This window comes from Helianthus annuus, chromosome 11 (assembly GCF_002127325.2).
Source record: "Helianthus annuus cultivar XRQ/B chromosome 11, HanXRQr2.0-SUNRISE, whole genome shotgun sequence".
In the NCBI taxonomy this organism is placed as follows: domain Eukaryota; kingdom Viridiplantae; phylum Streptophyta; class Magnoliopsida; order Asterales; family Asteraceae; genus Helianthus; species Helianthus annuus.
Genome location: NC_035443.2, coordinates 84,615,062 through 84,687,150, shown reverse-complemented (window position 1 = coordinate 84,687,150; position 72,089 = coordinate 84,615,062). Strand labels below are relative to the sequence as shown.

Genomic DNA, 72,089 nt, shown 5'->3' with positions numbered 1-72,089 from the left:
TTTGCCTAAGTCTCTTACATCACTTGGTGAAGACAAGTGTTTAGTGTAATACTTTTTATTTTTAATCTTTTGCACTTTTTAATTGGTTTTGTATTAATGACTTTAATTACTAGTTTCTTATGTTGAAGGTGATTCTTCCTTATCGTTTATCCGTGGTGCCTTGGCATTATTTTACTGTCTATATAAAATAAAAGATTTTCACCATTCATATCTCCACGGTCTATATGGTGGTATGTTGGCTACCTGGTTGGGGGTTAAGGGAACGGTTTGGTAAGAGTCTTGCCATTGTTCAGTGTATAGATCCTGCAAAGGACCTGGATCAAATTTAGTAGGACCTCCTTCAATACCCAAAGGTATTGGATGGCGGGGGTCCAAGCTCTTTGATCCCCTCATAAGTTAAACTACTATTAAAACTTTAACCCAGCTACTTAGGACTGTATCCCTGCTGACTCAGACTACTTAGCTGAGGGTAACGTCGCCTTCAAAAGAGGGGCCTACCACATTATGCATTAATAACTTAATTAATTATCTTTCAATAATCCGACCCTTTAGGATTGTATCCTTGCTGACTCAAACTACTGGGTTGAGGGTAACGTCGCCTTCAAAAGAGGGGCCTACTACAATAATTAAGATAATCTCTTAAATAAGTGCAAAAGTGCGAAAATAATCAAAGGTTACACTACACACGAGTCGGATCCAAGTGATTCATCTTGTCTATCTGTTTTTATTTTTATTTTATTTTTCAGCATTTTAGTTAGTTTTATTTTCATAGTTTAAAAACCTTTTTTTAACTTTTTGATTTGATTAGACGTTGAGGGTAAACTGGTACTAAAAGCTCTTGTGTCCTTGGACGACGTCGGTATCTTACCAACACTATACTACGTCCACGATGGGTGCACTTGCCCATATGTGTGTTTAGTGTTAATAAATATCGTGTTTTATAAATTTAAAACTTGGCTAAAAGGGCTTAAAATATACATCTAAAATATATTGCACCTAACACGCATAAAGTTTTTGGCGTCGTTGCTGGGGACACAAGGATTTTAAGAAAGCTTAAAATCGACGGCCTAATCAGTTTTTCAAAACGCGTGCACATTTTTCTGCATTTTAGTTAAGTTTGCATTTACAATAGCCTGAACACGGGGCCGTGTTCACTGAACACGGGGCCGTGCTGCATATTTTTCATAAAACACCCAGATACAGAGTCTGAACACGGGGTCGTGCTCACTGAACACGCCCCCGTGCTCAAAAAGACCAGTAACCTTTAATAAAACGCCCAGATACAGATCCTGAACATGGGGCCGTGTCCACCAAACACGGGGCCGTGTCCAGCCTCTGTTTCCGTCTTTATTTTTGTTTTTTTTATCCCTAGACTCTGTTGTGGTCTGTTGAGTGATCCCTATGGATTAATACTCAGGAGGATACAACTACACCTATGAGGAGGATGATTACATGAGAGACTATTGCACTAATTGTGGTAACCCGCACTCGGTACAATATTGTAACTTATTTCAACCATCCAATTCATACAACTATTATGAGGAGCCCAGGTACGAGCCATCAACTTCATACACATCCTATAAAGGTATGAACCTTCTTCCTCATACCCATATTTTGATGAACCAAGGTATGAACCTTCATACTCATACTTTGAGGATCAAGATATGAGCCACCACCTTCATATACTTATTATGAGGAACCATGGCGTGAACAACCCACCTCATATGAGTACTATGAAGAACAAAATTTCGACCCTTTTCCATCATATACTTACAATGAAGGACAATGGTGTGAACCATCTACTTCATATGGGTACTATGAGGAGCAAAGGATCGAACAACCGGATTCAAGCTTTGAGGATCCCGATCCTTTTTCTATCACCGAAGTGGCCGATAGGATAATAGAAAAACTTAAAACTATCGAAAGATACATAAAAGAATCTCGCACAAGGGAAGAGGAGTCCCGCGTAAGAGAAGAATTGAATAAAGAAACGATAGTTGAAAAGTTAAAAATGGAAGAACAAACAAGTGAAAAACCAACACATGAGTTAAACAAGGAAAGAGGTGAGGCCGATAACGTTAAAATTAAAGAAGAGTCTAATTTTGAAGAAATTAATCTCTTGTCACCTTCTTTTGAAAACCATTGTTTAGTATCAACTCATGCTAAGTTTTTAAAAGAGCTAAACACTAACGCAAAAATTAAGGAAATGGTAAGTGTTAAGTTAACTAATGATCAAACTTCGCTAATAAAAGAAGACCCTTTTGAAATTTACATTACACCGGTTCCATGTTTTTTTTCAAAATTCATTTATTAGCAACATCACCATTGATAAGGATCTTTGTGTTAACATAATGCCTAATTACATTTTCGAAAAATTGAGTATTAGTAATTTTGCTCCACTTCAAATACCCATTTTTCTATCCAATCGGAGAATAATAAAATCAATCGGTGTAGTTGAGGATGTCTTGGTTCAAACAAATCAAATGGTAATCCCAACCGAATTTGTCATCCTCGATGACGCTCCTCTAGTGTTGGGAAGACCATTTGTAAAAACTCATGAAGCTTTGAAAAACTGGAAGTTTAATAATCTACCTCTTCAATTAGGGGCATTCAAAAGAAGCATAGATCTTGAGCGTTCAATGAAATATCCTTTTGACAATAATGACCCCCTAATTGAAGATGAAGATGAGCCACCTGATATAAGTGAAAAGATTGACCACTTTGTTGAAGAAGAGGTCGCCATAGAACAAACCTTCAAAGTTCTTGATCAAAATGAGCCCCAAATAAGAAGTCTCCTAAAGACTCGCCCCTTGAGCTCAAGGAACTTCCGAAAGGTTTGGGATATGCTTTTCTAGGCAAAGATGGTAATTCACCTGTAATTATTTCATCTAAATTAAGTAGTGTAGAAAAAGAAAAATTAATTAAGCTTTTAGAAAAACATAAAAATGCGATCGCTTGGAAGCTTGTAGATATAAAAGGAATAAGCCCTTCCATGTGCACGCACAAAATTCTAATGAACGATGACTACAAATTAGTAATACAACCACAACGAAGAGTAATCCAAATGTCCAAGAAGTGGTTAAAAATGAGGTCATCAAACTACTTGACGCCGGACTTATTTATCCTATCTCCAATAGTCCGTGGGTAAGTCCCGTCCAAGTAGTCCCAAAGAAAGGAGGTATGACGGTAATAACTAATGAAAAAAATGAATTAATACCAACGAGAACCGTCACAGGATGGAGAGTATGCATAGACTATAGAAGATTAAATGAAGCAACAAGGAAGGACCACTTTCCTTTGCCCTTCATTGATCAAATGTTAGAACGACTATCCGGTCATAAATTTTACTGTTTCTTGGATGGTTTTTCAGGTTACTTTCAAATTCCAATAGCACCTGAAGATCAAGAAAAGACAACTTTCACATGCCCCTACGGAACTTTTGCTTATCGACGTATGCCATTCGGTCTATGTAATGCCCCCGCAACATTCCAACTGTTGATGCATTTATTGTCTATCGCCTTCGTCAATCCGAGTCGTAGTGAAAAGCCGGAAGAAATCAAGCGCATAATGTCATATTTAGTTAGAAATGGCAAGGTGGCAAACTTGTAATTAATGTGAACTTTCATTAAATAGCCTTGACCATATAAATAGGGGATTATGTCACTAGTTTAGTTAGTTCTTGAAAGAGTTTAGAAGGAGACTTGGAGGAGAAGACTTCTAGAGAGAGAAAGTCTAGAGAGAGAAAGTGGTGTAATCGTGATTCTTGTACCGTACACGTCAAATTTAGCAATGGAATCACATTAGTAGTACGTTATTGTGTGTTCGATCACGCACGTTCACGGATTCCGCACGTGAAACGTTCGTTACGCAATCGAACGGCGTAAAAACTGGTCCTACAATTGGTATCAGAGCTAGGAGCTAGATTGCTTGATCAAACACATCGTTCTCGTACAGATTTCAGCGATTTCAGAGGCGATTCAGATCCGATTTCACCTATTTCTTCATCTTCTACCTACTTTTCACGTTTTTCATCGTTTTTCATCAAATTGAACAGGTAAATACGGTTCGTTTCGTCTGATTTTTGGATATGTTGTGCGTATAGACCCGATCTACAACCCTACCAAGTTTCAGCTCGAAACTCCAAGTCGTTTAGGAGTAATCGCGATTTTTCGGTCCAATTTCGCGTCATACGATCAGATCAGACATGGGCCGCTCATTGAACAACTGTTGGTCCGCTTATTCAAACAGTTGAGGTCCGCTCATTGATCACTGTTGTGGTCCGCTTATTCAAACAGTTGAGGCCCGCTCATTGAACAACTGTTGGTCCGCTTATTCAAACAGTTGAGGCCCGCTCATTGAATAACTGATGGTCCGCTTATAAGGTTCAATTGAGGACCGCTGATAAGTCAGTCTATGGTTTGCTCATAATTGCTACATGTTGGTCCGCTCATATGTCGTCTTCTTCATAAAGACTGATATTGTAACAGTTGTCGGCCATTGTTATAAAGTCACCGCCCAAATACGCTTGTCGGCCCAATCACAAGTTTGTGTGAATATTCATTTGTCGGATGTTAAGTGATATAAAAGTTGATCTACGATTGATTGTTACAAAAGGCCCAATCATTAGGTAATCCATTACACCGACCTACTAGTTCACCAATCATTAAAGCACCGTCCAATTATCATTGATTGATTGGTCGGCTAGTTGTTATCATTAACACCGTCCCACTAAGTTGTTGATTGTTGAGTTGTTGTTGTGCAGCCTATGTGGCCCAATCCAGCTTTTTGATCACCGACCCACTTACAAAATTTGGCCCAATCACGGTTGTTGTGGCATGTGATTATTCTGTTCGAAGTGTATTGCCGCCCAAATTAACCAACATCAGCCCAAACTTTGATTGCACATTAATATTAAAATTTGGCTCATTGCATGTATTAGGTTTTTGTCTGCACTTTTGCCGCCCCACTATGTTGTTTGACCCACAATTACACCGCCCAAAAGGCCAAATCAAAGGAAGGATATGTGAAGCCCACTAACAAATGTTTGTGGATTGTTTGACCTTTAAATCACCATCCATTTTAATAACAAAGGCCTAATCACAATTTGTTGTGTTTGAGAGTTTTATATTTTTTTAACTGATCGTTTACTTGTGTGTTTGCAGGAAATCCAAGGTGATTTGTCAAGAATAGGATCTTCACTTGATTTGTTGTTGCTTAGTCTTTGTTATTCGATCGAATAGTCGTTTGTTTGTGCGAATTTCATCATTGATTGAGAATTCATCATTGTGAATCGTTTGATACCGAAAATGGATTCTGAAATTTATACTGCACTGAATAAGTTCAATAATTTTTCAGGTATCGATGGAGAATCGATTGAAGAATTGATCAAAAGATATATCGAGTTGTATTGGGAGATGGTGAGATTGAAGATAATCAAGACCAATGAGGAATTGGTTAACAAGTTAGCAAATGCTTTACCGGGTGATGGATGGAGAACGTATTTGTTAGATTTGAAGAAAATATATTTAGACGAGAATTTGAGCGTGTTTATCGAAAAGATTAAAGAGCGAGAACTTGAACTACAAAAGATTAGTAAGGCAGAAGCAGCTGATAAAGCAAAATTCAAATCTGAGGAAAATGTTCAAGAGGTAGAGGAACAGGTTAAAGAAATTTCAGCGATCAAGATGGAAAAGAAAGCTGAAATTGTAAAGATGACTGAAAAGTGCTTAAACTGTGAAGATCTGAAAACTGAAAATGCCAAACTCTTGAGAGATTTAGAGAGTTTGACATTAGAAAATGAAAATTTTAAAAAATCAGAAAATATTTTGAAAAATCAAATAAAAAATTTAGAAAATGAAAAAGTAAAAACTGACAAAGATTTTCAAAGTCAAATAAAAATTCTTGAAGATGGGAGAGATGTATTTAGCAAAAATAACATCGAAAAGCAAAAAATTATAAATTCTCATCTTCAGAAGATTATTCAACTTGAAAAAGAAGGAGAGCAAGCTCGGAAGAAAATCAACGAGCTTGAAAATAAATTGAAAGGTTTTGTGATTTCTTCAACGTATGTGAATATTCCATGTCCAAAACCGATCAATTCAATTCCAATAAGTGACAATGTCACAAACTTTGACAATGTCAAAGTTGAAGATTGTGAGGAGAAATCTCATGATGTAAATGGAAAAATTGAAAAACAAAAATTGTTTTTAGAATTAAAAGAAAAATTCAAAAATACTGTTTTGCAATCTACTGAAATAGTGAATGCTCAAAGCAGAAACCTGTTAAGAAGAGTGTAGAACAAAAACAAATTGTTAAAAAGTCGAAAATTGTTCAAAAAGAAAATAAAAGCTCATCAGATCGATCATCCAATCGCAATCAAACAGTACAAAAATTGAAAAACGAAAACTCAAAAATTGTTGGTAATAAGTGGTGCAGGTCAGACCACAGTTCTCAAAAGACAAATCCAACAATCAAGAAGAGGAAAGAGTATCACCAAGCCAAACAGTGCTTTGATCTGAGCGTTTGGTATGAAAATGGTGATTGGTATGATAACAGAGTGTGTTACCGATGCGGCTATCAAGGACACATTGCTGTTAACTGCCAGAGACAGAGATTTGAGACGAGAAGATGCTATAATTGTCAAATCAAAGGTCACATTGCCAGAGATTGCCCAAGGAGATCAAATGAAAGATTGAGGGTTAATTCTCAGAAATCAGCAAAGAAACCAGTCACTGTCAAGCCCAAGAAACTGAAAGTTTCAGAACAGAATGTCAAAGAACAGAAGGTCCAAGAACCTAAAGTTCAAGAAAAGAAAGTGAAGCTTTCTCAAGGGCAGAAAGACAAACTGAGAAAGAAGAGGAAGAAGGCCAGAGAATATCTGGAGAAGATTTTGTCCTCGGGTTCACCCGGCAGATCGAATAAGAGTGCTGATGAATCGATTCACTCAACAACAAAGTCAAGTAAACCGAATTCGTCAGATGCAAATCTGAGGACGAAAGAGGAGATAAAGAAGAAGGTAACAGTTTGTGGCGATGAATCTGTTTCTTCGGAAGCAAAGGAGTCACATGTCGGCGATGAATCTGGCTCATTAAAGTCAGACAAGCCACATTCAGGCAATGATTCTGGTTCGTCAAAACCAGAAGAGCCAGTTATTGAGGTAAAATCTGAGAATTCAGGTTTAACAATGGATGATACAAACTTTCCACCATTGCTAAACAAGAATTCAAAATCACCCAAGGACAGTCAGGCTTGGGTGAAACTTTTCAAATAGAAAAACCTGACTTGCCGGAGTTCCCAGGTTGGTAAGCGTGGAGCATGAATCGGCATCCTTCTAAATCAGTGTTTGAGATTTTGCAGGAATTACCGGAGATCCCAAGATGGTATCGTGGATCATGAATCGGCATCTGTCTAAAATTCTAATCGGTAACGTCAATCAAACAAACGGTAAAAAGGTTTGTTTGTGTTTTTCTTTCAAGTGGTATTAGACGAGTTTATATTTTTGCAAGTGGTACAGAGGATTCTGGACTGCAAATGATAAATCAACGACATTAACTTGTACTTGGTTTTTCCTGCTTTTGTGTAGAAAACAAGATGATGAAGTAACCCCGTACCTAAAATGTTTGGTAAACAAACTTATATTTTCTGGAAAAACCATTTTGATTAAAACAAACTTAAGTGTTTTGAAATCATAATGGGAAAATAGTTTGTTGTGAGGGGGAGTTCTGATTGTTTACGCCAAGTGGATGGAGAATTTAAGCGATTCGATATCTTGTTGTCACGTTCTTGTACAGTTTTGTTTCAAATTTTCTCAGAAAATCAAAATTGAAACATATTTTGATTTTAGGGGGAGAAAAATTTTATAAAAATTAGAAAATTTGAAAATGTCAAAAACATTGAAAAATTGTAAAAATGAGTTTTGTTGTGAAAAAGAGGAAATGATAGTAAATCAGTTGGACTATCACAGCACGCTAAAGAAATGTAATGTCAAATGTAATAAACGGTCTCACTGATGATGTGAGGATAGGTTTTTGTACATTTAGTGGATTTATTCGGGATATAAACCTAAAATTTCAAACTTGTGAAATTCGTGGGGAACACTACTTGGATATATAGGTAACCCCTGAAATCTCGTTTGAAAGGTCTCGTATTCTGATATACTAGGTGTTTATACTCTATGATGTCTGGGGTATTATTCCGGGACTTCTGCTGAACGGTAGTTCTGACCTAGTCCTTGGCTAATACTTTCCGCAAAATGCTTGAAACATAGCATAAAGCCCTCAGCTGATTAGACAATAAAATTGATAATCATCTGTTGTAGCTGAAAAGATCCTCTAAAGGGGACACACTGCTAAGTCGAAGCTGATATCTCTCTGCTGAACGGAAGTTCTGAACTGAGATCCCTCAGTTCTCGCATTTAACCCCTAATTTATGTACAGATATCATTGTAGTATTCATACCTGTAAGACTGAATATTGGGATTCTGGATTCGGGAGTATATTCAAGAGGTGGGACACATGAATTGAACTAAGTTCATAAAACACTTAAATAGTATCCTGAATAGATTGAAAAAAGTATGAAAATTTAAGAGGACAACTATATCGTCAATCTACGTGAATCGTTTAGAACTTAAAACGATTAGAAGCTTAACGGTGCTTGTGATGTGTCTTAAAAACTGATATGATCCTCTTGCACAATCTCAAAAATATGTTTGTTCTGCATTTAAATTTTTGTTTGTGCATTTACGTTTCATATTTTGAAAAATCCAAAAAGATTTTCGACAACTGATGTTGAAGAGCTGATTTTCAAAATCTCAAAGGCTAAACTTGATGAACAGCCAAGTTGGTTAAATAGTTCGAAATGTTTAGTTGATTCATTAAGTTGAATCACAACTTGTTTCAAATATTGATCAATTTTTAATTACGAATAATTCTCAAATGTTTAGTTGATTCATTAAGTTGAATCACAACTTTATTGGTTTGTAATAGAGTGGTTGAGATGTGCAGGTTTAGAATTTGTTGCTACGAAAAGCCAGACTACGATCCCGACAGCCGAGTCTAAGGGGGAGTCTGAAGACGAGCTTAATGCAAAAGGAGCTTGTATCCGGAAAGCAAGGTGTCGATCCCAAAAGCACGGAAGCTTGACGAAAGGGGGAGCCTGAAGAGTCTGAAGAAAGAGAGCAATGGAAGCTGAAGACAGATCCACCGGGATTCTGCTCAAGCAAGAAGACTCAAGAGAGAGAGAAAGTCAAGTCGCTACGAGTTTCACTACGAGATTGACTACGGCAATATCCAAGGGGGAGATTGTTGATGCATTTATTGTCTATCGCCTTCATCAATCCGAGTCGTAGTGAAAAGCCGGAAGAAATCAAGCGCATAATGTCATATTTAGTTAGAAATGGCAAGGTGGCAAACTTGTAATTAATGTGAACTTTCATTAAATAGCCTTGGCCATATAAATAGGGGATTATGTCACTAGTTTAGTTAGTTCTTGAAAGAGTTTAGAAGGAGACTTGGAGGAGAAGACTTCTAGAGAGAGAAAGTCTAGAGAGAGAAAGTGGTGTAATCATGATTCTTGTACCGTACACGTCAAATTTAGCAATGGAATCACATTAGTAGTACGTTATTGTGTGTTCGATCACGCATGTTCACGGATTCCGCACGTGAAACGTTCGTTACGCAATCGAACGGCGTAAAAACCGGTCCTGCACCAACGTTGCATGGTGGCCATCTTCCATGACATGATAGAAAAGACAATGGAAGTCTTCATGGACGACTTTTCTATCTTTGGAGATTCATACGACCAATGCCTCGATAACCTCGAACGAATGCTATCCCGATGTGAGGAAACTAACCTCGCCCTTAACTGGGAAAAATGCCATTTCATGGTAACAGAGGGAATAGTACTCGGTCACAAGATCTCGAGCGAAGGAATGGAAGTTGATCGAGCAAAAATAGACACAATTTCTCGATTACCTCCACCCTCCTCCGTTAGAGCAATCAGAAGTTTCTTAGGGCATGCCGGATTTTATAGACGGTTTATCAAAGATTTTCTAAAATTTCAAGACCTCTAACGAAATTACTTGAAAAAGATGTGCCTTTCATCTTTGACAAGGATTGCAATCAAGCATTTCTAACCCTTAAGGAAATGCTAGTCAATGCACCTATCATGATAGCGCCAGATTGGAAATTACCTTTCGAAATCATGTGTAATGCAAGTGACTTTGCGGTTGGAGCAGTCTTGGGACAAAGAAAAGAAAAGCATTTCCACCCAATTTATTATGCTAGTAAAACACTTAACGATGCACAAGAGAATTACACAACCACTGAAAAAGAAATACTAGCTGTGGTATTTGCTTTTGATAAATTTTGTTCTTACCTTGTTCTTTCTAAAACTGTAGTCTATACAGATCATGCAGCCCTCCGATACCTCTTCAAGAAACAAGATGCAAAGCCCCGTTTGATCAGGTGGATTCTACTCCTCCAAGAATTTGATATTGAAATCAAAGACAAAAGAGGAGCAGAAAACACAGCAGCAGATCATCTTTCGCGCTTAGAATACCCAACTTTGGAGGCAACCAGGGACAAGAAAATCAACGAAAAATTTCCAATAAAGTCCCTGGAAATGGCGGAACATAGACAAGAACCATGGTATGCCGACTACGCTAACTATTTAGCTTGCGGTATAGTCACAAAGGGATGGCCACATCACCAAAGAAAGAAATTCTTTGCTGATGTAAAGCATTACTTTTGGGAAGATCCTTATCTTTTCAAAATGTGTGCCGACCAACTCATCCGAAGATGCGTACATGGCAACGAAGCACGAAGGATTCTCCACAATTGTCATGAAGGTCCATATGGAGGACATCATGGTGCCGCTAGTATCGCACGGAAGGTATTTGATTCAGGATTTTATTGGCCTACCATTTACAAAGATGCGCAAAATCTTGTCAAGACATGTGATGCTTGCCAAAGATCAGGTAATATTTCTTCCAAAAATTAAAAGTCACAAAACGGCATTCTCGTTTGTGAAATTTTTGATGTGTGGGGACTCGATTTCGTGGGACCTTTCCCACCCTCGAAAGGAAACAAATATATACTTGTGGCAGTCGATTACATATCTAAATGGGCCGAGGCTGAGGCACTTCCAACAAATGATGGAAGAGTCGTGGTAAGATTTCTGAAAAAAGTATTCTCTCCTTTTGGAACACCTAAAGCATTAATAAATGATAGAGGTGCCCATTTTTGTAATCATCAACTCGAAAAATCCTAACAAGATATGGGGTCTATCACCGGGTATCAACAGCATATCACCCTCAAACGAACGGACAAGCCGAAGTGACTAATAGAGGTTTAAAACGAATACTTGAAAAAACCGTAGGTTTAAATAAAAAGGAATGGGCAGATAAATTAGATGATGCTTTATGGGCTTTTCGAACTGCTTATAAAACCACTATAGGCACAACCCCATATAAGCTCGTCTATGGAAAAAAGTTGTCATTTACCAGTAGAAATAGCTCACAAGGCCTACTGGGCAATAAAAAAATGTAAACTTGGATTTAGGAATTGCAGGTAAAAATCGATTTTGTCAAATAAATGAATTAGACGAATTAAGGAATTATGCATACTCTAACTCAGAAATTTCGAGTAGGAGATCAAGTTCTATTGTTTAATTCATGACTTCAATTATTTCCGGGTAAACTAAAATCTAGGTGGTCAGGACCTTTTTCCATCACCCATATTTTTCCTCACGGTGCAGTAGAAATTAAATCTCGGAATGGAATTCCATTCAAGGTCAATGGCCAACGGCTGAAACTCTATCGAGGATCCATTGAGGATGAGGAAGAAGAGATCTCGCTTCAAACGGTCGACGAGTAAACGCATCAACATCATACATGGTACGTTACGAACAAGAAGGTAAACATCGAAATCGGTAAGTCTTCTAACCAAGTTTTTGGGAAAACAGGGCACTCACACGAGCACCGTTAAAAAAAAAAAACTTTGCTCGGCACGGGGCCGTGTCCGCACAACTGTCGGGATAAAACCCCTTTTTCATATCAGTTACACCATTCCACACGCCCCGTTTCCCCGAAAAACGCTCTGGTCGAGGCGATTTTCCGCAGATTTTCGATGTCTCCTCTCATTCTAACAACATCAAGATGTCGAAGAAGTTCACAAGATTCAACGCAAATGAGCTCGATGCTAGGGCCAGATATGACACACTTCAAACAAGACCCGAAGAATACCCAAGGCAAGCATGCACGAACCTCTTAGCCATGGTGAACCAACTTGACCGGTTCAACAACCTCGCTACCGGCCCACTAAGGGTTGCCCTAACCACTCGACTTCGATCAGTACACGAGTGCACTATGGAGTTCTACAGGGCCTTCACTTTCAATTCAAGGTGCGACCCTTTCGACAATAATGGGGTTGCATTTCGGTGTGGTGGAACTAGGTACTCAATCTCTATGGCACAATTCGGGGCAATAGTGGGGCTGTATACGGAAGAGGATTCGGGAAGTGAAGAAAACACCGGGGGAATGCGAGAGTTGGATGAGAACGAACGCCAAGCTGCATGGGCTCAGATTGGTGATGGGTTCTACAACCCGAGCAGCACTAAGAGCACTAAGCTAAGGGATCCGCTTTATCGCTACATTCATAGGCTCCTTGCTTACTCTCTTAGTCAGAGACATGACAGCAGCGGCGTTGTTGGGTTGAGAGATTTGGTAGTCCTCCACTGCATTCACACCCGAAGACCCCTAGATGTTCCATTCCTACTACTCCGGAATAGGGCTGCAAACGAACCGAACGAACACGAACAAGACCTTGTTCGTGTTCGTTTGTTAAGAAATATATGTGTTCGCGAACCGTTCACGAACACTTATCGAACGAGATTTTATGTTCGTGTTCGTTTGTTAAGGAAATGAACTTGTTCGTGTTCGTTTGTGTTTGTTTGTTAATTTTAGGCAACGAACGTTGACGAACACAAATGAGCTCAAACTAATGTTCATGAACACAAATGGAAACAAACGAACACAAACAATCGTTCATGAACAGAATATATAATACAATGAAACTTATTAGATATTTAATTTGTTGGAATTTTGAAGTATTTAAAAATATATAAAAACTAAAAACACAAATGAACTATCGAACACCAATGAACACGTTACCGAACGTTCACGAACATAAATGAACGAACACGACCTCTGTTCATGTTTGTTCATTTAACTAAACGAACGAAATTTCTTGTTCGTGTTCGTTTGTTTAATAAACGAACAAACACAAACGAACTTCCCGCCGAACGGTTCACGAACTGTTCGCCGAAAGTTTGGTTCGTTTACAGCCCTACTCCGGAACATGCATCTAAACCGGCTTGCTCATGCACCAACCCCTATTTTCTTCGGGGGATGGGTGTACCGCCTCTTCAAGCACTTCGCAAACATCCCTAGGTCTTTCGAGAGGAGCCCATGGTCAGGACGGGTCGATGTACACATTTGTCACTCCATGAACCTCATCTATGAGGCGGAAGACGGGTCGGTGAGCTTTCAGAGGATGCAAGGTCATGCATGGAACCCGCAAGAGGCGCTAGTCCTTCACGCTCCACCTCCCCAATACCAGTACCAACCCCACGGTGAACCGGGCCCGTCCTCCTCACAAGGAGGAGGTTTTCCTAACTTTCAGAGTTTACATGATCTTTTGCAGGAAAACCTTATGTGCACCAGGAACACTTACAACCTCGCTAACAACACATACCACCGGGTGGGAGCTATTGAAAGAAACATCTCCGATATCCAAGATGACATCGGAAGCATCCGGGAGTATATGGCAGGGCATGGGGGAGGAGGTGATGACAGTGATGAAGACATGGACTAGGCGGGTGGAGCAGGAGTAGGAGCGGATGGTTGGTGATCCTACAGGTTAAATTCCCTTTCTATCGAACAATTTCCGGCCTGCGTGCCGAAGTGTTGAACAATTTACTTTTCCTAACTTATTTTTATTTTCTGCTTTTGTTTTTATCTTTAACTTGATGGTTTGGATGCTAAACTTGGTAATCTAGGATGTTTGGTATTTTTTGGTGTGGTATTTATTGATAAAACAGGTACATGCGAGGCTTAAAAGTGCTAAACATTAGTACTACGAAAGCCAGGGTAGGAAAACCAGAGAAAGAAACCTATTTTCCAACCTTGCAGACTGCCCACACGGGGTCGTGGCCGGCCGACACGCCCCCGTGCCCACCTCCCAGACCTGCTGTTTGTCTAGATTTTGCAGATTTTTGCCAGATAAGGGGTCGTGCCCAGCCAACACGCCCCCGTGTCCACCTTCTGTAAGTTTTCGTTACTGGCAGTTGAACACGGGGTCATGTCCATCCGACACAGGGCCATGTCCAGAGTGCCAGTAACATTAAACTTTGCTTTTAACACCATTTTACACATTCAATCAACCTAAAAACTTATTTTTGGGACACATTGAGGACAATGTGTAATTTAAGTGTGGGGGGATGCTAAAACTTTGAATCTTGCAAGTCCTAATAACAAGCCTTACATAAAACTCTATTGGAACCGCTAATCACCCCAAATTTTTTTTCAAAAATTTTCATTTTTTTACTTGTCTAAGTTTAAGTTGGGAATTCAAGTTCTAACAAGGTTATATTTTTACAAGTTTACAACCGATAGCGTAGTGATAAAAAGAACAAACATAAGAAAATTATGAAACGGCATGACAAACTCAGTTAAAATTTGATTATATATACTTGATAACATAAAAACCCTTTCCCACAAAAGTGAGTTTTGAGCCTTTATGGAGCATACAAATACATATCTTTACACTAAATGCTCATTTTTCTTTTCTTGTGTGAATAGCCGCTTGTTTCGTACAACTCTAGAACTTGCCACGACAATACATTCCCGGTCCTTACCAACTTAAACCCGAGTAAGTAAATGATGGAGGCATTAGGACTAACCCTTTTTCTTTCTACACCATTATTTTTCAATTATTTTTACCACCTACCCAAAATCCCCCTAGTTAACCCCTTTGAGCCTAAACCTTTTTCATTTCTTAACCCAAACAATCACCCTTTTTACCCACCTAAACCTTTTTATTTTTAACCCTTTCTTTTAGTAACAACGTTCGGTTTTCTAAATGACTCTTCCCTATATATATATATATATATATATATATATATATATATATAGGGGGCTGCTAGAATGAGAACCACCCCGAGTTGTAAGAACCGCGAGAACTACACCCCACGTAGCGCCGTTCGCCATGACTTTTTTTTTACAAGTAGATGTGTGTATTATAAACACAGCCGTAAAAAATCATGGCGAACGGCGCTCCGTGGGGTGTAGTTTTTTACACCACAAGTTTGGTGTTTTTTAATTTTTTTTCTTTTTTCTTTTTTTTTCACCAAACTTGTGGTGTAAAAAACTACACCCCACGAAGCGCCGTTCGCCATAATTTTTTACGGCTGTGTTTATAATATACACATCTACTTGTAAAAAAAAAATGGCGAACGGCGCTCCGTGGGGTGTAGTTCTCGCGGTTCTTACAACTCGAGGTGGTTCTCATTCTAGCGGCTCCCTATATATATATATATATATATATATATATATATATATATATATATATATATATATATATATATATATATATATATATATATATATATATATATATATATATATATATATATATAATTACATTTTGATGAAACCAAATAAACAAACAAGTTCATCAAAAATAAGTTTGTTTGAAATAAATGGTTCATCAAAATAAATAAAAATGAAAAAATAGAAAGTCTTTCAAAAACCGACGTTTGTTACGCTTTTCACCCTTTTACTAACCACTAACCCAATCACCCACCTTTAGCCCAAGCCTAACCCTTCACCCAAAAGTCCTCTTGATATTTACAAGGGTATATAGTTAAAAAGGAGGAGGATTGATTGCTTGGCAAGCTTTTGGTAGGAGTAAGTTCCATGCCGCTCTCGAGTGATTCACTAAAAAATACACCTTCGGCCGAGTGTTGAGTGATTCCCCGTGAGGTATGTGAACTTGTATATAAATGGAATTTTAAAAAGGTATGTTATGCCCTAATAAGTAATTTATCTTATGAAACGTTTTTAATAAATCATGACGAATAGGATTGTAAATAAATAAAAATAAAACCTAAATAAAGAATCTTGGAAATCCCGACACTCTATGAGAAGCCCAAAACTTCTCTTCTACCCATTCCATTTGGGTGTGTAAGCCACATTATAAAGAGTTTTGCTTGAGGACAAGCAAAGATTCAAGTGTGGGGGTATTTGATGTGCACAAAATGCAACATATAAATTACATCAATTGTGGCATAAAACTAACCCTTTTTTAGTACTAATGTTGGAAAAAGTGTGCTTTTGTCTTCCTTTTGTATTTTCAGGATTAAATGAGCTCAAAATAACAAAAGAAGCAAAAAGACAGCTAAATCTAACATAAATACAAGAAAAGGAACAAAAGTGGCATGCCCGACCTCCCGACAGCATCTCCCCAAGCAAAACAAAGAAGACAGAAGACTGAACACGCCCCGTGCACAGTGAGCACGGGGCCGTGCCCAAAGGTCAGCAGAAAAGACAAAGCCATAGAAGCTTTTGTTGCCCACCACGGGGTCGTGCCCAGCGGACACGGGGGCATGGTCAACTCCCTGCAGACGCATTTATTGCAATTGCGAATTGCAATTAATGAAGAGAGAGACGCGGATGGACACGGGGCCGTGCCCAGCGGACACGGGGCCGTGCCCGAGCTTCTGTTCAGCCTATAAATAGGAGTGTTTGGAGCTCTTGCAACTCATCCCTTGGCACACCACCTCTCTCACACTTCACCCACCACCCACCACCACCATAACACCATCATCCACCACAATCATCCATTGTCCATCGTAGAGTGTGTGAGTCGTCTCGGGATCCAAGATTGATCGTAAGAGTTCTTGACAATCAAAGGCCATGTTTGCCTAAGTCTCTTACATCACTTAGTGAAGACAAGTGTTTAGTGTAATACTTTTTATTTTTAATCTTTTGCACTTTTTAATTGGTTTTGTATTAATGACTTTAATTACTAGTTTCTTATGTTGAAGGTGATTCTTCCTCATCGTTTGTCCGTGGTGTCTTGGCATTATTTTACTGTCTATATAAAATAAAAGATTTTCACCATTCATATTCTCCACGGTCTATATGGAGGTATGTTGGCTAGCTGGTCGGGGGTTAAGGGAACGGTTTGGTAAGAGTCTTGCCATTGTTCAGTGTATAGATCCTGCAAAGGACCTGGATCAAATTTAGTAGGACCTCCTTCAATACCCAAAGGTATTGGATGGCGGGGGTCCAAACTCTTTGATCCCCTCATAAGTTAAACTACTATTAAAACTTTAACCCAGCTACTTAGGACTGTATCCCTGCTGACTCAGACTACTTAGCTGAGGGTAACGTCGCCTTCAAAAGAGGGGCCTACCACATTATGCATTAATAACTTAATTAATTGTCTTTCAATAATCCGACCCTTTAGGATTGTATCCTTGCTGACTCAAACTACTGGGTTGAGGGTAACGTCGCCTTCAAAAGAGGGGCCTACTACAATAACTAAGATAATCTCTTAAATAAGTGCAAAAGTGCGAAAATAATCAAAGGTTACACTACACACGAGTCGGATCCAAGTGATTCATCTTGTCTATCTGTTTTATTTTTATTTTATTTTCAGCATTTTAGTTAGTTTTATTTTCATAGTTTAAAAACCTTTTTCTAACTTTTTGATTTGATTAGACGTTGAGGATAAACCGGTACTAAAAGCTCTTGTGTCCTTGGACGACCTCGGTATCTTACCAACACTATACTACGTCCACGATGGGTGCACTTGCCCATATGTGTGTTTAGTGTTAGTAAATATCGTGTTTTATAAATTTAAAACTTGGCTAAAAGTGTAAAAAGGGCTTAAAATATACATCTAAAATATATTACACCTAACACGCATCAACATCCCATACTCCGGTCGATTGTCAGTGGTTATGCCCTGAGTGATTCATAAGGGTTGGCTTCCAAAGGTTGCTGACTAGGGTTAGGGACTCGATTGAAGTCAGTGTACGGGTGTCCGTTGTCTGGAAGCAGGGTCGTCCTAATACGAGGGTTAGTAATGTATTACGTTCATCTTCTTATCCATCGGCCTTGCGAGTCGGTTGAACAATGCACGGTAAATTGTTAGAGAGTTCAAAGGTTATCATACTTCGGGGTTTAAGGCGTCAATTCGTGGAATTTAAGTAGACGAAGAAAGTGAGGAAGACACAGACCAAGCATTCAGTAGTTCGATAGCTAACTCAAAGACGTTCACATAACACCTAACATTCTTATACGGTTCGCTAGATGTTCAAATAAGTGTTCAGGTAATGCTCAATATCGTCGAGATTCGAGAGGATTTAGAGAGAAGTGAAAAGATCACACTCGAGTAGGAGGCAATCATCGCTATGACTCCTATAGATTTGTCGTGTTTCTCATTAGATCAATGACGGAACAGAACCCCTTTTACACTTGTTAAGCCTCACGGGGACTCACATGCACCCCACATTATTATTATGTGTGCACCCACAATAATATTGTGACAACTCGTATTTCAAACCTATCTTTGTGTGTAATGTAACGTATGTGGACCCTATGTGATTATGTGAACTTTGATGATTAATGAAATGTTATGTTTGATATTGTGTTATGTGAATGGATGTAACCCGGATCGCACAACTCTAACTCGATCGCACAAGCCCATTCGGGCTACAGTTATTGTACTCGAAACCCAAAAAGGGCAGCCCAAGAAAGGGTTCGGCCCACTCCCTTTTATACGAATACAAGCACCCATGTGTGGGGGTTGCTTCTCATTACTTGCAAAATACACAACACACACAAAACCCTAATTATCTCTCTCTCCCCCTCGAACCCGACGGCAACAACACTCACCTCTTCGAAGCTTTCTTGATTCGGATTACCCTTTTCGTCCTACCTTCTAATCGGTTAGTGTTCTTATTATTGGTTATATGATTTGAAGATGTTGTGATCGATGTGATTCTACATGATAGCCTTAGTATGCTTCGTAATTGATTGTAATGGAATTTAGGGTTGTTATTCGGCTCACATGTGTATGTTGAAAGCATGATAGGAATTAATAATCGGACAATGATAAAGATGATTATTAACCGAATGCTTGCTAATCGGCTGATATGTGTTCATATGCGGATGATATGTGTTAATCCCGGTGTTTAATCCGATTGAATGTTATGATAGGTTGTTGATTATGATTTGTTGTAATTAGGGTTCATAAGAATTAATTGGTAAATGTTCAATTTGATCGACAAATGCATGATTGGAAAACTGTTAGCATTGATTTGGTGAAATGCATGTGGAATAGGAAACTGTTTGAATGATTTGTAACTGATTGCCATGATTTACGGCAATCACATAACCTATCGCACAAGTTTGTCGGTCGCACAAGATCAGATCACACAAGGTCTGATCTGATCGAACAAGCTTTGGTCGCACAAGTCTAGCCGCACAAGATTTAGTACAACCACTTTAAGCACCATGTACAATCAGTATATGCATGATCGCACAAGACCTTGTGATCGCACAAGGTTGTGCCGATCGCACAAGGCTTGGGCTACACACGAACATTTGGACAATTGGGCCTCAAAGCCCAATCCCAATCGCACAAGGACTGGTCAGTCGCACAAGTCCATCCGGACCGCACAAGTGATCCTTGCTTATCTGTTTGGGTCGTATGCTTTTTGGGCTTCTGTTATGAACTCGCACAAGATGATTGGGCTCGCACAAGCTCGATGGCCCAATCATCCGAGTCGCACAAGTTGGGCCCTTTATACAATTGACTGCTAAGGTGTTATACATGTTTCCCATGATCAATACGTGTTCGTAACCTGTTAGGCTATGTGTAAAACTTATGTGCACTATTTGAAACCAAAACCTGACTCGTATGGTGACCATGTTAGGACGTGGTTGACCACATATAACTCAAGTGACCATTTCGTGTATCTGCCGAGCAAACCAAGGTGAGTTCACACTCCTAAGGCATGGGATTCCCGGTGGGTTGGGAATGGGATTGAATAGCTACGACAGAACTAGTACATTCACCATTACGAGACTACTTACCACCGTCCTCGGATTGGGAAGGACGCAAGCGCTAAACCTACGTACTCGCTACGTACCACTGTCCTAGGATTGGGAAGGACACCAGCGCTAAACCTACGTACTCGCTACGTACCACTGTCCTCGGAATGGGAAGGACACCAGCGCTAAACCTACGTATACACTACGTACCTCTGTCCTCGGATTGGGAAGGACACCTATGCTAAACCTGCGTATTCAATACGTACCTCTGTCCTCAGATTGGGAACGACAACTATGGATACATCTAGTCTAGTGGTATACAACATGGGGTAGCCCCCACCATTCATGGTTTGGAAAATAAGGAAAGTTGATTTAATCTACTGTTGAAAACAAACTCATAGTTCTTGAAGAACTACTTTACAACGTACACCTACTGTGAACTCGCTCAACTTTGTTGTTGACTCTCTGTTACATGCCTTAAAGATCGTTAGGTATCTTTGGAGCTTGCTTGGGAGTGGGAAGAGTCGTTGTGGGACATGGACAGTTGTGTGCCATGCTAAACATTTGAAACATTTAAACTTATGATTTGGTTTTATACTTTATGCTTCCGCTTGCAACTTAAACTATGTTTTATTTGGACACCAATTGTATTGTGTTGGATTTTATAAACTACTTACATGCTTGTTCAAAATGATTGGTGGCTTGATCCTGGTCATGTCACGCCTCCATGTGGTGATACTCCGCGTGTGGATTTTGGGGGTGTGACAGATTGGTATCAGAGCCATTGGTTATAGTGAACTTGGTTTTAAAAAGGGAAAAGCTTTTCGATAAAACCAGACTATAACCTGTACAGTGCTCAACGATCCACAACGACGCTTCACTCCACGTGCAAGACTCAACATACTAGGTGATATGATTTACGTTTATATTGCCTGCTTGATTGTTTACATAGAACATTGCTCATGGTATGCTTAGATAACATAGTGACTACTGTTTGCAACATTGTGTGCTTACTCTCTTCTGTCACTCCACACTTACGCACATTCGCGCCACCTTTCTTACTCATGTTTCCTTTGATATGAAGATCATGAGTGGACGTATGAACCTAACTCAAGCCCAGCTGACGGCTCTTATCAATGAACAAGTTACGACAGCACTCGCAGCCGCTCAGGCAGGAGGTATAACCTGCTACTCCCAACCTATCCTAGGATGTTAGATCCTACTCTCGTGACCCAACTCTCGCGCTTAACCTTTTCTTATCTTTCTCGCGTAACAGGTCAGAACGCTCAGCCACCTGTGTGCACGTTCAAAACCTTCATGGATTGCCGACCTAGTACCTTCAGCGGTACCGAGGGAGCTGTAGGCCTCCTCCATTGGTTCGAGAAGCTCGAATCTGTCTTCGAGATGTATGAATGCCCTGAGGCTCGTAGGGTAAAGTACGCTACTGGAACACTCGAAGGTGCTGCGTTAACCTGGTGGAAAGCACAGGTTCAAATGTTAGGGCTGGCAGCTGCTAATGCCACCCCATGGAACGACTTCAAGGATCTGATTAAGGAAGAATATTGCAGTCGTGACGACATCCACAAGCTAGAGGTGGAGTTCTTCAATTTAAAGATGACGGGCTCTGAAATTGAGGCTTATACGAAGAGATCAAACGAATTAGCTACATTGTGTCCCACTATGGTAGACCCTCCCATCAAATGTATCGAGCTGTATCTCAAGGGTCTTGTGCCAGAAATTTAGAGTCATGTGACCGCGGCTAATCTTGGCACCATCCAGCAAGTCACTCGACTTGCTCATCGTCTCACAGATCAGGCGGTCGAGCAGAACAAACTGCCAAAACGTATCGATGCTGCTACCACCACTTCAGATGCTCCTAGTGACAACAAACGCAAGTGGGATGGAAATTCGAGCAAGGGTTCCACTTCGGTTCAGTCTCAGTCCCAGGAACGAAACACAGATGAGTACAGGAGCCCCAATCAGCAGTCTTTTGGTAATCGAAGTCAGGGTGGATATAGGGGAAATCACCCTAAGTGCAATCGATGTAATTTGCACCACAGCGGGCCGTGTAACAAAGATCATTGTCAGAGATGTAACAAGCTTGGTCATGAAGCCAAAGATTGCAGAAGCTCACGTCCTGCAAAGCAGAATCGACAACAGCAGCCACAAGCCCCACAGAACCAGCAACAGCAATAGCAGGGTAACAAGGGATGCTACCAGTGTGGTGCTGAAGGTCACTTCAAGAGACACTGCCCACAGTTGAACCAGAACCAGAATCAGAACCACAACAAAGGAAACGGGAACAATAATGGAGGCAACAATGGGGGTAACAACAACGGTAATGTCGCCAGGGGACGTGCGTTCGTGATTGGTCAGGGAGACGCTAGGAATGACCCCAACGTTGTGATGGGTAAGTTCCTACTGAACGACTTTTATGTTAATGTTTTATTTGATTCGGATGCCGATACCAGTTATGTGTCCTTAAAAGTTAGTCAAATGCTCAAGCGCACACCAACACTTATGAATACCAAGCACATAGTAGAGTTAGCAAATGGTAAAAGTCTAGAGGCCACGCATATAGTTAAGGGTTGTAATCTCGTTTTAGCGGGTCAGGCTTTCTCTATCGATCTTATCCCCATCATTCTTGGTAGTTTCGACATCGTTATTGGTATGGATTGGCTATCTCAACATCGAGCAGAGATTCTTTGCAAGGAGGAGATCATCCGCATTCCTCGTGCTAGTGAAGAACCTTTGATAATTCATGGTGACAAGAGTGGTGCTGTGGTGGGCATCATTTCTTTCCTTAAGGCCCAGAAGTGTTTACGTAAGGGCCACGCAACCATCTTAGCCCTCGTTACGGATGCATCAACGAAAGAAAAGAGAATAAAAGACATTCCTGTTGTACGAGATTTTCTAGAGGTATTTCCTGAGGAATTACCTGGACTTTCGCCCCATCGACAAGTCGAGTTTCAGATCGAGCTAGCTTCTGGAGCAGCACCAATAGCTCGTGCACCGTATCGCTTAGCTCCATCAGAATTGGAAGAACTATCTACGCAACTACAAGAACTCTTGGATAAGAGTTTCATATGTCCTAGCTCTTCGCCCTGGGGAGCTCCAGTGTTATTTGTGAAGAAGAAAGACGGTACCTTCAGAATGTGTATTGACTATCGTGAACTCAACAAGGTGGCCGTGAAGAATCGCTATCCTCTTCCACGCATTGACGACTTATTCGACCAACTGCAAGGGTCGAGCTACTACTCGAAGATTGACTTAAGGTCAGGATACCACCAACTGAGAGTCCGAGATGAGGACATCTCTAAGACAGCGTTCAGGACTCGTTATGGGCATTACGAGTTCCTAGTTATGCCTTTTGGGTTGACAAACGCACCAGCAGTCTTCATGGATCTTATGAACAGAGTGTGCAAACCTTACTGGGATAAGTTCGTTATAGTTTTCATCGACGACATCCTGATTTATTCTAAGAGTCAGGAGGATCATGAGAAGCATCTACGACTTATTTTGGAACTCCTTCGAACAGAACAGCTGTATGCAAAGTTCTCGAAATGCGACTTCTGGCTTCGTGAAGTCCATTTCCTAGGCCACGTGGTAAACAAGGATGGGATTCATGTTGATCCATCCAAGGTAGACTCGATCAAGAACTGGCCTGCGCCCCGTACACCAACAGAAATCCGCCAATTCTTGGGTTTGGCAGGTTACTACAGAAGATTTATCAAGGATTTCTCCAAGATTGCGCAACCTCTCACTTCGCTAACTCGGAAGTCACCTATCGTTGAGGTGATGCACAGGAAACGGCATTTCAGCACTTAAAGGATAGACTTTGTAGCGCACCTATCCTCTCATTGCCTAAAGGCACAGGCGATTTTGTGGTTTATTGCGACGCATCCATTCAGGGTCTTGGATGTGTGTTGATGCAACGTGACAAGGTCATTGCTTATGCGTCACGTCAACTTAAGGTTCACGAAAGGAACTACACTACACACGACTTGGAATTGGGAGCAGTGGTTTTTGCTCTTAAGATATGGAGACATTACCTGTACGGTACCAGGTGCACCAATTACACCGATCACAGGAGTCTCGAGCATATCTTCAAGCAAAAGGAGTTGAACATGCGTCAACGACGATGGGTAGAGCTTTTGAATGATTACGAATGCACGATCAAGTACCATCGGGGCAAAGCCAATGTTGTGGCCGACGCCCTCAGTCGAAAGGATACTGCACCTAAGCGCGTGCGAGCGTTACAACTTACCATTCAATCTAGTCTTCCTACTCAGATACGAGATGCTCAGGTTGAAGCATTGAAACCAGAAAACATCAGGGCTGAGTCCCTACGAGGATCAAGGAAACAGTTAGAATGAAAGGAAGACGGCGCCTACTACGTAACAGGGCGTATTTGGGTCCCACTTTATGGAAACTTACGCGAGCTTGTGATGGATGAAGCGCATAAGTCTCGTTACTCAGTACATCCTGGTTCGGATAAGATGTACCATGACTTGAAGACTACGTACTGGTGGCCTAGCATGAAGGCCCACATAGCAACCTATGTTAGCAAATGTTTGACTTGTGCGAGAGTCAAGACTGAATATCTAAAACCATCGGGCCTACTCCAACAACCAGAGATACCACAATGGAAATGGGAGCAAATTTCCATGGATTTCGTTACTGGCCTGCCTAGATCTCAACGCGGAAATGACACTATTTGGGTGATAGTGGATCGATTGACTAAGTCTGCACACTTCCTGGCTATCAAAGAGACAGACAAGTTCTCTACTATAGCAGACGTGTACTTAAAGGAAGTAGTATCAAGGCACGGAGTGCCAACCTCTATTATATCAGATCGTGATGCACGTTTTACTTCTGAACTGTGGCAAGTAATGCACAAGTCCTTTGGCTCACGTTTAGATATGAGCACCGCTTATCATCCATAGACGGATGGGCAGTCTGAACGCACCATCCAAACCCATAAAGACATGCTTAGGGCATGTGTGATTGATTTTGGCAACGGCTGGGAAAAGCATCTACCATTAGTGGAATTTTCGTATAACAACAGCTACCACACCAGCATCCAGGCCGCTCCGTTTGAGGCATTGTACGGGCGTAAATGCCGATCACCTCTTTGTTGGGCAGAGGTTGGCGACAGCCAGATCACTGGCCCAGAACTTGTGGTAGACACAACAGAAAGGATTGCCCAGATACGGCAACGAATGGCGGCAGCTCGTGGCCGTCAGAAAAGCTACGCTGATAAGCGCAGGAAACCACTCGAGTTCCAGGTTGGGGATCGAGTGCTACTCAAGGTCTCACCCTGGAAGGGCGTTGTTCGTTTTGGCAAACGAGGCAAACTTAACCCACGATATGTTGGACCTTTCGAAATCAGTAAGAAAATAGGAAAAGTGGCCTACAAACTAAACTTACCAGCAGAACTCAGTGGAGTTCACAACGTTTTCCATGTGTCGAATCTGAAGAAGTGTCTGTCAGATGAGACCCTTATAGTTCCTTTGAAGGAGCTCACTATCGACGATCAGTTGCGATTTGTCAAGGAACCAGTAGAGATTACTGACCGAGATGTTAAGATTCTCAAGCGCGCTAGAATACCTCTTGTTCGAGTTCGTTGGAACTCCCGTTGTGGCACAGAGTTCACCTGGGAACTCGAAGACCAGATGAAACACAAGTATCCCCAATTGTTCAAGAACAACGAAACCACTACTGAGGCTGAAGCTACCGCGGAATTTCGGGACGTAATTCCCAACCAACGGGGGAAGGATGTGACACCCCAGGAAAACCATGCAACTTAACTAGCTTCCTCAATGAGTATGTGCTAAATTTCGGGACGAAATTTCTTTCAACTTGGGGATGATGTGACAACTCGTATTTCAAACCTATCTTTGTGTGTAATGTAACGTATGTGGACCCTATGTGATTATGTGAACTTTGATGATTAATGAAATGTTATGTTTGATATTGTGTTATGTGAATGAATGTAACCTGGATCGCACAACTCTAACTCGATCGCACAAGCCCATTCGGGCTACACTTATTGTACTCGAAACCCAAAAAGGGCAGCCCAAGAAAGGGTTCGTCCCACTCCCTTTTATGCGAATACAAGCACCCATGTGTGGGGGTTGCTTCTCATTACTTGCAAAATACACAACATACACAAAACCCTAATTATCTCTCTCTCCATCTCGAACCCGACAGCAACAACACTCACCTCTTTGAAGCTTTCTTGATTCGGATTACCCTTTTCGTCCTACCTTCTAATCGGTTAGTGTTCTTATTATTGGTTATATGATTTGAATGATGTTGTTGTCGATGTGATTCTACATGACAGACTTAGGATGCTTCGTAATTGATTGTAATGGAATTTAGGGTTGTTATTCGGCTCACATGTGTATGTTGAAAGCATGATAGGAATTAATAATCGGACAATGATAAAGATGATTATTAACCGAATGCTTGCTAATCGGCTGATATGTGTTCATAGCGGATGATATGTGTTAATCCCGGTGTTTAATCCGATTAAATGTTATGATAGGTTGTTGATTATGATTTGTTGTAATTAGGGTTCATAAGAATTGATTGGTAAATGTTCAATTTGATCGACAAATGCATGATTGGAAAACTGTTAGCATTGATTTGGTGAAATGCATGTGGAATAGGAAACTGTTTGAATGATTTGTAACCGATTACCATGATTTACGGCAATCACATAACCAATCGCACAAGTTTGTCGGTCGCACAAGATCAGATCACACAAGGTCTGATCTGATCGAACAAGCTTTGGTCGCACAAGTCTAGTCCCACAAGATTTGGTACAACCACTTTAAGCACCATGTACAATCAGTATATGCATGATCGCACAAGACCTTGTGGATCGCACAAGGTTGTGCCGATCGCACAAGGCTTGGGCTACACACGAACATTTGGACAATTGGGCCTCAAAGCCCAATCCCAATCGCACAAGGACTGGTCAGTCACACAAGTCCATCCGGACCGCACAAGTGATCCTTGCTTATCTGTTTGGGCCGTATGCTTTTTGGGCTTCTGTTACCAACTCGCACAAGATGATTGGGCTCGCACAAGCTCGATGGCCCAGTCATCCGAGTCGCACAAGTTGGGCCCTTTATACAATTGACTGTTAAGGTGTTATACATGTTTCCCATGATCAATACGTGTTCATAACCTGTTAGGCTATGTGTAAAACTTATGTGCACTACTTGAAACCAAAACCTGACTCGTATGGTGACCATGTTAGGATGTGGTTGACCACATATAACTCAAGTGACCCTTTAGTGTATCTGCCGAGCAAACCAAGGTGAGTTCACACTCCTAAGGCATGGGATTCCCGGTGGGTTGGGAATGGGATTGAATAGCTACGACAGAACTTGTACATTCACCATTACTCGACTACTTACCACCGTCCTCGGATTGGGAAGGACGCCAGCGCTAAACCTACGTACTCGCTACGTACCACTGTCCACGGATTGGGAAGGACACCGGCGCTAAACCTACATACTCGCTACGTACCACTGTCCTCGGAATGGGAAGGACACCAGCGCTAAACCTACGTATACACTATGTACCTCTGTCCTCGGATTGGGAAGGACACCTACGCTAAACCTACGTATTCAATACGTACCTCTGTCCTCGGATTGGGAAGGACACCTATGGATACATCTAGTCTAGTGGTATACAACACGGGGTAGCCCCCACCATTCATGGTTTGGAAAATAAGGAAAGTTGATTTAATCTGCTGTTGAAAACAAACTCATAGTTCTTGAAGAACTACTTTACAACGTACACCTACTGTGAACTCACTTAACTTTGTTGTTGACTCTCTGTTACATGCCTTGCAGATCATTAGGTATCTTTGGAGCTTGCTTGGGAGTGGGAAGAGTCGTTGTGGGACATGGACAGCTGTGTGCCATGCTAAACATTTGAAACATTTAAACTTATGATTTGGTTTTATACTTTATGCTTCCGCTTGCAATTTAAACTATGTTTTATTTGGACACCAATTGTATTGTGTTGGATTTTATAAACTACTTACATGCTTGTTCAAATTGATTGGTGGCTTGATCCTGGTCATGTCACGCCTCCATGCGGTGATACTCCGCGTGTGGATTTTGGGGGTGTGACAAATATTGTGATTTGCATGCTCATCTTAGTTCCTTCTAACTCATGTCAAATGGTTCCTCAAACTCGAATGTCAAACGAAGGTTGCCAAAATGTCAGGATCACATAAATCTAAGGACTACGACATACTATCAACGCATCATAATGTAAACAAGCAATTCATGAAATCGTGTCGTGGTGATGAGTGTGTGTCCGTATGCTATATCATAAACAAGTGTACACTGGTCATGTAATGTATATAGTAGGTAAAAATCGAACCTTGCAATCTGGAGCTGAGTGTCATGGTCGTATTCACGTATTCAGAACTGTTCGGTTATAGTCTGGTTTTATAAAACATTTTTAAAACCAAGTTTACTATACCCAGTGGCTCTGATACCAATCTGTCACACCCCCAAAATACCATCTGCGGAAACCCCCGCGAGGCGTGTGACTTACCAGGATGTAGCCACTAATCACATTGAACTCATAGTAATATTTCAAATAAAAACTTTCATTTATTAAAATAAGACGTTACAAAACATCATCCATTGTTCAGCGGAAGCATAATACAATAGTTAAGAATTTCATAACCCAAGAGTATAAAAACCATTAGACTTGTCTCGTGATTCCATGTATCTCGACCCATGACTACTCCAGCATCCCAGACAGCAAGTTCCAAATGAATGTACCTATGGACCTGCAAGCATGTAGAAAAGTGTATCAGCTAACGCTGGCGAATTCACAGTTTTGTTTACCGAAAACCATGTTACACGTTTAGTTGCCAAATGTTTAGTTCAGTTTAAAAGCGATTCCAAAAACTATGTTGATAATAACTCGATACCACAAGATGGCTCCAGATTGTTTGCCCTTCCCCAATGCCCCTATCAAAGCATTGGTCGAGTGGTTAAGGTAATTAGTTCACGCCCGTCCTCCCCGGTACAGTGTGAGGGTGCCAAACCTAATAGCGCTATCAACTAAATACCCCGTTGCCTCCCCAGCAACTATTTCGGTAGAAGATGGGACTTAAGGTGATAGGAATGAGTGTATTATCCAACATTCTTGTTTAACATTCCAGTCAAACCCATTACCCAATATTCCTCCCTGGAATATTTACCAGATGTCCCTCCCCGGGACGCATGCTTGAAAAAGAGCAGTGAACTCACCTTAGATTGCTCGGTATGTTACGCTACATTACCCGTTCCAAGTTGGGCAACCAAACCCTATCGTGGTTACCAAAGACTGTCAGTTTCGTATACACACAATTCACGTATTCTTTGTACACAATGCACAAGTAGCGTACACATAAATCACATATCATCATGCAAGTCATATCAAGGGATCATGTCACATAACAATCCATAACAGCATGTAACATACGTTTATCATCATGCAAGTTATGATAGTTAATCATATAATCCAAGTAGTAATATACTTCATGATATCACCTAGTTGGTGTTTTAATCCTCTAATTTCAGCTAGTTCGAATGACCACTTTTAGAAATCATGAGCCTTAACAGTGTGTGATCCACTGGGTATGCCCACGGCCCAAATAAAACCACAGTGTTTAGATGAAGTGTGTGGCCCGTAATCACGTAAAGCCCAACAGTTTCAAGTGCACACGAGTTGTGCGATTGGGTTAAGCTTGTGCGATCCGTGAACATTTCAGGCCCAATGGTTAGGGTGCGGCCCAGTAAAGTGTGCGAGAGGATCTGGACTTGTGCGATCAGGTCTTACTTGTGCGATCCGGGCCTCATTGTGCGATTGGGCCTAACAACTGATGTGGGATCCATCAAGGTGTTCGGCCCAGATATGTTATGCGACTGGGCTGTGGTTGTGCGACTGCACTTGTGCGATTGACCAGTCAATCCCCAGATCACATTTGTAACCACCCGTGTTTATAGAATCTACTCCAAAAGGAATCGTAACTGTTTCCTTTTTACAATTGTAACTATAACATTTATCATATTTTACATCTTCCAATTAATACCAAGTCATCCATTAACAGTTACGTCATATCGAGATGCGAATCAAATAGAAATCATATTATCGAACACAATTTCATCACCTACTCATGAATTCACAGTTTCTAACCTCACAATCCTAAACCGCGACCACATATTTTTTGCTAATCATCCATGAACCTTATTCAAACAGATCGAACAACTTAATTATCTCATCATCATTCATTCATTCATTATTATCATCGCGAGGTGTTCATGAACAATCCTTAATCCGATTATATCCTAATAATTCATTCCAACAGTTGACTATTGCAAGCGGTTTATCATGATCTTCACTAACATACCATTATTCCACAAATCAAACAAGAACATATATACAAACACAACTATCATGCAAGAACATTCATACACACAATTATCATCTACCGGGTTTTAACAATTAGCAAGGGTAGAGCACTAACCATAACATAGGATGAATCGGCGACGTTTAGGATGAGGGGCTTCGAAACAGAGAAGAGAGGGGCTGCCGTCAAGTAGCTTGAGAGAGGAGGAGAGCTAAGGTTTGTTTATGATGGTGCAAACTAGATCATGGAAAGCCACACACAATCCTTTTGTGTGTACACAGTTACTATAAGACCAGGCCCTAACTTGGGCTGTGTGATTTGGGCCGAGATAGAACACAAAAGACACAAGGGTGTACGGTTGTAATGAGTGTGCGATTCGGGATGCTTGTGCGACTAGTTCTTTAATCGCTAACATATACTATATCCAAACAACTTCTGTTCATAGATAACAATCACATAAAACCAAACATAGTGTGCACACAGATGAAACGTAACGATACTAGCTACGAGGTTGTGGTGAAAGTAGGTAATGTTAACCTTGAAAGTTCAGGTTGTCACAGTTGAGATTGATGGGAAGGCTCTAGCAATGTTACACTCTACATTGGCGCCTGAAATTGATGTTGGGTTCAGAGAAGCTACTTCTGCCCAAGAGTTGTGGAATGCTCTTTTGGCAATGTATGAGGGGAATGAGGAGATTTGAGATTTTTTGTCATTTTCATCCAAATGTCTGACATAAAAAACAAATTAGACATTTAGATGAAAACGACAAAAAAAATCCAAAAGTGAATGGCAATATGGTACAAAAAAATTGTTTTGGATGAAACTGGAAAACATGGCCAAACCTCATGGACGATTTTGGCAACTTACTCTAATAATAATGATATTTTTGAATTAAATCTTACAAAAAAAATATATTTTTGTAATTTTTTAAATTATATTTATAATGATCACTGTTGTAAAACAAGGTCTCGGAGGCCTGGTATTCCCCGAGTAAGTGTTGGACCGTTCTATGACCCGAAAAGTCAGTCGAAGTAGTTCATCTTTACATACGAAGGCGGAATCAACGTAAGTAAAGTAACAACAGCTAATCCTTTCAATTCCTTGTGTTTATATTGCTTTCTGATAAAATTTCAGCAGAGTTTCGGCAGCGTAGCACACACATACACTGTTACAAATGAAGAACCGCTCAAGCCTATTTATAGACGACTTGGGTCGCTTATGTGACAGTCCAATAAGCGATCCAGCACCAGTGTCACATAAGCGATCCTACTCTAATGTCCTAAAAGCGGTCCAGGCTACATGACAAATAGGCGGTTCCCAATATTACATTGACACATAAGCGGTCCTAAGTCTATATCACTCAATATTTACACTTTGACCCCCTATAGACCAATCTTGACTTCAGACTTTATGAAGACGCAGTCAACAGACATTCCGTGCATCAACAGACTCCCCCTTGGATGTCACCTCAAACATTCTTCACAGGTTCTCGGACTGACTTCTAGCTTTATCTACCAGCTTCCCATTAGCTGTTGATCCAGACTCCCCCTCTCACTGACTCCCCCTCTCATTATGCTGGAATCTTGAGATATCTGGTTCAAGCCTTTGCAATTTGCTTCCGTTGGGAAATATCGTCCAAACCTGTTACTCAACCAATAACATTACAATCTATCTTTTCAAGCAATAAACACTAATACAATCAGTTTTAGAAATCCATTCAAGTTTTCAAGTTCAAATTAATGACCCTGAATACTTGATTAATCTACCAGGTTCAACTTAATGACCCTGGTTGACCTTTTGATGAAACAAACTGATTTAATAAAACAATTTTCCAATTTTCTGAAAAAAAATAACAAGTATCAACTTAATGAACTTGTTTATAACTTTGAAAACAAACATTTTCCAACAATATAAGCTCTCCTCGATCTTCAGCTCAGAATCTCCTGCATCTGCTTCATTTTGCTAGAATCCGACAATCAACTTTCCACTCTGGTTTGTCTAAAATAAAGCAGAAATAAAATCTTTTTGGATTTTAGGATGATCTAAACTAAGAAATGAAATAACAGAAAACCTAAATTGCAGAAAATAACCTATTTACAAATTTGTTTTTGACGAGCGTGTCAGGGAATCATATCAGCTTTTCAGACAGATTACAAGTACCGTTAAGCTATATTACATACTCAGATTTAAACAATTCACCTCGATTGTCGATATACTGATCCATCTTAAATTTTCATACAAACTTCAATCTATTCAGGATACTGTTTAAGTGTTTTAAGAACATAGATCAATTCATGTGTCCCACCTCTTGAATATACTCCCGTATCCAGAATCCCAATATTCAAGCTTACAGGCAAAAATACTACAATGATGTCTGTACATAAATTAGGGTATGCGAGAACTGAGGGATCTCAGGTCAGAACTTCCGTTCAGCAGAGAGATATCAGCTTCGACTTAGCAATGTGTTCCCTTTAGAGAATCTTTTAGCTACAACAACTGATTATCAATTTTATCGTCTAATCAGCTGAGGGCTTTATGCTATATTTCAAGCATTTTGGTGAAAGTATTAGCCAGGGACTAGGTCAGAACTACCGTTCAGCAGAAGTCCCGGAATAATACCCCAGACATCATAGAGTATAACCGCCTAGTATATCAGAATACGAGACCTTTCAAACGAGATTTCAGGGGTTACCTATATATCCAAGTAGTGTTCCCCACGAATTTCACCAGTTTGAAATTTTAGGTTTATATCCCGAATAAATCTACTAAATGTACGAAAACCTATCGACACATCATTAGTGAGACTGTTTAACTCATTTTGTCTTTCCAAATCTTTAGCATACTGTAATTGTCTAGCTGATGTACTATCATTTTCCCTATATACACAAGCTCTTTTTTAATTTTATCATGTTTTTGGATTTTTGCATTTTTTACTGTTTTTGTATTTTTCTGAAAATAAAATATGTACAACTTATCTATCTCTCCCCCTAAATACCAAAACACGTAAAAAATCGACAAACCATCGCAGATTGTTTCTCATCTTCATCCGCAACAGTACTCTCATCAACGCTCACAACCCCATCCGACACCGAAAGCAATTTCATACCATTAAGTTTTAACAAATATTGAAATCGATTTTTATCAAAAGCTTTGGTATGCAAATCAGCTTTTTGTTCGTCAGTGTGGATTTTCTCAATTCGTATCAACTTTTTCTCGAAGCAATCGCGAATAAAGTGATGACGAATCTCAATATGTTTAGTTTTAGCGTGATGTACTGGATTTTTAGTTATATTAATCGCGGCCTCATTATCAACAAACAGAGGTGTGTTAAGAAACTGCAAACCGTAGTCGCGCATCTGTTGCTGTATCCACAGGATCTGAGAGCAGCAACTACTAGCAGAAACATACTCTGCTTCACATGTAGATAGCGCCACAGATGTTTGTTTCTTACACTGCCAAGTAACCAATCTCGGACCAAAAAACTGGCATCCTGCAGTTGTTGATTTCGCGTTGATTTTGCAGCATCCGAAATCTGAATCGGAAAACCCTTCGAGTGTAAAATCGCCTTTGCGAGGATACCACAACCCCAATGTGGGTGTGCCTTTCAAGTAACGTAAAATCCTCTTCACAATAATCATGTGCGATTCTCTCGGGTTAGACTGAAATCTTGCTGCGGTACATCAAAGAACCTATCATGGATCGATAAAGTGTCTCATCAACCCTGTCTCCGGTGAGATCTGGGTGAATACCATGATTTATCGCAAGTGGGGTAGCAGCTGGAGTAGAACTTGACATTCCAAATTTCTCCAGAATATCATGCACGTACTTTGTTTGATGAATGAAAATCCCTTCAGGAAGTTGTTCAACTTGTAATCCCAGAAAGAATTTCATCTCCCCCATTGAAGACATTTCAAATTTCTGCTTCATCACCTGTTCGAAATCTTTGCATAATTTCTCATTCGTCGACCCAAAAATAATATCGTCCACATAAATCTGTACTATCAGAAAATGACCATCAACGACTTTAGTGAAGAGAGTGGCATCCACTTTTCCACGTATGAACTGGTTAGCGAGTAGGTGTTGAGACAAAGTCTCGTACCAGGCTCTCGGCGCCTGATGTAGACCGTACAACGCTTTATCCAGCAGATAAACTTTGTTCTTGTGGATTGGGTCAGTAAAGCCCGGCGGCTGACCAACATAAACCTCCTCTTTGACCTTCCCATAAAGAAACGCTGATTTAACATCTAACTGAAATACTTTGAAATTCTTCCAAGACGCAAATGCTAGGAAAATTCTGATAGCCTCTAGTCGTGCGACAGGAGCATAGACTTCGGTAAAATCAATCCCCTCCTGTTGACTAAAGCCCTGAACAACGAGTCGAGCTTTGTTCCTTACAACCACTCCTCTGTCGTCCCTCTTACATTTGAAAACCCATTTTGTATTAATTTTTCTTTGACCGTCCGGTAAATCAACCAACTTCCACACACCTAACTTCTCAAACTGACTTAATTCTTCTTGCATCGCTATGACCCAAAAGTCTTCAGTAAGCGCCTCTTTGTAAGTCCGCAGTTCGACCTGCGAAATAAAACAACTTAATGAAAATTCAGTTTGTAAAGGTGCTACTGTAGAATAAAAACATGTTAAGCCCTGGTCAATTTGACGTCTCGTCCGAACGCCCGATTGCAATTCTCCTATTATCAACTCCTCTGGATGATAAGAAAGAGTTCGCGGCATCACTTCGCTTGGAACTTCTACATTTCCCTCCAGATTAGTAACATTCTGCTCTGCATCTTGTTCACCAACTTGGTTTGTTTGACTTGACAACTGGATCTGCTCCCCCTCAAGATCTGAATCACCATGGTCAAAAACTGGCATATGTTCAGCTTCTTGATCATAATTCACCTCCGACTGATTACCAGGAGCAACGTCATCATCATGTTCACCAGCATTACTAGGACCTGCTTCATCATCATTTGAAGTCTCCCGAGGTCTGCTAGAATACTCTGCTGGAAACCTGAGCGACGATTCATATTCTCGTAAAATATCCAGCTCATCAAAGAAATCTTCCTCTTCCTCCGATTCTTCTCTCATGTCAAACGATTCCCAAAGTTTGTCATAATTAAAACGCCATGAATCACCAGGATTCTGAGGCGGCATTGTATAACCCTGACATTCAACATTTGCTGCTTCAATAATACGCTTTGCACTTGGAACAAAGACACGCCGTGTAGGACCTGAATATCCAACAAATATTCCTTCAAAGTTCTTCGGACCAAGCTTGCCATTCGGCTCTATTACCGTACAGGGTGACCCAAACAGTTCTAGATACTTCAAATTCGGCTTGCGTTTATTGATTAGCTCAAAACACGTTTTGTTGAACTTCTTCACAGTAAGAACTCTGTTGAGAGTATAGCATGCAGCAGAAACAGCTTCAGCCCAGAAATTGATTGGTAACTTGGAATCTCCAAGCATCGTTCTAGCTGTCTCGATTAGCGTCCGGTTCTTGCGTTCTGCAACTCCATTTTGCTGAGGAGTGTACGGAGCACTAAACTCATGCAGTATACCTCTTTCATCACAATATTCCTCCATCTTACTGTTTTTGAACTCAGTACCATTATCACTTCGAATTCTACAAATCGGTCTCTGGTACAGATTCTCAATTTTCTTAAACAAAACTACCAAACTATCAAAGGTTTCGTCTTTCGTTTTCAAGAACATGACCCACGAAAATCTGGAGTAGTCATCAGTCACGACCAAACAGTAGGAATCTCCTGTTATACTCTTAACATTCACTGGACCGAACAAATCCATGTGAAGTCTTTCCAAAGGCCTCGAAACTGAATTGACTTGTTTTGTAGGGTGTGACTTTTTCTTCTGTTTACCTCTGACACAGCTTATGCACTCCCCTTCCAGATGAAAACCTTTAATATTCACTCCGGTGACCAAGTCGTTATGCACTAAGTGATTCATTTTCCTTAGATGAATATGCCCCATCTTTCTGTGCCATAACCTTGACTCCTTCTCCGTTGCTCTGGACACAAAACAATGAGCCTGACCCGTGGTTGTAGTAGCAACGCTCATGTCCAACACGTACAGATCATTGACTCTTGGTGCCCTCATGATGATCCACTCTTCAGGTATCACAAATCCCGGTTTCAAGATCAAACATTCTTTGTCGGTGAAATGAGTAGTATACATCCTGTCACAGATCTGGGAGATACTCAGCAGGTTGTTCTCCAGCTCAGCGATGTAGTTAACTCTCTCAAACGTGATAATACCATTTGATAATGTTCCTTCACCTATGATCCTGCCTCCTTGATTACCCGCAAAACCCACATAACCACCATTAATATCATTCACATCATACAGCAATGCGGTCTTCCCTGTCATATGCCTTGAAGCTCCACTATCCATTATCCACCTGGATACAAGTTTTGGAAGATCCTGCACATAACAAATCATCATTTAAACAACTTCAAGAAAGATGCCGATTCATGCTTCGCAATCCAGGAAGCTCCGGCAATTCAAACTGTTTAGTCAAACATGGTGTCCACCCAGGCCTTATCAGCCTTAGGTGTAACCGTGACTTTAGCAATTTGAATTTTGAAATTCTTAGACTTAAGAGGTGGAAATTGTGCATCATAATCAACCGTAAGTGATTCGTCAGCCTTTTTCACCTCAGAAGTTGAAACTTTCTTCTCAACTTTAAGTTCAATTTTAGGTTTCCACACCTGTTGAGTTTCTGCCACCCTTTTATAAAATTTATCATTTTGAGTTACCCATTTCTTTACGGGTTCAGTTTTTGCTTTTACGTTGTTGTTTTTAACGTTTTTCTCCTCAATCACTTTCTTCTCAACATACATCGGTGCTTTACCCTTCACTTCAACCTTCTTTTGTTGAACCTTCACAGCTTCAGTCTTAGGCTTCACATATGTACACTTTCGTGCAATATGACCAACCTGGTCACATCTAAAACAAGTACGAGTATCAACTACCCGACTCGTGCCTTCAGACTGAGCCTGTGAAGCTCTCTTCTCAAAAAATTCTTTGTTTGATTTTGTAAAAATTTCTTTTTCTTCATCAGCAAGTGAACTTGAGCTATTCACAAACTTTTTCTTCTCGACATACCTCTTGTTTGAAACATTTCTTTTATGAAATGGTTTACCCCCCTGATAACCACCCGACCAATTGTTTCTGTTGTTATTGTAAAAACGTGGTGGATAAACAGATTTCTTGTTGTAAACCCTCTCTTTCTTTCGATTCAAATTGTTCACTGCTGACAACTCGACTTCGACCAGTTTGAAAACATTTGTCAGTTTGTTCAGATTAACATTCTCTAATGGAAACTCAGCATCCGAAAACAACTTATCCGATCCCGACATCTTGTACATGACAAGATCAGATTCATCATATAAGTTGTTTTTGGACTTTTGCTTCGGAATGTATTTATCTAGAAAACACCCATCCTCCTCAGAAGTGTCACAATCCGGCTTAAGCACTTTATCTATCACACTTTTCACCACATCATTTTGGACACCCTCTTCATTGGAAGACATAAACGTGACATCAATGTTCTCAGGAAGTGTAACATCAATTTCTTCCTCAATTTCCACCAAACTAGACTGCTTTTTCGTGTAATTGTCTAAAATTGGCGGTGGAACTTTGTGAAACCCTACACCCGTTCCATCAGAAAACACGTCCTCACCAGCTTTGTTTTTTCCTATAGGTTTGGGAACGATGTGCTGCAAAACAAAGCTAGCTGAGCTATAACTGTTTAATTTCAACTGAATTCTTTCATTTTCAATCTCAACTTCTTTAATCTTAAGTTTTAATTTTGCAATCTCATCCAGTTGTTCATTAATTGATTTTTCTTTTAATTGCAACACAGCTCTTAGATGTTCGTTTTCATTGAATGTTTTTCCGTTTCGATCATCATTGTCTTTCACAACACTTTTAAGTTTCTCAAATTTTTCGGAGATCTGACGGTTTTCCAGAATTAACTTTTCATTTTCAGTTGTAATTTTGTCACATTTAGTGGTTAATTCATTAAACCGTTCAGTTGAAACTTTTAACTCTGTGTCACGATCGAGAATCTGATCTTCAAAAGTTTTAACTTTTGATTTCAGATTTTTCAATTTCTCATCATTCAAATACGTGACAGTACTACAAAAATTGCATTGTTTGTTGCAATTTTTGCAGTCAACATTTCCATCGACTTTATTACCTGACCTGGATGTTGACACACTTTGACTGACCTTCTCTTTTGACTCAGAAACAGAAATAGAATCTACCTCAAGTGCTTTTGCAGCTAGCACTTGGTCAGCCATTTTCTCTGAATTCTCAGTTGTCAACTTCCGAGTCACATCGATCAACTCCGTATCAACCATCTTTGATCTCTCAGTCTCTGTGTTTTCTTTCTTCTCTCTCTCTTCTTTTTCCTTTCTCTCTTTTTCTTTCTCCTCCTCGATCACCTTCGAAGTTGGTGTTCCCCCACCACTTATGCTGCCAGTATTCATCCTCTTCTTTGTACTCTTGAATGATGGCTTCAATATCTATTGTTTTGTCATCAATCGCCACATTGCCATACCGATCAAGATAGCACTCTCTGTCTGGATCCCAACGATTTGCTCTTCTTGCTTCCAAGTATACACCAGAAAGTCTGATAATCTTTGTTTCAGCAGTCATCTTCCTGTACTGGTACTTCTGTTCCTCTGTACGATCATCCTTCCAAGGAATCGGTTCATCATGACTTGCCATGAAAGCATAACCAATGGCATCATCTTCCGGCAAAACCTCTTTGCTCCAATTGTAACCCTCATCATCATAGATCACAGCTAAAGCCCTTGACTTTTCTCTTTGCTCTTCAGCCTGCTTTAGTCTGGGCGGCTCCGATTTATTCTGATGGTAGATTGCCTTCTTGTAATAATCGTCACGAAATGGATTCTCAGATTCATCAACGTATGCATTCCGACATTCTCGCTTGAAATGGCCCTTTTGTTTGCATTTAAAACACGTTACTTTTGACTTATCGAACCCAAGCTTTGTTGACGGACCACCAATTGATTTCCTCCCGGTAATTTCCATAAAACGTTGCGCACGTCGAACAGCACTTGCCATTGCCCAACGATTGTCAATAAGCTCCATTTCCTCGGGATCTATCTGATCGTAGTCTTCTTTGGTCAGATTTGTATTTCCAATCTTCCCGGCTACCAAACCTTCATAGGACTCCAAAACAGACGCTAGAAACACCATCTGTTGCTTGGCCGATTCTTCGTCAAAGTTCTGTGCATTCTTCAAATCGATTGCAATGTTGCACGAAAACTTCGCATCAGAACGATTTGTAGAAGACATAGATCCACTGTGATACCCACTGTGACTTTCACTGCTTGAACTGCTTTGACTTTCTTTGTTTGTTGAAGAAACATTCTCAGCAGAAAATGCAGTTTTCGGAGAAGTAGCTTTCGGCATCATGCTTTTCGGATAATACAGATCCAGATTCTGCTGATAGGATGAGTGATTAACTTTATATGCTTTCTTCAACTCTAGCTCATGACTTTCAAGTCTCTCAATCACAACATCTGGTTTCAAGTTGTCAGGAGCAATAGTGTTCTTTAACATCAATGCATAATATCTCCAATCCATCTCATCAGGTAGTGAATCAAACAATTTATCAACTATCTCATCATCAGGATAATTGATCCCATGTCAAACAAGTTCCAGCTTAAGATGACCAAACCGTTCAATCATTTTACCCACTGATTCATTTTTCATACATCCAAACATATCAAATTCTTTCCGAAGAAGTTTCTTCTTATTCTTTACAATTTCCTCGCTTCCTATACATTTTGCTTTCAGTTTATTCCACAAATCTTTTGCATTTGAGTAATCGATCAAGGAAATGATGTCTTCTCGGACGGATTGGAAAAGCAATGCTACACACTTTTGTTCTGCCACAAAATTATCAATTTCTTCAACTGATCTCAAAGCTTCACCATTCTTCTTTCCATTTGCATAGCCATTTTTCATGCTTTTTCCAGCTTGGAAATGCAAATGCCATCATCCAATCTTCAAACTTTGTTGCCCACCTACTATAATCCTCTATAGCCATAAGCTTTGGAGGTTTGTTGAATGTTCCGAATGCGCTCTCGGACTCCCAAGCTTCTTTCTTTCTTTCTTTCGGCGGACTTTTATCTTTATTGCTTGATGACGTATCGTTGTTGTCCGTACTACCCGAGAATGCATACATATCGCTGAACGGATTTAAGAACATATCATCCATTGTGAACGTACCTGCACAATCAAACAACACTTAGCAAAATTTTTGATTTTGAAAATTATCAGAACCACAAAAGTGGTCCAGAGTATTTTCAGAAAAGCGATCCAGAAAATGTTCGTAAAAGCGGACCAGACAATAATGACAAAGTCCTCTCGAGCGATCCAGACAGTATGTCAAATTAGCGACCGAGAATATGTACGTTCGAGCGATCCAGAGAATGATCGTTCGAGCGGTTCAACTACTGTCACAAAAGCGATCCAACTTTTGTTCGTTGGAGCGATCCAGAAGTGTTCGTATGAGCGGTCCAAGTATGATCGTTCGAGCGGTTCAACAATGTTGTCCGTTCGAGCGGTTCAGAAAGTTAGATTGTCCGAAAAAGCGATTCCAAGTGTGACTTATGAGCGATCCAATCAGGTTATGTCCAGAAAAGCGATCCTACGTCCGAAAAAGCGATCGACAGATTTTAACAAGTTTTTACCATTTTTAGTCCGTATTTTCACCTGATTCTTTCTAGGGTTTGTTAAAAGTGTGTTTTACACGTTATATTTAAATTTCAGACAATTTTGACCGTTGGAACCACTGAAAACCGAAAAAGTATGAGAGAAAGTGAGTAGAAATGAGAGATTTCTGCAGATCTATGCTGTCGTAGTATGAACTCCTCGTCCTGAGCTCTGATACCACTTGTTGGACCGTTCTATGACCCGAAAAGTCAGTCGAAGTAGTTCATCTTTACATACGAAGGCGGAATCAACGTAAGTAAAGTAACAACAGCTAATCCTTTCAATTCCTTGTGTTTATATTGCTTTCTGATAAAATTTCAGCAGAGTTTCGGCACCGTAGCACACACATACACTGTTACAAATGAAGAACCGCTCAAGCCTATTTATAGACGACTTGGGTCGCTTATGTGACAGTCCAATAAGCGATCCAGCACCAGTGTCACATAAGCGATCCTACTCTAATGTCCTAAAAGCGGTCCAGGCTACATGACAAATAGGCGGTTCCCAATATTACATTGACACATAAGCGGTCCTAAGTCTATATCACTCAATATTTACACTTTGACCCCCTATAGACCAATCTTGACTTCAGACTTTATGAAGACGCAGTCAACAGACATTCCGTGCATCAACAGTAAGCTTGACAAGGTAGGTTGCAGAGGTTTGAGTACTCTCAACTCCGACTAGTGAGTATCTGTCAACTTTTCCGACAATTTCAGTCCAGGAGTGTTGTTGTCTTTCTAATTGATTTAACGGAAGAAAGCAGATGATGTTAAGTTGTCTAAATAAAATTGAAACAAAAATAAAACTATTGGATGATATATACAAAAACTATTTTTTTTATAAATTTATTTTAATATCTATCGTTTATGGGAGTTGACAAAAACTAAATTATTGAAGTAACAATGTTTTTTTAGTAGACAAAACACGGGGACTAGAGGTGAGCAGAACATTGAAATAACTGAACCGTAACCGAAACAACCGATAAAATAGAACCGAAAAAACCGAACCGAAACAAAAACCGACGGTTCAGTTTTCGAATAACTATTTTCAATAACCTTAAAAAACCAAACCGAACCGAAACGAAAAAACATATATTTTTATGTTTAAATTTATGTTGTTTGAGTGTTTAACCCATACTATTAGAAATTATTAATTTTATTCTTGAATATTAAGTATTTATAATAAAAACATTAATATGTTTATTTATAATTTAGATGATTTGTTTATTGCCTACAACAAATAACAAAATTTAATATATAATTTACATAATCTTCAAAATATTATAAAAGAAAATGTCTTAAAAAACTTTGGAGAAATATAAAAATAGATTAGAAGATTAGGTTTATGTACAACAACAACAACAACCGAACCCAGTAAGTCCCACAAATAGCAAAGCTATTGGTGGGGTCTGGGGAGGTTGGGATGTAGGCAAACCTTACCTCTATCCATATGAATAAAGAGGCTGCTTCCAAAAAAGACCCCCGGCTCGAAATCAAACATCAAGCAAACAATGCGAACTACATACATAGCAATAGGACTGCACCAATCACATAATAAGTGGTAACCGACTAACATAATAGAATAGACACAGCTATAGCCCCTACAACAATATATATATATATATATATACATACACACACACAAGATGATAAACACATGTAAAATCTACCTGAGAAGTAGTAAATATTAACCCCTAACCCAAAAATCTCAGGCACCTCATCACTCTCTACTAAAAATCCTTAATCTTAATCCTACGTCTCCACGAACTCCTATCATGGACTATGTCCTCAGAAAGGTACAACTCTAGCAAATCCTGCCTAATCCGCTACTCCCAAGTCAGTTTGGGCCTTCCTCTGCTCCTTCTACCTTCCACACAAAGGGTGTCCACTATTCTAACCGGTGCCGTCACCGGCCTCCTCTTTACGTGCCCAAACCATCTCAATCTCCCTCCGCCTTAATCTTATTCGATATACTAGCCACCCCTAGCCTTTCCCTAAAAACCTCATTTCTCATACGCTCTAGCTTTATGTGCCCACACATTCACCGTAACATCCTCATTTCTGCCACCTCCATCTTGCGTGTCTACGTCTTTTTGATAGCCCAACAATCTGTTCCATATAACAGAGCAGGTCTAACTGCATCCTTATAAAATTTCCCTTTAATTTAGTTGAGAACCTCCTGTCACACAATACCCCAGCGGCTACTCTCCACCTACACCAGCCAGCTTAGATACGATGGGCAACGTCACTATCTATCTCCCCATCCTTTTGTACAAACGATCCTAAATATTTAAATCTAGTAACCTGTGGCACTGCTTGACCACCAATGGTGATTTGAGTATCTTCACGGTAGACTCCTCCACTAAAATCATAGTGGAGGTACTCAGTCTTTGAACGAGTAATTCTTAAACCTTTGCCTTCTAAAGCAACTCGCCACTCTTCTAACCTGTCGTTCAGTCGCTATTTACTCTCCGCAACTAACACAATATCATCTGCAAAAAGCATGCACAACGGAATCGGTTCCTGTATCGACTTTGACAACTCATCTAGCACAACTGCAAAGAGAAACGGGCTCAACGCCGACCCTTGGTGGAGTCCTATCTCCACCGGGAAAAAATCAGTATCCCCTACTGGCGCACGAACACTAGTTTCGGTCCCATAATGCATATCCTTAATTATGTCTATATATTTCCTAGGTAACCCTCTACCCTCCAAACTATCCCAAATCAGTCCACTTGGTACACTGTCATATGCTTTTTCTAGGTCAATGAACACCATATGTAGATCCCGTTTCTTCTCCCTATACTTTTCTATCAATCTCCTTAGAATGTGTATCGTTTCTGTAGTTGACCTCACCGGCATAAAACCAAATTGGTTTACCGTAACTTGCGTTTCTCTTCTAATCCTAGTCTCAGTTATCCTCTCCCATAATTTCATAGTATGACTTAACAGCTTAATCCCTCTGTAGTTCTCGCAACATTGGGCGTCACCTTTATTCTTATATAAGGACACTACGACACTACGCCTCCACTGATCTGACATTTTTCCCGAACTAAAAATAAGGTTGAAAAGGGACGTTAGCCATTGAACTCCTTCCTCTCCCAAACACAACCACGCCTCAATTGGTATGATGTCAAGACCAACCGCCTTAGCTCTTCCCATCTTCCTAAGTGCTGTCCTAACTTCCCCATGTGGGATACTCTGATCGTAACCGTTATTACGTTGTCGCCTTTGGATAGTAGGATTTTCAATTTGTTGTTAATAGTTCATCCTACTGTTGAAAAGATTATGAAACTAGTTTTGCCATCTCAGCCTAATGTCAAGTTCATTTAGTAAAACATGTCCATCCACTCCCTTTATAAACTTCACTACCCCTAGATCATGCCTCCTATTGCTCCCTAGCTTTAGCGATCTTGAACATTTGATGCTCGCCCTCTTTTGTTTCCAGGATTTCATACATCATTAGGTTTATGTAAACATTATTAAATAAAAAAGGTTAAATATAATAATTTAAATGTAGACATACAAGAAAGATTCTTAAATTTAAAATTATACTTTTTATTTTTTTTAATCCTACATAATTTTGTTTCAAAAACCAAAATAATCGAAAAACCAAATCAAACAAATGATAAAACCGAAACGGAAAAAAAAAAACCCAAAACTGAATTTTAAAAAACCAAAAACTAACATTTTGGTTTCGGTTTCGGTTTTGCCAAAAAACCAAACCAAAGATAACCGTTCACACACCCTAACGGAGACAACGATTGAGGTTTACTCGAATAATAAATTTGTCTTGCATAAACATACCATTCGCAAACTTTTTTTGACTTGCAAATATGAAAATCCATATATATATTACAAACTTACACACAAAATTCAACCATCGAACATTCCATTCGGTTGAACCCGTCTTTCCCCTCACCTTTCTCTCTCATCACTATTTCCCCTTCAACCACCGGCGACCACTCATTCAATGAAGTGTTTCCACTTCAGCATCGGCGACCGTCGAACCTCCGCAGACGACGGCGCTCTTTCCCGCTCCTCCACCAAATTATCCTGGGCCCGTTCCCTCAGCAGCTTCGACACAAGTCGCCGGTCAGAATTCGATTCCAACAACAACAATAATAATAATACTAATAATAGTTCTGGTGACGTAAGCAACGCTGTCGAGTTTTCTGAGTTGTTGTCTCAACGCCGGTCGAACAACCTGCGAGTTTTTAAGTTTTCGGAGCTGAAAGCGGCGACTAAAGGGTTTAATCGGTCGCTTGTGATCGGTGAGGGAGGGTTTGGGTGTGTGTTTAGAGGATGTGTTGGTGGTGAAGATGAAGGTGAAGAAGATGTTGCGGTTAAGCAGTTGAGTCGGAATGGATTCCAGGCATAGTTTTTCACTTTTTTTCCTCTTTTATTTTCGTTCAATGCGCTAGTCGAAATCGGATCGTTTCGTTTCGGGCTCTAATTCTAAAGCTTAAGCTTGGCTTGTTACCAGTTTTTTATTTTAAGCTCGAGATTAGGTTGGGCTATGATTTTTTTTAAATATTTATTAACTAAACTCTATATGTTTTTTATATTATATTTTAATTAATTGTTACTTATACGTAACATAATATATGTATTATTTGTGTTATTATATATAATTATAAATAATGCGTTGTTTAGGTTCGTGTGTCAGCTCGAGCTCGATAAGTGAAGCATGAGTTTAAGCTCATTTATTAAACAAGCTTATTTCTAAGTTTGAGCTTGTTTAAGCTCGACTTGATTCATTCTTTTAGCAAGCTAATTTCAAGTAGGTTGACCCATTTATATGATTAAGTTACTAGGCGTCAAATTTGATGAAAAATTCATGGGGTTTATCAACTAATGAAATCAAAATTGCAAGCAAAAAGATAAAGTTAAATGCTATTTTAGTCCCTGTGATTTGAGCTATTTTGCCAGGTTAGTCCAAAGGTTTGAAACGTTGCCATTATAGTCCAAATAGTTTGAAACGTTGCTATTTTAGTCCATTGGGTTAACTTCATCCCATTTTTTTGTTAACGAGAATGGCAATTCGGTCTAAAATGACCGAATTGCCCTTCTAGTTAGCCGAATTACATAAAAAATGACTGAATTGTCATTCTAGTTAACAGAAAAAATGGATGAACTTAACTTAGTAGACTAAAATGACAACGTTTGAAACTATTTGGACTAAAATGACAACATTTCAAACCTTTAAACCAAACAGAGAAAATGGCTCAAACAACAGGGACTAAAATGACATTTAACTCCAAAAAGATAGTATTTAGAATCTTTTGGCTGGATTATGTCATGTGGGGGTACCTAATACCTTATGACTTTTATGTATGGTTGTTAGGACTACTTTTTTGTTATCTTCTAATGAATTTTGCTTGAAAATTCATTTTCTAGCATTCAGGGGCATAAAGAGTGGATTAATGAAGTCAACATCTTGGGGGTAGTCAACCATCCAAATCTCGTAAAATTGATAGGATATTGCGCAGAAGACGACGAAAGAGGGATCCAACGGTTATTAGTCTACGAGCTTATGCAAAACAAAAGCCTGGAAGACCATTTATTGGGTCGGGTCGGGTCTCCTCTCTCATGGATGACCCGTTTACAGATCGCTCAAGGTGCAGCCCGCGGGTTGGCTTATTTACATGAAGAAATGGATTTTCAGGTACATTTTGTTTAATACATTTGCACTTATTATTGGGTGATTATTTAAAAAGTAATAATATTTTATAATTTTTTTCGGGGCAGTTAATTTTTCGTGATTTTAAAACTTCGAATATTCTTTTGGATGACGATTTGAACCCGAAGCTGTCGGACTTTGGGCTTGCTAGACAGGGTCCCGCTGCTGGAATCGATCATGTAACAACAGCTGTAAGTTTCAACTCGTTTATTTATGGACGTGTCAATTTGGGCTATTTTAAATAGCAAATGGGTCAAACGGGTAAAATCGAAAAAAGGAACATGTCAAATGTCAAATGGGTCAAAACACAAAAGTTACCCAAAGTGTATTTTTTTTAATGTGTCAAACTTGTCACCTATTTTTATTTGAATTGTATGCAAGTATCTAACGAATTTTAAAAGTTCTTTTTTAATAATATCAAACTTTCAAAACTTACCTTTTGACATATTTTGGCTACATTTTGACTTTTGTGGCTGCTTCAATTGGTAGAAAATGATGTCTGTGTTTACATCAAATGGTAAAAAACCAAAACAGAAGTTACCTACATCACAACGTAAGTTTTGAACGTTTGCACGTCCAAAGGGCTCAAGTTAGATACGTATTGGTGCATTTGAACCTTTTAATTTATACGATCTGTTAAATATTTTATTTAAAACATTAGATTGCGGTAATATAAAAAGTTTCTAATAAAATGGGTCGGTCACATGAGTAAAACTGAAAAGAGGAAACGGGTCAAACGATGAAAGTTACCAAAAGTGTATTTATAATATACAACCTTATAAATCATTTTAGAGATTAGATTCTTATTGTTATTGTAATTATAAAGGATTTCTCTAGTAAATGAACGAAAAAACTAACTTTTTAACACTTAATTTTTTTTGACCCGTTACCCAACCTGTTTACCTTCCATTTTAGCCTGCTCTATGCTAAGACAATCTGAACCTACTTTTTACCATTGGTTTTATTACTCATTAAAATGTTTGGTAATTACTAATAAGTCTAACAACACCATTTTCTGCTATTCAATTTCTTTAAGGTTGTCGGGACGATCGGTTATGCAGCACCAGAGTATCTCCAGACGGGCCGATTAACATCAAAAAGTGACGTTTGGAGTTTTGGGGTGGTCCTATATGAGCTTATGACGGGCCGACGAGCAGTGGAACGAAACTTACCAAGAAATGAACAAAAACTAATAGAATGGGTGAAACCATACGTTTCAGATTCAAAAAAACTCCATCTTATAATCGACCCACGTCTCGAAGGAGACTATTCCCTAAAATCAGCCCAAAAACTCTCCGCTTTAGCCACTAAATGCCTTACGAAAAACCCGAAAGGCCGACCCAGAATGAGCGAAGTGGTTGAAATGATTGGGAAAATTATCAATGATTTGTTGCCACCAGATGAAAACGAGCCCGAGCCTGAGCCTGAACCTGAACCCGAATCCCGGTTCATTAATAAAACCGGAACCGAAATAGTGCCGAGAAAAGAAGAGGTTAATGGGAATTCGACAAAGAAAGCTTTTGATTTTAAAGAACTGAGGAATAGATCAATTGGGAGATTGGATTGGAGAAATTGGCCAGCAAGTATGGTTAAACATAGTGCTTGATGTTAAAGCTTTTGTGGATATGATTAAAAGGTGTGAATTTAAAGATTTTGTTTTACTGTAACAAGTAGTTGTTAAGGAAGGCTAGGTGGTATACACAATGTTTGAGTGATTTCCTATCGACATGTGAAAAGAAAACTATATATGAATTGATAATAAATGCAACATTTTTTTGACCGACCAACACAACCTTGTATATTATTAAAACGAGTCACCAACCAGCCGGTATTTTTTTTTTTTTTTTTTTTTGCTATTTACATTGGCGAATATGTTTTTTTCCGAGATTTGCTCATACTGTAGATAGTACAAATGAGAAAATTGTTAGAATATCATATATTAGAATTTAGGATTGACCTATAGTGGAGGACTGGAGACTATTAAATTTCAAGGCGCAACCGGCTGACCATTGACCCAGTAGTAGTGTGGCCAGTTTGATGACATCCGATATTTAGTCCGGTTGACCAGTAGCCCGCAACCGGCTGACCATTGACCCAATAGTGTATAGTCAGTTTGATATCCAGAATTTAGTCTGGTCAAGTGGTTGACCAGTAGTGTGGCCAGTTTGATGAAACTTAGTGGAAAGCTCAAAATCTAAAAATACAAATTGGGTCAAATAATTATGGTCTGTGCTCAAACTTAGTTAGCCCAAATAACTATACAATCATTTAGCCCAATTAGTCTTCTTTTCTTGACATCACTTGCTACTTGGAGAAGCTTGAGGCCCGGGATATGTGATCGGTTCACCACCATCAGCAACAGAAACGTCCCCCGAGCTCACTCTCCTTGGTCGGGTTCCTTGACCCGAGTGTCTCCGGGGCAGGTTTCCGTGACTCGAATGTCTTCGGGGTCGTGGTTCTATCGGCTCCTGAAGCTTCTCGAGTTCTTTGACCACGTCCGCCATATTGGGCCTGAACTTGGGCTCAAACGATAAACACCGTAACGCTACGTTCGCAACTGCATAGGCTGCTTCAACCGTGTATTGGCCTTCGAGACGACTATCCAAGACCCGTAAAACTTTACGTTTGTGGGCCAGGTAGGGCTTGGCCCATTCGACTAGACTGTGTTTGCCCAATTGTCGGTTTTTGTCTACTACTCTTAGGCCCGATAACATTTCAAGAAGAACCACCCCAAAGCTGTAGACATCACTCTTAGACGTTAAATGACCTATAACGGGAAAAAACATGAAAAAGATCAGCGATAAAGAATCCAATTTTGGATTTTTTGACACAAACCCATGTGCATACCGGTGGCTAGATACTCAGGAGCCGTGTATCCGTACGTCCCCATGACTCTAGTCGAGACGTGGCTCTTATCACCGATCGGTCCATCCTTGGCTAGCCCGAAATCTGATAGCTTTGCGTTGTAGTCCTACATGTTCATACGTAAGGGTAAAAACGTCATTATAACTAAAGTTAAGATTTTGCACTTTATTTTATGCAATTTTTTATAAAATTTCATAACAACACAACATATACCGAATCTAGCAACACATTAGAAGTCTTGAAATCGCGATAAATCACTTTTGCTTTCGCACCATGAAGAAAAGCAAGTCCTTTAGCAGCTCCGAGAGCAACCTTTAACCGGAGACTCCACGATAATGGTTGAAAATAAGATCCTCCTAAATATCAATCATACAAAAATATATGATAACTTTGTACTGTTTGTAAGTAGATCCAGAGATATTGAAATATAACAAACTCACTCCTAAATAAGTGATTTTCCAAGCTCCCACGAGGCATGAATTCGTACACTAAAAGCCGTTGCTCGTCCTCCAAACAATATCCGATCAATTGTACGAGATTCGGGTGCAAAAATTGCCCGAGATAATTCACTTCTGCCTGCAAAAACCGATTGCAAAAGTACATATGTGGATGAACCAAGAAATCTTGAAATGGGGAAAATAGGCAGGTATGTGGGTTGGATGACGGGTCAAAATGGGTCGGGTTTTACCCAAGAGGCCTTTTGTCAGATAATTCAACTTTCTTGTTCATTTAGGTAGTATGACAAAGGTTATATTATTTCAATAATAATAATCTAAAAATCTACATATTTTATACATTTGAAAAAGCATTTGACCCGCTTCTTTTTAAGCGAAAGAACATTCGACCCGTTTGCTTTTTTAAGTGAAAAAGCATTCAACCCGTATCTTTTTAATCGGAAAAGCATTCGACCCGTATCTTTTTAATCGGAAAAGCATTCGACCCGTATCTTTTTAATCGAAAAAGCATTTGACCTGCTTCTTTTTAAGCGAAAAAGCATTCGACCCGCTTCTTTTTAAGCGAAAAGGCATTCGATCTGTTTCTTTTTAAGCAAGAAAGCATCCTACCCGCTTCTTCTTAAGTGATAAAGCATTGGACCCATTTCTTTTTAAGCAAAAAAACTTTCGACCCGCTTCTTCTTTAAGCGAAAAAAGCATTCGATCCGTTTCCATTTAAGCGAAAAAGGTTTCTACCCGTTTCTTTTTAAGAAGTAAAGCATTCGACCCGTTTCTTTTTAAGCGAAAAAGCATTCAACCCGCTTCTTTTTAAGTGAAAAGGCATTCGACCCGCTTCTTTTTGAGCGATAAAGCATTCGACCCGCTTATTTTTAAGTGAAAAGGCATTGACCCGCTTCTTTTTTAACGATAAAGCAATCGACCCGTTTCTTATTAAGCGAAAAAGAATTTGACCCATTTCTTTTTAAGCCGAAAAATCATTCGACCCGTTTTTTTAAGCGATATATTATCTATTTCTTTTTACATATTTTACCTATAAAAAATAAAACAAAACCAAAGAGTCTCACCAGCCATTCCCTGTGACCTTGAAAACTTTCTTGATGAAGCTTTTTGACAGCAATAACAACACCGGTTCCGGGCTTAGTAGCAGTGAAAGACTGTTCATCTATCCAGCCCTTGAAAACTGACCCGAACCCGCCTTCTCCCAACACGCTATCGGGTCGGAAATTTCTGGTGGCCATTTTCAGATCAGAAAAGCTAAAACTTTTCAAATTGGGTGACTGTAATATCTCGCCTTCACTGCGGGGTGTTGGCGGCACAGTTGATACCTTACTGCTGTTTGAAGTGCTGTGATCATTAACATCTGAATCTGCCCCTGAAATCATTTAGAAAACATTCAATTCAAGTTCATGTAAATTGAAACTAGGGTTGTTCAAAAAACTCGCTCGAAATTGGCTAGTTTCAAGCTCGAAGCAAGGTAAGCTCGGCTAAATTAAAGCCGAAAATTTAATATACGTTAATTGTAAACCAAAGGTATAATACAGTTTTTAATATTAATAGATTACGAACTCTTTTGTTATAAATTCTATGTTAGAGATATTGTATTTTATTATTTTAAATTTAATTTAATATGTGTAAGAATATATAAACTACATTTAAAAATAAAATAAAAGGAGTTGTTAGAATCGTTAGTTAGCTCGTTTGAGTTAAAGACAAAATTTTAATATAAATTAATTGTAACCCAAAAGGATAATACTAAGACAAAATTTTAATATAAATTAATTGTAACCCAACTAAACCAAAATTTTAATATAAAATAATTGTAACCCAAAAGGATAATACTAATTTTAGTATACATAAATCACAAACTCTTTTTTTTTTTTTATAGATTCTATGTTAAAGATATTGTATTTTATTATTATTATTATTTTAATAAATGTAGAAAAGTATAAAATATTTTATTATTATAAGACGTCGATGCAATGGGGTTTTAATACTAACCTGGTGATATTAACTACTAATCCGATTAAGATATAACCGTAGGCCGTTTAAAAAAACAAATAAATTACCAGCTCTTTTGTTTATAAATCGTTACAGATAATATTTTTTATTATTATATATTTTAATATGTATAAAAATATAAAACTAGTGTTAAAAATAAAATAAAGAAAAGCTGGATTGATCGTTTTCCAATTCAAGCATGGGCTCAACTTTTCAGCTCCGAGCTCAATATTTTAGCTAATTAAAATATCCTAATCTAGCCGAGCCGTTAGCGCTATTTGAGACACCTATAAACCCATAAACCAGACAAATTCGATCCCAAAAATAGACTTTTTTCAGATAATTAAGCAGAAACATTTCAACTATTCATTTACTCAAATAATATGTTTAAACAGTCACAATTTCAAGATTTAGAAATTTTAGGGTCTAATTTTTAAGGTTTCAAAGAATAATTCAACCAAACCCCACCTACAACTACACATAATTACCCTAAAAACAGGGGAACTTCCCAAAATAAAATAAAATAAAGAGTTAATTACTGTTTTTGTCCGTGTGGTTTGTCAAAATCACTATTTCAGTCCATTAGTTTAAAAATTGCGATTTCATTGTGGTTTCACTTTGGTACCCATTTCAGTCCCGTGGTTTCACTTTCGTAACCATTTCAATCAATTATTCTGTTAAATACATGGACTGAAATGGTTACGAGGTGGACTAAAATGGTTATGAAAATGAAACCACATGCTGAAATCACAATTTTTAAATTAATAGACTGAAATAGTGATTTTTGACAAACTGTAATTAAGTCTAAAGTAGAAAAAAACACACACAATTCCCAAAAAACATTACTAATTGATGAATCATACCTGTGTGAAATGGGTTCTTGTCTTTAATTAGAGCACTGAAGCAAACACCCATTTCAATTCTTGGTTCTAAACAACTATCTTCCCTAAATTTCTTGAAAGTGAATGCTTTACAGAAACAGAGTATTTCACTAGAGCTTCATGAATAACAATCAAGAACATGAAAATCAGATCTGGGTGTTGAAATACTTTCTTATGGGTTACACTAAAGACACTTAATTACATGTACAAGAAAGGGAATTGTTTCTTTTTTTGGTGAAAACCCTAGAATATGTGAGAACAGAGTAGATAGAGAAGAAGGGGTGTTGATAAAAGGGTATGGTGGATGAAGGTTGGGGAGAGATAGACAATATTAATGAGAGAAAGCCCAGTTGATTGATGGAGATGGTTCCTTACAGGTATGAGTAACCAAGTCACACTCATATTGGCAAGTTTTAGGTCCATGCAAAAGTTATTAACTTATGTGTAAAGGCTAAGAAACAAATTATTGATTATTTACACTATTTGTATTCTATTCATCATCTTCATCTTTATAATATAATTTATAATATAATTTATAATATAATTATAATATAATTATAATTATAATTTATAATATAATATAATTATAATTTATAATTGCATAAAAAAAATACTATATCTTTTTTAATTAAATAATATTTTTATATATTTATCATTATTTTTTCCCTTTACTACTCATACACTTGCAAAAAATATAAAAAAAAGTTTACACGGGGAACATTGTTTTTACATATTTCCATACATATTTCCATACGTACAGTAACATTCTCTCTCTCTCTTTCACTCAAAGTCTCTCATAACCACTATCTATATTAGGCTAGAGGGTGTGGTCATGATCTTCATGACCACCATGACCCTCCACATAGTCGTAATGTCACTCATCTCTAGTCCACCATCGAAAACCACTACCCTGAGAGTGTGGTCATGACACAAACCACTATCCCTTATTTATTTTTGTCTAAAGAAAAAAAATATTGAAAAATGGAAAAGGTGGATCGTGGTTGTCGTGGTTTAATACACGCAAACCATGGTGAGTTAATGAGGGGGGCGATGTAGTGATTGATTAATGTTCATACGTAGCAATCCATGACCCAAACCATGCCCCCATACCCTTCAGCCTTATAGAAGACTCGCTCATAGAATTTGGTAACTAGTGGGATTTTCTACGCTATGCCAGGGACATCTTGTTGGGACCGGTTTGATTCATTACAGTATAAGTATGTTACTGACACTCGGTGTAAAAACCAAAACAGAAAACTCAAAAATAAAGTTGTGATATGGCTAAAATAATATCGACATGTGTTTTACATCAGTTAAAAATTATAAAAGCGAATACCGATACTAGTATCCATAATACTGATATAGGTATTGATGTTGTTTGGACGGTATCGGTTTGGTTCGTCACAATGTATGCTATTGGCACTCGCTATATCTATATCTTACGATATCAAAAACAATACTCTATTGAAAACATAACTCAATTTTGAATTAAATTTATACCGTAACATCAGAAAAAAAACACGGCTGCATATTCCTTTTTTTAATAAGAATTAATAAGATGAAATTTAAAATTTAGAAAAATTATATTTTAATATGGTGTATATGATTTTTAATATAAGAGACAAATAAAATTCGAAAAAAAGTTGTTAGATTGGGGCCTTTATAATTAAGGCATCTGCTATTCATACGTCGTGGCATCTTATTCATAACCCTGACATATATACAACCCGTAAACAATTATATAGACCGCAAAGATAATTAGTAAGAATCGGAAATTTTAGATAATGTTTTTTTTCATGTTTTATATGACCCGTATAAATGATATACGAGGAATATGACCCACACTTTAATGTTGGTTGTGTTTTTTGTTGAGAAAATGAGCTTGGAAGCCTCTATACGAGCTGTATAGGTATCCAACCCATATATTTGTAATTTTTATTAGTTTAATAAATCTCAAACGTTTGAAAATAAAACTTATATGTATACGAGTTTTTTATACGCCAATATCTTTAATATTTTATATAATATATAATTATATTTAGGCTGAATTAATTGCACTAGACGTTGAATAATCAAGATAGAGTTTTAATAATTCAAATTTGTTACGATACATGTTGATCAATCAGGGTACGAATAACAACAAAAACAAATAGAATTAACATTACATTACTATATCAAGATACGAGTATTCATCAAAATGAAGTAAGATAAACATATACAATAATATTTACAACATTTTAAATCATAAAAAAAAAAAGAAAAATACAATACTCATCACTCCTATGACGGCGAACGTGGTGATGGTGATGCCACAGCCGGCTAGGGAGCACCTGGTTGTGCAAGGAAGAGCACACTGGCAACAGTCATATGTGTGTCGCGTTAGACATCCATTGCATCGAGTAACTAACTAGCCCACTTGCGAAATTAACGGCCCCACTTAAGTCTTGACTCGTGCCAACCTCTCCTCATACCCCTACTAGAGCCACCATATGTGGTCTCACACTACGTCGTTCATATGGTCGATCACCCACTTGAGCCTCTGCTCAACCCTCCTAACCCGTGTCCCCTTGGCTCTACCCCTATCCCTTCTCCTTGAACCCCTGCTCCTGAACCGCCGACACTGGCTACCCAATGGTCTGTTCAAGATCATACGAGAATACCAACTCACTACCTCAATTGACGACGACCCCATTTGAATAATTGACGCACGACTTACGGGGTCCATCTGATAGGATATCGACATATCGCTTGCCCTGTCTGGGCATCGCTCATGGTAAAACCTCGCCAACCTCGTAACGTAGCCCCCACAGACAATGTAGGATGAAAGCCTACAAAATGCAAACTCGTGAAAGTATACGACGAACTTGTATGCCAAGTTCGCCCGCCACTGTTAGCATATCATGCAAAAAGAATAGGTCTTGCTAAGTGACTCGCTCCATGTTATCCCCTTGCCTAATAATCATTACCGCGATATACAGATGTAGATATGAATGTAGTGGGTCACGTAAAAGGCTGATGTGTTGCTTCAGAACATCTGATGCCCTGTCCCCAAACTCCCCCTCGCCGATAATGTACCAAATTGGCCACAAGACATCACTGGCCGTGATGACAGGGGTATCCATGAACGCCTGGCTTGAGTCCTCCTCAACTGTGTAGATGCCTAACGCAACCACAAACTGAGATAGCGTCAACTCCCATTGACTACCGCATAAAGTAAAGTCCACTGCTCCCGTCATATGAAAGTTCCCAAGCCCCTTGTTGTGTATGTGCAGGAAGCGGAACGTCGACAAGAACTCCAATGTAATATCCTGATAAGCACGATGTCGTCTCGCCTCAGAAAAATGGGCCCACCGGGAGATGGTATGACGCACAAATGCCTCGGTACGCTCTCGAGCGCCAACCACCTCTAGAAAACCCCAGTCGATTGTATGTAGGGCATCAAACCGCATCATACGAATTCACCCCAATTATGAGGGGGCGTTCATGCCCAACGAGATGTCTCTGACGTATCTCCCAGTCTCTACCCAAACCATCTGGGATCTTATCATCCTAATACCCTCCCCTCCCCCCCCCCCCCCCCCGACGCACACCCTGCGATGACAACCCTGCCATATCGTCTGCAAAGAAAAACCAGCGATAAAAAAATAATGTTTATATGACTCGTATACTCTATTAAAAGAAAAAATGTATTAAAAGGAAAAAAATTAAGGTTATACATATGAGCAGTATAAGGTTTATATGACTAGTATAGTGTTGAATCTTTAAGCTACATTGTAAGAATAAATAAATAATATATTTATTTACATACGACCATTATAATCATTTATATAATAATAGATCAAAATATTAAATTATACCTTATTATAATATTAGTTGGTAATCGTTGATGGACCATATTACCTTAATTAACTAATAAAGTGTTTCCCTTGGAGTGTTTTAAAGGAGATTATTAGAGAGATTGAAGGATTACACACAACCTAACATCAATTAGATACAATTCATCCATGCCCCCTCTCTCTTCGATTCACGAGTTCATCATTAGAACTCATAATCCCATCAGTAATATACACCCTAAATGGAAACTGGACCAATCTGACAATCATGTCGTCTACATCAATCTCTGATGCAGTTGATGGCTTACCACGTACACACTTTTACATGTTTTCCATTACATATATACATAACTGATCAACATACACGAGTCATATAAACCTTATGCGACTTGTATAACTTTGAAACTTATAAACTATAACAGTCGTATAAGTCTTATACGGCTCGTATAGTATAATCTTTAAGAACTATATGAGTCGTATAAAGCTATACGACATGTATAGTTTTTTTGTCTTAATTTTTTTAATTTTGATCAATATACGATATGATAATTAGCAAGTTTTGAACAAAAGTTATGCTATCACAAATCGTATACTAATAACAGGTTATAGGAGCATGCCTAATACGAGGAATGACGGAAGACACGTGAAGAACGAGCAAAGAATGCTAGATGTGTTGAGAGAAGAACGATGAAAAGTGAAAAATGAATCTTAGAGATATTATATATGAGTCGTATAAGTTTAAACGACATGTATAAGATTATACGAGCCGTGTATACATTTTTTAAATCGCTCGTACGAGGGTTTACAGAGTATATTTTATGCATTGTATGGGTCGTATAAGTCTATATAACCCGTATATTTGTTTTTTTTGTAATTTCATGATTTAAGCGATTAAAAGATAAGGGTGTTTCATCTTTGAATTATATAAACCAATACAATTTAACAAATTCAAGTAATGCAGTTACGACATCCCTATATCACTTAAATCTCGAGTTTTGTAACCATCTACCACCTGGTTAAATCGTTGTATACGGTCACGATATATGATCCCCCAACTTTATGCTATGGAATCTTCGTGTTTACTTCCAATAACCAAACGATGTAAAGATTGAATAATCTCCCTGTAACCTAACCATGATAAATTGGTTTGTATTAACATGAACAATTGTAAGGGTTTGATAGGGGAGATGATCTTCAACTTTGGTAAATAAGGGGGAAAATGTAGCACACCCACAGTTGCTTAGTAAGTGAAGCATGATATTCTATCTGTTATATATCACGATTACCATATAGGGCATTTGCAACCACTTTGGCATTGGTGCATGTTCAGTCCCGTACCAATGTAGGGAGTTTTGAACTTCCTCATAACCTTGTTCGCTTATATTTTTGTATATATCATGGTATCGATTGCAATCACTTAAAAGTTCTTGTTGGATTAAGGACCACTGATTCTCATGAAATGACAAACTCGCAGCTATAGACCAAAAACCACAGTTCCCATATGGTTGGACGTTCTATATATATATGTGATCTACGAATAAAACATAGGTGCAATCCACCTCTTACAGTGGTTAAAGATGTTGAGTTTCTGAAAAGGCATGAAATATGAAACCCTAGCCATTTCTTGTGATAAGCCCCATGAATCTTTGCCATTTCCTCTTGTTGATTTTGTGTGTTTCATTAGCTCGTCGATACATCACACGACAAAGGTTGTTGCCACAACCTTGTCATTTGATTTTATACGGACCGTATAATGTTATATGGCACGTATATAGAGTGTCAAAACAATATTTTGGGGTGTAGCTTTATTACCCCCATAATTAATAGTCAAACATTCATTTTTTCACAATAATAATTATGTAGCAAATAAAGAAAAAGATCTCTGAATCCTATAAAATTAAAAATTTAAAAATAATTATAAAACTAAGGTAACATCAAATCGTTGTATATTATAGTTTGATTAATACGATACGATATATAACCAGGGTTGAATGTGAAACAAGCATGAATGATGTAAATTATAATGCATTACCCATACGCCTACTCCACCGAAAAGAACACCCGAATATCATAGTATTCTTGTGATTATAATTTTAGTGTCAGACATTTATATGGCAGAAACGTCTTGTATGATTTTATGTTTCATAAAGTTACAATACATGAATGAATAAAATTCATATATGGATGGACTACCATAAATGTCAATCTTTGATGTTAGCTCGTCAGAATTTAAAGAGGGTTGACTAGATGTCCTCTTAATTTTCTTCGTGTCTCTCACTTTTTTAAAGGTAAATGATAGTCCTATATTTTACATTTATTATACTAAAATATTCTCTTATCCAGATTTGAACTTGGAAACTCTCTTCTAAAAGACAAGTGCCTATTAATGATTTCACAACTTTAAAAATAGCATGACCACTAAAAGATAAAGTGAAAACGGTATATTTTGCACGACCCTAAATAAATGATTTGTGGTAAATGTGGTATCTCAAGGAGATGTTGTCTAATGGTATAAAGAAGGAAGAGAAATCTTTAGCTGTGATTATGATTATGGTTGTCAAATCATTAATATTCCATTTTATACAGACTAAAAGACAAAAGGATCTCCCGAATTAACTTTTCTAAACCATAAAAAATAGAAGAATGAAATACCTTTAACCTACTTCTTTTATGAGTCCATCATGTTGGTTTGTTTATCTTTGTAACCTTTTTCCCCCACTTTGAAGGTGGTTATTATTATTATTATTATTATTATTATTATTATTATTATTATTATTATTATTATGGCATCTGATTATGTACAAAAGGGATTTTACCTGCGAAGTGTAGGAGACAATTTGGCCTTGGCAAGTGTCCTTTTTAGTTTTAGGAGAGAAAGGTATTGTTGGTGCATATGTCTATTGACTTCGTCTTATGTCTTGTATCGAGTCATGTAAACTAGATAGGATAGATTGGAGCTCGGTAATCAAGAAAATAGGATTTTAATGTTGTCAGTCCAGTTCGCACGAACTGGATAATCCAGTTCGTACGAACTGACCAGGTCGCACGACCTGGTGTGTGATGGTTCGTGCGAACTGGGACTTCTATAAATAGTGGAGCTCATGATCTCATTTGTAACATTCTGATTCCGGTAGCGGAGCTCTGCCGAAGTGTCGAACAAGCTGTAATCAGTTTCAAATCAATACTATCGACAGTTAAAGTGATTCTAAGTGTTAATCAAGCTGCAATCATGTCCGAATCATTGAATTCCGCCTTTGGTTTGGATTAGAACTCTTCTGATCGACTCATTTGATTGATTCAACGATCCTACAAGTGGTATCAGAGCTCAGGAGGAGGAGTTCTTACCATTTCAGCTTGTTTTCACCTATAAATCTGTTTTCTACTCATTCTTCTACACATTTTCTTCAAAAAAACATAACGTTTTCACGGATAAAATGACCTGATTTTCACATATAACACATAAAATTGAGTTTTAAACAATCCTTGAACAAATCAGACCTAAATTCAACCTAAAACTTGATAAAAATGGCCAAATCGTATGAAAAAGCTTTCAGATCATTCGAATTTAAACCCCAGGTCGTGCGAAGTGACCTCCAGCTCGCACGGGTTGAGTAAACATTAGTTCAGGACGTTTGAAAGTTCCTCAGCTCGCACGAAGTGTGATCAGTTCGTTTGAAAGTTGTCCAGGTCGTGTGATAGTAATCCAGTTCGTTTGGATTTGAACCAGTTCGCACGAGGTGAATTGTTATCAGGTCGTTTGAATTAAAAGGTAGTCCAGGTCGTGTGAGCTGAATTCCAGGTCGTTTGAAGGAGTAATCAGGTCGTACGGTGTGTGTTAGAAATACCAGGTCGTTTGAAAGTCTTCAGATTGTTTGAACCAGTTCGTGTGAATCTCAGTTCGTTTGAACCTCCAGCTCGTTTGAATATTGTGTTTTTGTGAACTTTTGATACCAAAACATGGATAACGAGTTTTACAACGCCTTTACTACTGCCCCGGCTACTCTAGTTACCGTTGCCGAAACTGTTGGAATCGAAAATGAAACAGGAACTTTCCAAAAGCCTCCAAAGCTTATGTACATTGAGGACTTTAAAGGATGGCAAGATCGTTTTGAAAACTGGGTGCAAGCAAATAAGTTTGATGCATGGGTTTCGTTAGAGAAAGATTATACTTTACTGAAAGATGATCTTGGAAATGAAAAACCATTAAGTGAATTTACACCGAATGAAAAATTAAGATACACCAGTGAAAAGATGATGATTAGCATTCTCCAACAAGCGGTAAAAGAAGATATTTTTGTTTTGCATCAACATGAGGGAACTGCTAGATCAATTTGGAGAGCGTTGATTAAAAAGTTTAAGGATAGTGCTGATATGATAAAAATAAACGTGCATTACTAAAGAAATCTTTTGATATGTTTACAGCTTTTGAAGGTGAGACAACTAGGAAGATTATCTAGAGATATTGTCATCTAGTCATGGAGATGAAAAGATTGGACATCAAGAAAGAAGATGATGAATGGGTTGATAAGCTAGCTGATGCGTTACCACAGAATGAATGGGGAACATATCTGTTGATTTTAAAGCATAACCGAGAATTTAAAGATATAAATTTGAGTAAGTTTTTCCAGAAGTTGGAAGAACATGAGCTAGCAATGCAAAAAACTTCTACAATGAGAAATCCGGGTGCTTAACAGGATGTTAGTTTATACTATCTAGGAAGCAAAGTTGAGATCACTCCGAGTCCGAAGATTCAAACTGCATTCAGTGCTGATGGTACTTCCGAAACAAATACAGGCAATATAAATCAGAGCAGTGGATATTCTTCGTCTTATACAAGTTTTGAACCAAATTTCTCAACAACAAAGTTCAACAAATTTGCAATGCAATGTGACATTAAGCATTCAAAATGGTCAAAATTTATCTCCAGATATTGCAAAGCAACACATGGCATCTCTTGTTACTGTGTTAGAGTCGTATGAAAGCTTAGTTGCTGGAAGAATCGGAAATCTGATGCTTACTAAGGAGGATTATGACCAGATTGATTCTGAGGAACTTGAGTTGATGGACATCAAGTGGTGTTTAGCTAGTGTTTTGAGAAGAGCAGAAAAATTCAAACAAATCACCGGTAGAGATGATCTTCGTGAAGCTGCTACATCTCAGCTAGGTTTTGACAAATCGAAGGTTACTTGTTTTCGTTGCAGAGAAAAAGGGCATTTTAAACGAGAGTGTACAAACAGGGAAGCAACCGGAAGACATGATCCATTTGGAAACAATGATTATCATCGAAAAGAAATTTATCATCTGGTTGCTCAACAACCATATCAACAACAATTGTCATAAACTGCACATGCTAGGAAGGATCTAAGCGAATAACCATCAAAGAGAGCTTGTTATGGCTGATAGATCAAGATGATGAAAGGATTCCAGAAGGCTTTAATTGGGATGATTATGATCCTAACCGACCTTCAGTTTCTAAAGCATTTGTTGCTCGAAGCTTTGAAGATTCAACCTTAGGAGAAGAATCAGTCAAATCTAAGAATCGTCCTAGAAGACAACCGATTTTTAAATCTTCAGGAAGTGATGAAGATACTGATGATGAGGAAGAATATATTAATAAAGCTAGAAAACAATTGGATTCTTATAGTTTTAATTTGTTTTTTGCAGATAAAATCGAGATGTTGAAAGAGAAAAGGGTTGCTAGACTTGTTGGTGCACGAATGTCTAAAGCCTGCGTCTTAGTCTTAGTTGTTCAATGTATAGGGTCTAGATGTGTTAATTATGAATGTATAGGGGGTTAATGTGTAAATTTGGGTTTGTAATGTTGAGATTTCGCTTATAGTGACATTGTGCCATATGAGCGAAATCCCATCAAGATGATTTCGCTCATAGTGACATGGTCCTATAAGCGAAACCCTGTCCCCTATATATAGTAGTGTTGTTTTCTCATTATGGACGTTCATGTCTCCCATGTAGCCGAACTGCTGCTCGTGTATTTTGTGAAAGATCAATGAGAAAACTGTTTTAAAGTGATCTACTTCTGTTTCTACACCATTTCTGCTTTGATTCATGCCGATTTTGTATTTCCGCTGCATTTTCGGTAGTTGCTAGCTCTGAATGACTCAAACGACTGTTAATAACGGTCCTACAATTGGTATCAGAGCCAGTTGTGAGCTAGTTAACCCAAATCAAAGCCTTTTTCTAGCACATTTTGAGTTTCTGAACTTTCCGACGGACAAAATGGACTGAGATTTGGACACATAGTGTAAAATTGTCTAATAACAAACCCTTGAGAAATTCAGACCTAAAAACAGCTTAAAAGTGACCTAAAATGGCTCGTGAATAGGTTTCGCTCGAAGGTACTTGAGTGATTTCGCTCATACGGTATAAGCGAAATCAGGGGTTTCGCTCTTGAGGTTTCGCTCATAGTGTCATATTTGGGTTTCGCTCTTGGGGTTTCGCTCTTGAGGTTTCGCTCATAGTGTCATATTTGGGTTTCGCTCTTGTGGTTTCGCTCAAGTTGATATCTTGATTTCGCATATATGGTCTTTGTCTGATTTCGCTTTTGTGAGCAGTAGGTGATTTCGCTCATAACAAACTTAAAAAATGATTTCGCTTATATGACCTGTTTTAGTGTAAAAATCATAGTTTGAGCGTTTAGTCTGTTTCGTACGTGATCGAGTGTTGGAAACTCAGTTTGTGTTAAAAGTTTTTCGACAAAAAACAACATGTTAATCAAAAAGTTAAACATTTTTGGAAATTTGTCACTAAAAATGGAACATCAAGATTTTTATAACTTGTTTGCGGGGAGCGGCATGTCGGTTACGCAAAGCCCGGCGAGTATAGTTCAGAACGTTAACATGGAGAATGAATTAGGGACAATGCAAAAGCCTCCGAAGCTTATGAGTTTGGATGAATATGCGGGTTGGTCAGGCCGTTTCAAAAACTGGGTGCAAGCCAATCACTTCGAATGTTGGATGAAAATAGAGGCGAAGTATGTACCACCAGTTAATGGTATGGGATTGGAAAAGGGCATCGGGAGTTTGACAGAATCTGAACAGACTGACTTCAAGGCTGAAAAGAAGATGGTGAGCATTCTGCAACAGGCCATCAAGGAAGATATTCTCGTTTTACTACAACATGAAGATAATTCTCAGTCGATGTGGCAAGCTTTGAAGCTGAAATTCCAAGGCAGTGTGTCGATGATTAAGAGCAAGAAAGCCTTAATCAAGAAGGAATTTGATATTTTTACTGGGATTAAAGGCGAGACAACAAAGCAGTTAATCGAACGATACTGTCATCTTGTGGTGGAAATGAAGCGGTTGGATATTACCAAGACAAATGAAGAATGGATTGATAAACTGTGTGATGCACTTCCATATGATGAGTGGGGCACTTATCTAATGATGCTGAAAAACAATTCTGATTTTGTGAATCTCAACCTTAGCTCATTCATCGAGAAGATTGAAACCCACGAGTTGGAATTGCTGAAAATCAAGAAAATGAACTCAGCGAGTGTGCAGCAGGATGTATCGTTGTATTACAAAGGAAACCCTTCAGTTTCAACCAATCAAAGCCCAAAAATACAGACAGGGTTCATTGCTGATAACACCTCAAGTGTTTCTTCAAACACTCCGCAATCTGGCAATTCTTCACCATTCGCGAACTTTGAACCGAATGTCAAAGCTCAGGAATAGCCTTCACCTCAAAGCTCAACAGGATCCAACCAACAGGCGTATGTTTCTGGGGTTCAGTGTAATATTGCGGTAAACATAAAGAATGGAAACGAGATCACGGAAACAGCCGCAAAACAGCACATAGCACTGCTTGCTTCCGTTCTTGAGGCTTATGAGGGCTTAGTAGCAGGGAGGATCGGTAATCCTGACATGACGAAGGAGGATTATGACCAAATCGATCCCGAAGAGCTTGAATTGATCGACATAAAGTGGGGTATGGCGAGTTTGGTGCGTAGGGCTCAACGTTTCATGGAAATTACAGGCCGGAACAGTCTATCAGGCCCCGATCAAAAGTTAGGGTTTGATAAGTCGAAAGTTACATGCTTTAAATGTAAAGAACGCGGTCACTTCAAACGAGAATATCCTAACCGTGAAGTTAACAATCATCAAAACCCCTTCACCAACGACTACTACAGGCAAGCGATCTATCACCGACCAAACCAACAGCCAACTGTTCAGAGGCCACAGATTGAGAATAAACCAGAAAAGGTACTGATCGTGAATCAAGACGACGAGAAGGTAGCTGCAGGTTTCAGCTGGGATAAATATATCCCCGGTAGCGATGGACAGGCCATGATGGCTGAAGTTGTTGAGATTTCTGAGATGGTGTCTGAACCAGAAACAGTTACTGAAGATGTTTCTGTAGTTGTTGAAGAGATTTCTAGTGAAAATGCGGTCAATATTGAAGAGATAGCTGCTGAAGTGTATTACTATCAGTCAGAGCAGGAGGTTTTGGGAAATTTAATGAAATCTGTATTGCCTCCTAACATTTCTGAATCTTTTGCTGGTTACTTTGAAGAACCAAGGATCGGATCATGCCCAAGATTTGAAGAGAAGAAAGAAGTCGTTGAAGAATTGATCGATGTGTCGAAAGAGATGACTGGAGAAGTTCTGAAAGACATAGCTGACAAAGCACTTATGGGAAAACTAAAAGAGGTAGACTCAGAATCCGAGGAGTCAAAGTCTGTCAGTAGTGTGTCTGTCAAACGAGAGGAATCTGGAGTTCAGGAGATCAAATCAGTCAAACTGTCTGAGTCTGAGTCAAACAATGTCGGTAAAACTAATTGTGTAGAGCAGGTTGTTGAAAAGGTTGTTTCACTCCCTGAAACACCGTGCAAACAGTGTTTAGAACCATGCACGGAGTGTCTTGAAAAAGACACTAAGTATCAGGAATTGAAACACCACGCTGATATGATTAAGTTTGACCTTAGCCAAGTTAAAGAGGCGTACGATACTCTTAAAAGGTCAATCAAGATGATACAAAAGGAAAGTGTTGAAAACGATAAAGCTACAAAATTGGCTAAAGCAACACTATTTGATAAACAAAATGAAGTCAATTTTCATTTAGACACGATCGCATCGCTTAAAAAGGAACTCGAATTGGCTAAAATTGAAAACGATCGGATTGATAAAAAGTTAATGAGTTATGTGGCTTCATCGTACGTTCTTGAACAAATTGTTCCTCAATAGCCACATGCTGCACTAGTCTTCAAGAGTGTTCCACCCCCAATGTGGAATCATTACACACAAAGTATCCAAATGGGGTGGAAGCTGCTTTAAATCTCAAATTGAGATCGGTTGAGGATAATCTGCCTGAAAGCATAGATGTCACATTCTCTCCATCCGATACCGACAACGAATCTCAGGTTATCAAAAATGTTGTCGATCAGGTGTTGGATGAGGAGAGTGAGAAGTCTGAAAAGGATCAATCTGAGAAGTTTGTCAGTGATTCTGAAGATGAAGGGAATTTCTTAGATCGGTATGTACCGAAGTCGGAAAAGAGTGTGAATGATGATCCGATTATGGTGGTATACACCATGATTGGAACAGACAAACTTTATTCCGATTCCGAGTATCCACTTTAGAATGTGAAGATCGAAAATGTCGAAAAAGTGTTTAAACTGGTTGAAATGAACATTAACGAAGTTAATAACAATGAATTCTTTTCGAAATCTAAAAAGTCGTTTGTTACTTCACGTCCCACAAGTTCGGGAAAGAAAGAAGGGGTTGGTAAAGGTCAAATCAAGAAAAACAATCTTAAAAACAAAGGAATCGGGTTTGAAAAGAAAACGGATAAATAGGTGTTTAAGCCGAAAGAAAAGATGAATGAAATTTTTGTCGCTGGTCCTAGTGTTGACGATGAGAAAGATTATATTTTCAGTCAAAAAGCTGTGGACGATTTCAACACAGCGAAGAAGTTGAAGGAAGAGTCAATCAAATCTACTTTTGTCGAATATGACAAAAGGGTGTGTTACTGCTGCAATGAGATCGGCCACATGGCGAAACAGTGTCAGAAAGTGATTGAGAAACCTGTTGTTGTAAAACCGGTTCAAAAACAAACTGTTCAAAAACTAAGTGTTCAAATACAAATTGTTTCTAAACCAACTGTTCAAAAGTCAAACATTCAAAAACCTCGACCTAAATCTCCGACTGACACAAAGGGCAAAAAGCCGATGGTTTCTCCGATCCGTATTTTGAAAAGAGGTAAATCTTTGAAGTCGGAGGACAAGCTGAAATCGACTTTCGAGATTGGCGAATCCTCTAAGACTCGAAAGACTTCAAAAATTTATCCTAAGACAAAAATTTTTGAAAATCAATCTTGGGTCGCGAAGTCGAGACCGTCGGTTGAGGTCAAAAAGATGGAGAATGATTTGAAAATTGATTCAAACATTTTTAAAGATGACGTTGTTGAGTTTGAAAATGAAGTTGATAAGTTTCTTACTGAATTTCCACCGATAACTAACAAAGTTAAAACGATTGTGAAAGAAGAGGTTCCAAATGTCACATTTGATTTTCCGAAAACAAATGAGAAGTGTGATGTTGTGTTCGGAAGTGTGTCAGAAGTTAAGAAATCCTGGGCTTCATTGTTTGAGTAAATTTGATTTGATGATTGCAGGGGCTGCCCAAGTCGATACTATCAAAGTGGATTATGGATAGTGGCGCTTCAAGGCATATGACTGGGACGCTTACTCTGCTTTATGATGTCAAATCCATAAACGGAAGCTATGTTGGATTTGCCGGGAATCAAGGTGGAAGGATCGTTGGTCAAGGAACGCTGTCAAATGGAGTGATTTCGTTCGACAAAGTGAACTACATAGTAGAGTTAACAAACAATTTACTCAGTATTTCACAAATCTGTGATAAAGCGTTTAGTGTACACTTTACTAAAACTGAATGTGTTGTTTTGAAACCAGGATTTAAAATCCCTGATGAGATGGTGTTGTTGCGAGCTCCGCGGGAAATGATCTTTATATACTTGATATGAGCGTCGCAACGCCAACATCTCATCAGAAACAGTGTTTTGTGTCTAAAACTAAAGCGACAGAAAAAGATTCGATAATGTGGCATCGAAAGATGGGCCACATTCATGTTCAAAAAATAAACTTTTTAGTACACAATGATTTGGTTGATGGTGTTAATCTGAAGAATTTTCACTTAAATGATGATTGTGTAGCGTGTAAGAAGGGAAAGCAGACTTGGAAGTCACACCCATTGAAGATCATGAACACAATCAGGTTACCTCTTGAGAGATTGCACATGGATCTCTTCGGGCCTGTCAACGTAAAGAGCATCAGCGGAGACTTATATTGCCTGGTGGTGACTGATGACTTTACGAGATTTTCTTGGGTAGTGTGCTTGGAACGAAAAGATCAAACTTTTGAGTCATTGATGGTGCTTTTCAAGAAGATGGAAACGGTGTATAAACTGCCAATCCGGAGGATTCGCAGCGACAACGGAACGGAATTTAAGAACAACAAGATGTACGAGTTCTGCAATGAGAAGGGAATTCTTCATGAATTCAGTGCGCCGTACACTCCACAGCAAAATGGCGTAGCTGAACGAAAGAATCGGACCCTGATTGAAACAACCCGTACGATGTTAGCCGATTCCAAGCTACCAATCTTTTTCTGGAGTGAAGCAGTATCAGCAGCCTGTTACACATTGAATAGAGTTCTCACGGTCAAGAAGTGTAAAAAGACTTGCTTTGAGCTGCTGCACCATTATAAGCCAAATCATGAGTTTTTGGAGCCATTCGGGTCTCCTTGCACTTTTATTGATGAAAACGGTAAATTTGGCGCTAAATCTAATGAGGGTTTCTTTGTAGGTTACGCAAGCCCGCTGAAGAGGGTGTTCGTACCATGCCTGGGGAAGGTGATTCAAGTCCAGCACGTGGATTGTCAGAAGCACACTCCATCGCCACAACTTCCCGAACAAAGATTCCTATTCGACTACGATAAACTCTGGGAGTCGTTTCATCTACCGGTTCAGCCGAGTGATGAGGAACTAGCTCTTATGTACCTGTATCAGCGAAATATGTCACAAGAGCAAGTGTCTAGACCGCTAGAAGTTTCTCAACCCACTGGGGGTACTCATGATAATGAAGCAGGACCGAGTGGAACAACTCACAAACCACCAGAGGAACCGGCTCCATCTTTTGACGAATCTGACGACTCAGAAGCGGAACCCGCTCTGACTTTTGACGAGGATCCAACGGAAGCTGAGGATCAAACCGTTGATCTTGACATATCGAGCTTGGAATCGGAAGTAAATGTGCCTGACAATGCTATGCCACGGACGTTGTCTTACCATCCGTCAGAGCAGATTATTGGTGACCTGCAAAGTGGTGTCAAAACCCGACATCAAATAGATCGAGCTCTTACATGTTTCTATTCTTCGATTGCTGATATGCAAAAAGAAGTCTCATTAAAATGTTTTATTTCGCAGATCGAGCCCAGAACTTACAAAGAAGCATTGACCGAGGATAGCTGGGTGAATGCAATGCAGGAGGAGCTGCAGCAATTCGAAAAACTGGGCGTCTGGAGACTTGTCGATCTGCCTGAGAATCAAAAGCTAATCAAGACGAATTGGGTTTTTAAGTGCAAACATGATGACAGAGGTGTCGTGGTGAGAAACAAAGCGCGACTAGTGGTACAAGGCTTCACTCAACAAGAAGGCATCGACTACGATGAAGTCTACGCGCCGGTTGCCAGACTCGAGGCAATTCGGATATTTCTAGCCTTCGCGTCAGGGAAAGATTTTAAAGTTACCAGCTAGACGTCAAATCTGCCTTTCTTTATGGAAAAATCAGAGAAGAAGTGTACGCGGGGCAACCGCCGGGGTTCACAGATCCACTGCACAAAAACAAGGTGTATCTACTGGACAAAGCGCTTTACGGACTTCACCAGGCCCCGAGAGCCTGGTACGAGACGCTTTCCCAATACTTGTTGGCCAATGGGTTCACAAGAGGGACAGTCGATAGCACTTTGTTCACCAAGGAAGAGGCAGGCCACTTGTTGATCGTGCAGATATATGTTGACGATATCATTTCCGGTTCCACCAACGACGACCTGTGCAAAGAATTTGAGAAGGTGATGAAGAAAAAGTTCGAGATTAGCTCAATGGAGGAGATGAAGTTCTTCCTCGGGTTGCAGGTGGAGCAAATGCCCGACGGAATCTTCATTCACCAGACAAAGTATGTGAAGGACGTGCTCGACAAGTTCGACATGACAGATTGCAGTCCTGCATCCACCCCCCTTGCGCAGAATCATGGAATTTGTCCAGACGAGAATGGAGTGAAGATGGACGAGACTTTGTACCGATCAATCATTGGATCGCTTTTGTATCTCACGGCTTCCCGTCCAGACATCATGTACCCTACATGCTCTGCGCCAGATATCAGTCAAATCCAAAGCAGTCACACCTCACCATTGTGAAACGTATCTTACGGTATTTGAAAGGCTGCCTAAGCATCGGCTTGTGGTATCCTCGATCGGGTGACTTTACTTTATCTGGTTTTGCTGATTCTGACTTTGGGAGCTGCAAGCAAAACGCAAAGTCCACCACTGCTGGGTACTAGTTCTTCGGAACTTGGCTTGTCACCTGGTAGTGTAAGAAACAAACCGCAGTAGCGCTCTCTACATGCGAGGCTGAATATGTTTCAGCCTCCAGCTGTTGTTCGCAGATCCTTTGGATCCAACAGCAGATGCGAGACTTCGGTTTGCAGTTCTTAGACACTCCGATCTACGTGGACAATGAAGCAGCGATTAACATTACTAAAAATCCGGTTCGCCATTCGAAAACAAAGCATATTGAAATCTGTCACCACTTTATCCGTGATTGTCACGAGAAAAAGTTAATTCGGATTGAACACTTGCACACCGATTATCAGAAAGCCGATTTTTACACAAAACCTTTTGATAAAAAGAGATTTTATTATCTTTTGAGGTTAAACGGGATGAAAAATCTGCAATCTGGGAGGGTTATTGAATGTGAAGCCGAGTTGGGCGGTGATCTGACGTGAACCTTTGTCGTGTTGTCAATTTTGTTTGTACAGTTTATTTTCTGCTTTTCGTTAAAAATAAAAACACAAAAATATGTTTTAGTTTTAGGGGGAGAAATTCGCAGAAAAATACAAAAACATGATAAAATTCAAAAATCCAAAAACAATAGAAAACTTCAAAAAGAGTTGTGTAGAATAGGGGAAATGATAGTACATCAGCTAGACAGACGCAGCACGCTAAAGAATTGTAATGTATAAAATGCAATTAAGCAGTCTTGCTAAAGATGTGCCGGTAGGTTTTCGCAAAATTAGTAGATCAGTTTGGGATATAAACATAAAATTTACTTGCGTCTACATGGGGAACACTTCTAGGATATATAGGTAACCCCTGAAATCCTGTTTGAAGGGTCCCGTATTCTGAGATACTAGGTCTTTATGCTTAGTGATATCTGGGGTATTATCCCAGGACTTCTGCTGTATGGAAATACTGACCTAGTCCCCGGATAATGCTTTACGCATTGCTTTACTTGTAAAGCCTCCCCTCAGCATAAAAAATGATGACACATTGAAAAATGTTAATCATGTGCTGTTGTAAAAAAGATTCCCTAAAGGGAACCCACCTTAAAGTCGAAGCCGTCATCTCTCTGCGTATACGGAAGTATCGACCTGAGCTCTCACGACCCTCGCAATTCACCCCATTACAGATATCATCTAGGTATACTCACTTGTAAGTCTGAATACTGGGATCTGGATATGGGAGTATATACTGAGGTGGGACACATGTAGATGTTTAAGTCCTAAAACACTAATTTTGTATCCCGAACAGGTTGAAAGTTTTGTGAGAATTTAAGAGGATCAGTATATCGGCAATCTACGCGAATTGTTTAATGCTTAAAATGAAATAACAGCTTAACGACGCTTGTGTCTAGTCGGCAGCTGATATGATCCCCTAACACACTCACAAAAATATTATGTGTACAGTTTCCAGTTTATCCAGTTAAAATCCAAAAAGATTTTAGTTTCTCA

General features: G+C 39.1%; 2 protein-coding genes across 3 annotated transcripts; one reads left to right on the top strand and one right to left on the bottom strand.

Annotated features, from left to right (window-relative positions):
* Positions 1-45,204: 45,204 nt before the first annotated feature.
* On the top strand, positions 45,205-48,805 carry LOC110940133 (serine/threonine-protein kinase PCRK1). Of its 2 annotated transcripts, none has more exons than XM_022181690.2 (4): positions 45,205-45,710; positions 46,743-47,003; positions 47,087-47,209; positions 48,055-48,805. In XM_022181690.2, the coding sequence occupies exons 1-4, from the start codon at positions 45,309-45,311 to the stop codon at positions 48,622-48,624; spliced, it is 1,356 nt and encodes a 451-aa protein (XP_022037382.1). In that variant the 5' UTR covers positions 45,205-45,308; the 3' UTR covers positions 48,625-48,805. The 2 variants fall into 2 exon arrangements, with proteins under 2 accessions (XP_022037382.1, XP_035835341.1); XM_035979448.1 differs by having other exon boundaries at positions 45,567-45,710; positions 46,736-47,003.
* A 339-nt stretch (positions 48,806-49,144) lies between these two features.
* On the bottom strand, positions 49,145-53,620 carry LOC110940134 (probable serine/threonine-protein kinase PBL10). The gene is made up of 6 exons (XM_022181691.2): positions 53,200-53,620; positions 51,403-51,710; positions 50,324-50,459; positions 50,097-50,239; positions 49,866-49,989; positions 49,145-49,785 (listed from the first exon to the last, which is right to left on the bottom strand). The coding sequence occupies exons 1-6, from the start codon at positions 53,249-53,251 to the stop codon at positions 49,316-49,318; spliced, it is 1,233 nt and encodes a 410-aa protein (XP_022037383.1). The 5' UTR covers positions 53,252-53,620; the 3' UTR covers positions 49,145-49,315.
* Between the last annotated feature and the right edge of the window lie 18,469 nt (positions 53,621-72,089).

Coding starts and splice junctions, on each gene's coding strand:
- LOC110940133 (XM_022181690.2), top strand. CDS start 45,309: ATGAAGTGTTTCCACTTCAGCATCGGCGACCGTCGAACCTCCGCAGAC. Junction 45,711..46,742: donor TGAGTCGGAATGGATTCCAG/GCATAGTTTTTC, acceptor TCTAGCATTCAG/GGGCATAAAGAGTGGATTAA. Junction 47,210..48,054: donor TCGATCATGTAACAACAGCT/GTAAGTTTCAAC, acceptor AATTTCTTTAAG/GTTGTCGGGACGATCGGTTA.
- LOC110940134 (XM_022181691.2), bottom strand. CDS start 53,251: ATGGGTGTTTGCTTCAGTGCTCTAATTAAAGACAAGAACCCATTTCAC. Junction 51,711..53,199: donor CAAGAACCCATTTCACACAG/GTATGATTCATC, acceptor AAATGATTTCAG/GGGCAGATTCAGATGTTAAT. Junction 49,786..49,865: donor TCCTGAGTATCTAGCCACCG/GTATGCACATGG, acceptor TTCCCGTTATAG/GTCATTTAACGTCTAAGAGT.